This window comes from Symsagittifera roscoffensis, chromosome 9 (genome assembly GCF_963678635.1).
Source record: "Symsagittifera roscoffensis chromosome 9, txSymRosc1.1, whole genome shotgun sequence".
Lineage (NCBI taxonomy): Eukaryota > Metazoa > Xenacoelomorpha > Acoela > Convolutidae > Symsagittifera > Symsagittifera roscoffensis.
Window position 1 is genome coordinate 34,908,568 of NC_087070.1, and position 60,967 is coordinate 34,969,534.

The 60,967-nt window shown below is 34.2% G+C and overlaps 1 protein-coding gene across 3 annotated transcripts; it reads right to left on the minus strand.

Annotated features, from left to right (window-relative positions):
* Positions 1-1,212: 1,212 nt before the first annotated feature.
* On the minus strand, positions 1,213-59,539 carry LOC134854921 (carboxypeptidase D-like). Of its 3 annotated transcripts, XM_063871324.1 has the most exons (23): positions 59,303-59,539; positions 54,542-56,180; positions 48,867-49,053; positions 42,550-42,717; positions 40,616-40,852; positions 40,165-40,335; positions 39,749-39,952; positions 39,395-39,506; positions 30,475-30,681; positions 29,469-29,569; positions 27,701-27,898; positions 23,658-23,837; positions 22,795-23,150; positions 22,180-22,352; positions 21,230-21,481; positions 20,716-20,917; positions 19,727-19,880; positions 14,952-15,062; positions 8,504-8,616; positions 7,000-7,276; positions 6,379-6,579; positions 5,457-5,470; positions 1,631-1,772 (listed from the first exon to the last, which is right to left on the minus strand). In XM_063871324.1, exons 2-23 carry the CDS (start codon positions 54,782-54,784, stop codon positions 1,752-1,754), a joined length of 3,882 nt encoding a protein of 1,293 aa, XP_063727394.1. In that variant the 5' UTR covers positions 54,785-56,180; positions 59,303-59,539; the 3' UTR covers positions 1,631-1,751. The 3 variants fall into 3 exon arrangements, with proteins under 3 accessions (XP_063727392.1, XP_063727393.1, XP_063727394.1); XM_063871322.1 differs by lacking the exon at positions 5,457-5,470 and having other exon boundaries at positions 1,213-1,772; XM_063871323.1 differs by lacking the exons at positions 5,457-5,470; positions 59,303-59,539 and adding an exon at positions 57,177-57,193 and having other exon boundaries at positions 1,213-1,772.
* Between the last annotated feature and the right edge of the window lie 1,428 nt (positions 59,540-60,967).

The following is a 60,967-nucleotide window of genomic DNA, read 5'->3' on the forward strand; positions in this document are numbered from 1 at the left end:
ACTACTTGTGTGCGTTACTGCTCTACTTCGCTGCACTTTTAAAAGATGGTGTAATACCAATTACATAGTATCAATGCAACGCGGTTTTTGAAATACTGTTAATTTTAGACAAAAAGAAAGATGACGACAAACCTTGATCATAGAATTGAGCCAAATTATTATGATGCAATATATTTTGCAAAATTCTCGACTAAATATTTATCCAAAAACGTATTCTTTAGCTTTTTTGGTCAATCTAAAATTAAGCTTAAATTACTAGGTTAATTACTGACAAAACTTCAAAAAAGTAAGTCTCGTACGTAGCCAAATAAGTTTATGAAGTGTTTTATCTCCAAAATGTTTTATAAACAAGTTTTTTTTGTTTGATAGCTTAAAATGTCATTTTACTATATGAAATTTCGTAGTTGAAAAGTTTTTAAACATTTTGATTATTTTGTTGGAGATTATACTCTTCTCAATTTTTTTTGGGCTACGTAAGAGGCTGTTTTTGATGTACTTTTGTCAGTAATTTTGGCTTAATTTTTGAGTAACTAAGAAAACTAAAGGATTCAATTTTCGGTAAAATTTTGGTCCCGAGTTTTGCAAATTCCATTATTTGAATTCAGCTAAAATTCGAGCAAGTCTTGTCTTCGTCACTTTTTGTCGAAAATCAACCCTATTTGAGAAAAACGCGTTTTAAATTTCAAGTTTTATGCGTTTTGTCCGGATACTTTAAATCGGCGAAGCTCTGTTGAAACAAGATCGATGCAAGCTGGGACCACTCTAGACATAATTTAACAGTTTTTTATCGAGCCTTCGACAGATTAAGTGACACAAATTATAATAAATGTGTGATTTAGAGGGAAGAGTTATGGAACTCTAAATTTGCTCAATCTAGTATAATTACAGTTAAGCCAAAAATACGGATTTTACACAAATTAAAATAATCTTTTGAAAATTAAAAATACGAACTGAAATTTAAATTGACGAAATTTAATATACAAAATAGTACAAGACTAGATCGACAAATATGTACAAATAATGAAATATAAGATAAATGAAACAAACTTAACAAAGAAATCAAACCTAAGTCATGTCACTGAAAAATGAAGTCTGAATTTGAACTTTGAATGCCGATAAATTTTCACTTTTTTAAAAAATTTTACTTAAAAGCTCAGCTTAATTTCTGTTTTTAAAATCAAAATGAGCTCTAAACGACCTAACAGTTACAAAAAAAAATTTCTGAAAAAACGCAGATCCACGTTTTATCTTAATCACAAAGTATCCTATACCATTAAACACTTCAAAGGTCACAAAGACATGAACATTTCAAAGATCAGAAAAATTCTTCTTGGGTTATTTAATAAGACTTTATTATGCAAAACCATTTTTGGAACCATTTCTCAACCTGACATGAATTATTTTTCACGCGTCTGAAGTTCTAGCAGCCTCGGTTTTGAGCAATTTTTTGCTCGCTTTCAGATCGAAATCATTTCCAACTTTAGCTGCTGAAGACCGGTCAATTCTCTTGCCGTACAAAACCCATTCCTCGTCATCATCCAATTCTGATGAATCGTCCACATTATTTGACAACCCCATGCTCAGACCTGTTCTCGAAATGTTGTTTTCTAAACTGTTATTAGGATTTACACTTCTGGAATAGTGAGATATTTTGTTACGTTTACAGCAACTTCTTCTGTTTGATTTGGAACAATTGTTTTGAAAATTGGCTGGGCCTCGGAGAACACGACTGGCTAATCCAATGGTCGCAATTAGAAGTAAAATGACAACACCTAAAAATATAAAAATTGAATGAATAAATCTGAAAAAATTTTGACGACTTTCACAACAAAGAGTTGTTATTTCGCAACACTTGAAGGTTACACAAGACTGCTCGTATATCAGGTCGAGGCGAGGTTTTGAATGATCCGAATGCAATTTCCTGCCAATTAAACTGTTTTCTGGTTGAAAAACTGATGAAATTTTCGACAAACATTTTTTTTGCATGTTAATTTTTCTTCAGTTTATCCCCCACAGGCTAATGTAAACTACAAAAGGATGTATTTAGTATCTTATTACTACTAGCGTGTATGATAGTTGGTAAATTATGTTAATTCAAATCAAAGGCATTTGATGCCTATGGTGCTCACTTCGAAACTTCTACCATACAAATACTCGACTAGGCACTTTTCCCCATACAACCATGTAGTGGAGTTACCCTTCATTAGCCTTTAAGGAAATAGCCTGAACTTTAAAAAAAAATCAGAAGTCAAACCGCGGAACATCGAATTTGAGCCTAAACAATATTTTAAGACTTTTGTCCTGAAAAAAAAAACAAAAAAATCATCACGACCTAATTATCATCATTACGTTAAGTTTCATCAAACGGGATCAAAAGTTAATTTTTCCATTCATTATTCAAAAGAAATCGAAAACCAAACCAAAGAAATAGAAAAAATATAGCCAACAGACAGTTGGTAAAGTGTCAAAGAACGCACGTAAACTGAAAAAAAATACCGACTTGTTTTTTGAAAAACCTCAAATTTCAAAAAAAGAAATGTCCTCGAATCTCTTTCAATTTTTAGACAATTTATTACATTTTTGATAAACATAAAACAACTTGAAGAAACTGGATCAATAAATAAACTTTTTATTTTCATGGAAATCTGAAAATTACATTCCACTTTCGAAACGAGAAGTCGATCACGTTTTTAGTGAGCTTAACACTTTTGCCGTTCAATAAGGGAGTTTGCCTTCCTTTTAAGAAAACAAATGAACTAAACTTAAAAAGAAATCGAAAATGAAACCGCGAAAACGTAGCTCCCAATTTTAAACTTGCGTTTGATCAAAAATCAAATTTAAAATACTTTTCCTGAGAAAAAAAAACGAAAATCATCGCGACCTATAGAAGAGTCTGAACTACGATCGACTCTTAAAAATTTAAAAAGGAGGCTTGAACAAACTTTGAGACTCAATAAGAACCAAATCTAAAAGTGAATAATTACATAGACACTTAAAATTGTTTCAAATGCCGAACAATAACGACAAACAAAGAAACAAATCATAGACACCAGATAGCCGGAAAATATTTACTGAACAAAAGTACAAAAAATTACACTAAATTTGAGGTGGGAGCGCGAGTCAAAAAACAAAAATTTTCGTGAAAAAACACAAAAAGTACCCCTAAACGCCAATTCTGGTCTGTTTTTTGTTTCTGAAACCTCCTACGACGCTGAAAAATTAAACTCACTTTTGAAACTTAAAAACAGTTTTCGATTTACCCGTAATTTTCACTTCCAATATTGAAAAGCGTAGCATACCAGAAGATGGTAGTTTAGTATACTTGCAACACAGAGGTGAAGCAGAGCTTGTCACCACTTGTAATGCAACACAAATATACATTTGCAAAATTAAATGAAGGCCATCAAGCCACAGAAAGAACTTGAAAAATGTTTCAATTGAACTCCATTTGAGACAAACTTGAGACAAAACTTGCCGAGCGGTAACTCATTGAGACAAAACTTGCCGAGCGGTAACTCACCCGAAAGAACAAAGACGACCGACCAACCAGAAAAAAAAATATTCGCAAAAAATTTGGTTTAAAGCTTTTTGAAACAAGATGTATTTAGGCCCCCGCGAAGTAAACACACTCACAAAAATACAGATTATATTGAAAAAATCTGTTCAGCATTTCAAGTGATGCAATATAAGTGGACTAAGCCAAAATGACATAAGTTGAAACCAGAAAAGTCGAATAAACCTTAAGAGCAGAAAAATAGAAACAGAAATTTTAGAAAATCGGAGTTGGTAAGTTTGGAAAAGCATAAGCAACAAATTTAAGAGATTTAAAAAGCAAAAACACTTTAGGTATGTCAGTCGAATAGATTCTTTGATTGTGTTAGACAAGTTGCCTAAAGGATTAGGTAACTCTAAGTTCACTTTTGATAACACCTGATAATCGCAAGCGTAAAGGAATTACCCAAGTCCAACCACCAAGACAAAAATGGCCGCTGAAAAACTTTTGAGAATTTTTTATCGAAAACAATTGCATACATTAATACAAGATCCAAATTAGTTACTTTAAACACCGGGAACAAAATGAATTCCCCAGAATAAAACAAGCCAAAATTACGCTCTCCTCATGAATTGGGAAAATAAAATACGTAAAATCATCTGCAGATATAAAACAAAAACAGACCCGTTTACCTTAAACTGTCAAATTAAACAATTCTTCATAAGAATGGGTATCATATAGAATATTGTTATACCAGTCAGGGGCGGATCTAGGATTTTCTCGAGGGGGGGGGCGGATTTTCAAAAAATTTTCGAAAATTTTATTGACCTTTTTTTCGGTCAACCAGATTGGTTTTCCGAGCTCTCCTAAAGCACTATAAAAGACCGTAGATAGACCAAATTTTCGAAAATTTTGACGAACTTTTTTTTAGGCCAACCAAATTGGTTTTCCGAGCTCTCCTAAAGCACTATAAAGACCGTAGATAGACCGTTTTTGGGGACTTTTTGGAAAATGTAGACAAAAACTTCGCTTCGCGTTTTTTTGGCACGCCCCCCCCCCTCAAAGTTAGTATATATTGGCGCCAACGGCGCCTTTAGAAAAATTTCAGGGTCGGTAGGCCGAAAATCGATTTCTTAAAAAGTACCAAAGGGGGGAACCTTTGGGTCGAATCCCGAATCCCTGGGGGGGGGGGGGCGGACGCCCCCATAAATCCGCGCCCCTGATACCAGTAAAAAAATAAATTAAGTGATAACATTTGTTTAACACAGAGGCGAAGTTGCAGTTTTAGCAAGCTGATCTGAAAAAAAAACAAAGCCAACTGACAGTTGGAAAAGAGTAATGAACGCTATGAAACAAACAAAAACTTTTTCAACTTTTGAATTTCGAAGAAAAATAGATGGCCTTAAAGCTCGTTGAATTTGTAGAACAATTTATCATGGACACTTTTTTGTTTAAAATTAACCCAATTTCAGAAAACTGGATCAATATGTAAAAATTTTATTTCGCTCAGAAATCTGACAATTAATTTCCATTTTCGAAATTAGAATTCGATCACGTTTTTCTTGACCTTTACAATTTTGCTGTTCGATAAGGGATTTTGACTTCTTTTTAACAATGGAAATGCACTGAACTTAAAAATAAACCACAAGTCAAACCGCGAAAAACCAAAATTGAGCGTGAACAAATTGTAAGACTTTTTCCTGAAAAAAAAACAAGCAAAAAAATCAGCAAGACCTAAATAAGAATCCTCACTACGTTTATTACTCGTAATAAGCGTATCACCTTTGAAAATGTGAAACACTTTGAGCTTCAAAAACACTAGAAGTGGCATTTTTTGATTAACTTTAACTTAATTGCGTAAGTATTAGGTATGCAAGGTACGTCCACTCATTAGTAACAAACTGAGCTAGCAATCATTTTTAACACAAGTGCATGTATTACAAACTTCGCTTGTAAAACTTACTACTAAATGAATTCCTGAAAAAATTCAATTACACAAATACCAGATCATAAAAACTATCAGTAAACGTATAATAGTAGATCATTTAAAAACCAGATGAGCAATTAACTTGAGATTTCTAACATAGCATACTTATTTGCCCACATACATTTATTGAAATATCACGAAAATGTCAGGAGCGTGATTCGTACCAGCTAAATGTGGGACCAAACACAGGTCAGTACAAGAGTGCCGAAGTACAAGATTGCAGAAAATAAAAATGTTCAGAAATGCCAAAAACTATTATCATGTTTTACAAGGAAAACAGAAAGGATAAAGCTGTAAAAACCAAGTCGCAATAGCGAAAGAAAGCGAGAAAACTTCAGCTAACTACTCTCCAAAGCATCATAAGGTTTTTATAGGCTAACTACAGCAACTAACAGAATTTTGCCCAAAACTTGAGCAAATCCAAAATTGTAACCAATAAAGTTGAAAAGCTGATTGAATCCAAAAACGGATCATTTGCGGCAGTTTCAGAGACACTTTTTCGCTTTCGGCACTCTTGAACGCACCTAACCCTCAACATACTACTTTGCCACGATCAACTTGAATGGTGATTGAAGTCAAGAGAAATTATTGACCCATTCAGCTGCACACTTTGATTTCGTATTTTTACCCTAATTCATTGCGAATGAGCTTTAAAAAAGTATATACGCCACGCTATTACCGGCTTTTGGGATACTCCATATGTTTTTGAGGACTGCTGGCTTCCGAAATTTATTTTTAGCTTTTTATGACTGCCGATTTTTTCCGGCTCTTAGAAATTTTCTTAGCCGCAGGCAGCTTTTTAGCGTAAAACTTAGCGTCCATTTATATTGCTTCCATTGAAAAAGAAGGGATTTAAATAATTCATTCAGAACAGAATAATTAAGACAGGATAAAGTACCTGAGATTATGAGGACAGTGACTGCTGATTGGATAAAACTAGTACCCCCGCCTGAGGTATCCGAAGGGTGTTTGGGGTCCACGAGTGCGTGTGCACTATGGAACACGATAGTTACGACGTCGGGCGAGGTGGCGCTGGCATTCACAAATACTGGTTTAGTCACTGTCACGTTGTTCCACGAGGCAGAAATGTTCTGTTTACCTACAACATAGACATTCAAATACTGTTTACTATGATTATAGACTGCATTCCACAAAAACGAGAAAAAGCAAACAAAAACAAGCGAAAAAGCAAAAAAAAAACAACGCAAAAAAGCAGCTCTAAAAAGTGAAAAAGAAAAGGTACAATTAGGCCTTGGATAATAAAATTTTTGCTATGTTTAAGCCTAGTAGTATCACACTACGCTTCGAAGGTGCCAATACAAAATAATTTTAAGAGATAGCGGGCGTCATAAAATTTCAATTTTTCGACAAAACCATCATCTTTTTAATTTTTCAAAAACCCCAATCATAAGTTTCATGATTTATTGTTACATGATAACTTTCCATCTTGTCAGAAAAAACGTAGATTAAAGAGATAACTTTAAATCTCGTAAGTTAAATCTAGCAACAAAAAGCTAACCGGGCTGTGTCAACAAAATTTGATGTCTTCCTGCACTTGATTTGGGCCGGTTATTCGAATAATTACACGCACATGATATTTCCAATCCGTCCACTACAAATCGACCGCTGTCTGTCTGTGCAATTAGCACAACTGCGTGGCTGGACACATTAGCCAGCAAACATTTAGTGTACACTGAAAAGTCTGTGTATTCTTGTGCGGAGATGGAGGGGCTCGAACCGCAGCAGCCGATCCCGACCATCGCCGAGGATATTCCATATTGCGTATGCACGCTATCCTAAACATGCATGATCACTGTTTGTTATGTCAAGGAACCATAGGGCTGAAAAGTATCGAAACAGATGTTGCCAGAATAAGAACATAGCCAACTGACAGTTGGAAAAGAGTAATGAACGCAAGTGAGCAGAAAAAAAACACTGACTTCGTTGAAAAAATATCAACTTTAGAACTTCAAAAAAATAGATGCTCTTTAAGCTCTTTGAATTTCTAGAGCAATTTGTGATTGGCAGTTTTCTGATAACATTAACCCAACTTGAGATGACTGGGGATCACTGGGTAAATTTTTATTCCTCCGGAAATCTAAAAATTAAATTCCACTATCATAACTAGAAATCGATCACGTTTTTAGCGCCATTTCCACGTTCGTATTTCCACGAGCGCCATTTCCAACTCCAAAAAAGCAATATACCTAAATGCGTCTATAAATGCATTAATATGTATGAATGCACATCTGTAGTTATTAGAGAATATTGAGACTTTTTCCTGGAAAAAAAAACAAAAAAATCACCAAGATCTATATAAGAGTCTTCACTACGTTCAATACTCTTAAAAACGGACGATAAGTACAATTTTCTGCAGAAACGGATTATCGGAATTATCTTCAGTTATCTCAGTAAATGAAAACGAATATTGTAGCAGATTATCGGCCAAAGATAGTCCAAAACTCGTATGTTCTCATGAAGAAACAGCGATCGAAGATATATATAGGAAATCGTGAAATTAAAGTCCACTTTCAAAATAAGTAGTCGACCACGTTTTTCGTGACCTTTTCGCTTTCGTAATTGGAAAGCGCAACTTGGTAATTTTCAGCAAATGATCTTGAATTCTCAAAAAATGCATAAACCCGAAGACATTTATCAATAGATTAAGATGTATTAATGCATTGCAGTAGTTATTAGCTCATTTTATGACTTTTACTTAAAAAAAAACAAAAATCATCAAGACCTATATGAGAGTATTCACTATGTTCATGACTCTTCGCGAGATTTTAAAATATAATGCTATGCATGAAAACTAAACTAGATATAAAAATGCAAGAGTTCCGTTTCATGAGCACTTTTATTTGCGACATAGGTTTGAAAAAAGTGGACACTGTAATAAGACACTACGCTCAGCTTGAGTGAACATTCGATATCTACTGTTTACACAAATAGGAAAGGGTGTTTGCGGGGAGTTGATGAGAGGCGCAATTTTCACAATCTATCCCTGATGCAGATAGACTCACAATCATGTTCGTAGAGACGTCAGCTTGCGAAGGTGAATTTGGACAATCGGCGACTGAAGTGTCTCGGCGAATTCTCTTCCCTCTCACCATTGACTCTGTTGATAGATCCATCTCTAAAAACACAAGCAACCATCAAAACAAACTCAGAAAGGTGCAAAATTGTCAACACAAAGTGTCAACTTTGTCAATTAGCAAAAAGAAATATATATAAGTTATAGCGTGTGCTCTGACGGTGTTGTTTCGGCAGAGCGCACTCGTGACCCTAAATTTAAAACCGGCAGAGCGCATTCGAGCTCCAGAATAAATTTGGGCCAACCTATCTGAACGAAAATTTTTGTGGGAGCAAAACAACGAACTTCATCGCGAGAACCATTCGTGGTATGAACTTTTTTGAATTTTGAAAAAAATTACTAACTCGGTACATCTTTTAATTATACGTGCGCTCTGCCAACTTGTTAGCACTTCTACATTTTTCGATAATTTTTTATACTAATTTTTTTTCTGGTAGCGTTAACCTATTTTTGTTTCAAAAGTATTATCGAATATCAAAATCAGTAACATAGACACGCAGAGGCTGATGAGTTGACTCCCAAACCTTGTAAGTTTTGTTCAAAAATTGAAAACCTGATCGAGTTTTCGATCTTACCCGTAGCTTGTGGTGCTTCTATTCAACGTCATAGATATTTGCTTTTTCATAAAATATGTTGCAAGACACTGTTTTTTGTCATTGGCAAAAAAACGTCATTTATTCCAAACCGATTTTTTTTGGCGCAAAAAAGGAGTTGCGGGTTAAATAATTGAAAAAAAACTTGTTCTGCTTTCATTAGGTCTGGTTCTAGGCCTTGAAGATAACGCCTGTGTGCCAAACAATACGTTACGAAGAAAAAAATCATTTTTCTAATGAAACAAGGCAAACTTTGGCCCCGATAAAATTTATTAAAAACGTTGTAAATCTTGAACAACAAGTTAGAAAACACATATTATAGTATCTGTTTGACAAACACATCAACGAGACTTATGTTGCATTCGAATGTATACTAGTTTAGCATTTTTCATTTTATTTTAGCCTTCAAATAAAAGAAAAAAACGTAGTTATTTTTTTCAAAGTCAATTTTTGGCGCAAAAAAGGAGTTGGGGCAAAAATAAATAAAAAAAACTTGTTCTGCTTTCAATAGATCTGGTTATAGTCGTTGAATATAATGCTTGTGCGCCAAACAGTCAGTTAAAAAAAATCATTTTTCTGTTAAAACAAGGCAAAATTTGGCCCCGACGAGAAGTATAAAAACTTTGTAAATCTTAAACAACATATTAGAGCACACATATTATAGTATATTATTGTCAAAAAAATAAACGATACTTCCGAGCGGTGGCTGACAATATGCTGAAGTCGAATGTATACTAGTGCGCACCTATAACTATGGTTTTTTAGGCAGAGCGCACTTATAAATACTTTATCGTTTTTGTAAAAACACATCAAACTTTGCTTTGATGAGATGAAATCTAACTTAAATGTACTAATTAAAACATTACAGTCGTTGGATGAGCAAGTTTTGAATTACTGGCAGAAAAACTAAACCTGTAAGTTTTCACGGCAGAGCGCACGTATAACTTATTCTCGGCAGAGCGCACCCTATAAATATGGTTATTTCGGCAGAGCGCACCCTATTAAATATGGTTATTTCGGCAGAGCGGACGTGCAAAATATATAGATTTTTAAAGCTGTGCGGTCGAACGCAGCAACCTGCTTTCAAAAAAATTAGCATCACCTTATCGCATCAAGTATCTTTGTCGCTATTGTAGCAAAAACTCTATAAAATTATTTCGAATGAATTTCATTTTGAGAAAAACAAGCAAAAACACAATCATCACATTTAAATAAGCCTTAATAACTTCTTATTGTGCAGCAGCTAGGCCTACAGTTGGTTCAGCCAAAATCAAAGTGATGTCATAGAAAAATTTAAACGACGCAAAAAGAAATTTATAAACCATCAAGCAGACGCCAGACCCGATAAAGCGAAAAAAAACATAGCCAACTGACATTTGGAAAAAAGACAATAAACGCAGAGAAACAAAAGAAAGTAAACTGTTTTTTTGAAAAAACATCAAATGTCGTAATTCAAAAAAAAGCATATAACTGAAAGATCTTTGAATTTCAAAAGCAATTTATTAATGGGACTTTTTTTGATAAAATTAACCCAAATTGAGAAAACGTGATTATGAGCAAAAAAAATTTTTTCCACTGGGAAACCTAAAATTTAAATTTCACTCTCGAAACTAGAAACCGTTCACGTTTTTTTTGCGCCCTTTCAGCTTTAATAATTGAAGAGTAAATTTTCCCTAACTTTTTGAAGTTAAATTGCACTCAAAAAAGTATTTATACATTATGGCATTCATATGTGCATTTCTAAGTATGAAAGCACTTCTTTTGTTATTCGAGCATTTTTCTTCAAAAAAAGAAAAAAATCATCACGACCTATCCAAGAATCTGAACTACGTTAACCGACTCTTAATAATTATACAAAATCAAAATTGTTAACGTTACAAATCAGAGAACGACTTTCAGTCGTAGTTAAAATTACTTAAGATAAGCATTGATATTCTGAAAAAAAATTCACTTTGAGATGAGCCGACAAAAAATAAGTAGACAAACGATAGACTGACAAATCAGGTTTTCTCAAGAAAAACATGTTTCAAATTCGGGTGCTTTACATTTTGACCAAGTGGGAAGGGCCCCTCCTGCAAGGTGACGAAGTTTCACATATTTTGTCGTAAAAATAATTGCGTCGCAACAATATTTGCAACTTAGGTTGGAAAAAAGAGAGTTCGTACTATCACACTAGCTTTGCTTGTATAATAAATGCAAAGCTAGTGTGATAGTTTCTTTTCAATGAACGCAAAGAAACAAAAAAAAAATAAACTGTTTTTTGAAAAAACATCAAATGTCGTAATTCAAAAAAACATATACCTGAAAGATCTTTGAATTTCAAAAGTAACTTATTAATGGGACTTTTTTTGATAAAATTAACCCAAATTGAGAAAACGTGATTATAAGCAAAAAATTTTATTCCACTGGAAAACCTAAAATTTAAATTTCACTCTCGAAACTAGAAACCGTTCACGTTTTTTTTGCGCCCTTTCAGCTTTAATAATTGAAGAGTGAATTTTCCCTAACTTTTTGAAGTTGAATTGCACTCAAAAAAGTATATATACATTATGGCATTCATATGTGCATTTCTAAGTATGAAAGCACTTCTTTTGTTATTCGAGCATTTTTCTTCAAAAAAAAGAAAAAAATCATCACGACCTATCCAAGAGTCTGAACTACGTTAACCGACTCTTAATAATTATACAAAATCAAAATTGTTAACGTTACAAATCAGAGAACGACTTTCAGTCGTAGTTAAAATTACTTAAGATAAGCATTGATATTCTGAAAAAAAAATTCACTTTGAGATGAGCCGACAAAAAATAAGTAGACAAACGATAGACTGACAAATCAGGTTTTCTCAAGAAAAACATGTTTCAAATTCGGGTGCTTTACATTTTGACCAAGTGGGAAGGGCCCCTCCTGCAAGGTGACGAAGTTTCACATATTTTGTCGTAAAAATAATTGCGTCGCAACAATATTTGCAACTTAGGTTGGAAAAAAGAGAGTTCGTACTATCACACTAGCTTTGCTTGTATAATAAATGCATCATCAGTAAAAACATTAGAGAATTTGTCCTGAAAAAAAAAACAAATCACCAAAACCTAGATAAGAGTATTCACTACATACATGACTCTTAAAAAAGGTCTGACCGGGACTCGAACCCGAGACCTGTCGCCTGTAAGAAAAAATGTTAACGCGAAAAAGCCTAGCTCCCGATTACAAGTCACTTGCTCTCGCAAGTTGAATGCAGAAAAAATTTATCACGTTATAGCTCTTTAAGATTCAAGGCTCTTTCATGATTAATTATACTTTTTTCATTAAGCTAACTTTTTTTTCATAACTCTACATCACCAATTTCGTTGATGAAGAGCGTACCTTTCAGTGCTTTTAACATATTAAATCTAACTAACATGAAAAGAAATCAAAATTCAAACCGTGAAATTTGTGTGAAAAACCTCAAACTGCGTGAAAAGTAGTCAACCTAGATTACATTTCCGTACCGCTGCTGCATTTTAAAACTTAGCATAGAGATAACTGAAAAAAAGCTGAGCTGAAGGAAAAGAGGGATCAGTTTGAAAACTAGGATCATTTTTCAACATGGGATCAATTTTCAAAAAATGGGATCTATGTTTAAAATGGGATCTATGTTTAAAATGGGATCAATTTTTGAAATGGTACTAATTTGTAAAATGGGATCAATTTTTAAAATAGGATCAAGTTGCGAATGGGATAAAGAGAAAATTTATTGAGAAAAAAATGACCATGTTTTCCCCACGATTTCCACTTTCATATTGTAGCGCTGTTATTGGAGTTAAATTGAGCTTATATAAGTACTTTAATGAGAAGGTCGCAAAAACGAGGTCGAAAATTGAGAGATGCCAATTAAAAACCAAACGAGCAAAATCAATGAAAATACCACGGGATAGGCTGCAAAAGCAGCCTAAAATGCTTATTAAAAAACACATAAGAAATAATTTTAACTTATTTACGCAAATGAAAGCAATTAAAATATAACCCTGACATTTGAAGTTTTTAAAACTTAATTGTAAAAGAGTCAATGAATGCAATTAAACAAAACAAAAAAACCTGTTTTTATCAATTTTCAAATCTCAACCTTCGATTTTTAAAGACAAAATAGATGCCCTTAAGCTCTTTGAAATTCAAGAACAATTTCTCATTAGTGCTTTTTTGATAATATTAACTCAACTTGAGAAATCTGGAGCAAAAGGTAAAATTTGTATTTCGCTTGGAAATCTGATAATTGAAACAAAAAGTCCATCGCGCTTTTCGTAACGTTTAAACTTTTGCTGTTCGAATTTCTTTAAACAACTGAAATGCACTGAACTTGAAAAAAAAATTACAAAATAAAAATAAACTGAAAAAATCAAAACTAAACGTAAACAAATTTTCAGATTTTTTCCTGAAAAAAAAACAAAAAAAATCACCTAAACCTTTATAAGGGTCTTCACTGCGATCATTACTCTTAAAAATCAAACCATAATAAACAAATATCGCGTGAACAAATTTAAGATTTTTCCTGAAAATGAATCAACACGACCTATATAAGTGCCAATGCCTTCCCTACGTTCATTGATACTTATCATTTAGAACGTTCGTTCACATTTAGAAACTAGATTTGTCCACCTCTTCCCCAGCCATTTCAGTTTTTGTAAGCTGATAGCGAAATTAACCTTCAGTTTAGCAAAGACAATTGAATTGAATTTAATTGAATAAATCAAAAGACAAACCGCCTAAAATCAAATTTGGGCGCAATCAAATTTGTAAATTTTACTACTGAAAAAACATTCCAAGCGACCTCAATACGTTCATCATTACGTTCAATAACACTTGCAAATCAACGGCAAAAAATAGCTTTAGAAGGATCAAAAAGTCAAAAAAGGGATTTCAGCTGAAAAATTAAAGATGAGGAATTACAAGAATGACAAATATGGGGAATTAAAGATGGCAAACTTGGATTCAAACTCGCGATTTCGTGAGGTTTAATCCGTATTTAATTGATTCATGCTATTAGTCTATTGAATACTTAGCTATATCCTAAAAAATTACTTTGTATTTTACATAGCGTGTGAGGGGATGGATGCTTTTCAAAAAAGTTTTTTTTTAGTTTTTCATTTTTAGAAATTTTATCTATTTTTTCAAAAGTGAACTCTACTTCGTAGAACTTAAAAGACAGCCGGAACATGCTGGGCTTCGCCGTTATACGAGAAATCTTGTTGATAATATTCATTAATATTGGTCGTAATCTGTATTGTCAAGCTCGTCAATTTGTATTGGATTATGATACTGAATTTGTGAGAGAGAATTTATGGGGAAAAGAATTTGGAAAAAAACTATGCAACTGATTTTGAGAAGAAGCTTCTTATACTATAATATACGATGAACTGGTGAAATAAGAATTTTAATACAGAGGCGAATCTGCGCTTCGCAAACACTAGTGAGAACACGATAAAAAGCAGCTCTATAAAGTGCAAGATGGAATAGTAGAAATAAGCCTCGATGGAGTAAAAACTCGGCTACGTCTCGGATTCGTTTCGCCACATAGAGATTATGAGTCTCATGCACTAACCACTCAGCCACGGTCGCTTAATAAATCATAAACACAAGCCACAAATCAAGCTGAGAACAGTTGCTATGAAGTTTCCAATGCTACAGATCGTGATACCAAATAAGTGAACACTTTCAATAAATACGTTTATTTGCGAGTTAAGTTGGAAAAAAATAAGGTTCGTGCTTATACACTACGCTCGCAAGCTTACTAGTATACATATATGAGCTCACCTGGTGGAACATATAGTCCTCGAAATCCAGCGGCGACTTGCAATGTGAACACGAGAGGCTGTTGCTTGAGCCAGTTTTCGAAAATGCCAACTTCTCGTGGTGCAGCAGATTCTAAACATATTACAAGAGTAAAACTTTGAGCTTAATAATTAATGTTTAATGGCATAGTGCGTAGTGACAAAAAACTAAATTGGGAAATCAGATTAAAAGCGTGAAATGGCAGGTAGATCAGAAACGAAATATGCGAAAAAAATATCAAATTCGAACTTTTCTACTTACTTTGCAAAATTTCGTAAGAACTAAGTAAATAAGGCAAGAACTAAGCCAAATAAGGCTTGAATCTGATAGGTTGAAAAAGACTGCGCAGCTGAAATTTAATTTGATCAAATCCTTTAATTAATAAATTGAGCGCTTGAAAAATGTTTTGGGCTGAATATGTAAAAACACCCAAATATTCTTTTGACATGATATTAGTACTTATACGTGTGTTCATAAAGTTGCAAAATATGCAATCAGAAAACAGCTGCAAAGGGAGCGAACTTTTTAGTCTATCATTTTCTAGCACCAAGCTCGTTTTCAGGTAAATAGAAAATTTGTCTTTCGAGAGGTTGAAAACGGTGACAGTAAGCTTCAGCAGTCAAAATGAGAAATTCAGCTTGAAGAACTTCATCTCAAGGCAACATTTTCCAATTTTCAAACGCATATCCAAATCCTCTATGGATGTAGTGTATAAGCATTTTTATAGGGCATAGGGGTTGATGTAAGCCTTCAGAAGTCTTAACGTACACCCAAGGCACACAAGCAACCCATTTACTAACCATGTTACTAACTCAGCAGTTGAGCTTTTAAAATATTGATTACCATTGCGTCCACTCCGTGTGAATACTTCGCGATAGAACAAAGTTCTTTACGGGAAAAAGTCTCTTAATCGATTGCAACAACCTTTCTTATCGCGAAAGTTAAAAAAAATATACACAAAAAACTCATGATTGGAAAAATATAACATAGCCAACAGAAGGTTGGAAAATGGTAACCGAACAAAAAACCGAAAAAAAAAATGATTGAATTTACGAATTCCGAACAAAAAATCTATCAGGTTAAGGCTCTTTGAAATTCCAGAAAAAAACTATTAATGATACATTTTTGTTGAAAAGTAACCAAATTTAAAACAAATGGATCAATAGGTCAATTTTTTATTCCGCTGCGAAATCTTAAAATTAAAATCCACTGTTAAAACTAAGAATCGTTCACGTTTTTTCGCTCCATTCCCGCTGTCACAATTGGAGAGCGCAATAACTTAACTTCAATCAATTGAATTTGCATTGAACTCAACACGTGAATATATATCCAAGTGCATTCAGAAATGCATTGATATGTATGCATGCGGTTCTATAGCCATTAGAATATTTCCTGACTTTTTCTTTAAAAAAAACTAAAAAATTAAAACCTATATAAGTAAAAATCGCTTCGTACTTTTACTTCGTAATAAATCGCTTCGTAATAAAAACAAAAAAAATAATCAAAAATCGAGTTGTAGAACTGGCATAACAAGAACACTGTTAATTACAGTAAGATTTGTTTCAATCAGAAAAAAGTCATGCATTCGAAATTAAGCCGACAAAAATTGAGCTCACGAACCCCATGTTTTAGATTGCAAGGCAACCGCATTACTCTAGATCAAGCAGAGAGGAGCCTGGAAACTGTTAATTTTCAATAATAAAGTAAGTTCAACTTCTTACTGGTTTGTAAGTGAAGTTGTTTGCGGAAAAAGTCTGGTTCCCGATTACAAGACATTTGCTCTCGCATGAGTAAATATTGACCCGGCGAACCAACTTTACAGCTTTAGTGGATTTTGATGATTTGAAGGCCAACCTGGCGAGCCACCAAACAGTCAAGGAAAAGGAACAAAAATTATGGATCAAAGTTAAAACGCTTTATCCACAAGAGGAAGGATTAACATACGAGCTTTTCACTCCTTAAAATGCGTCCATTCTTGCCTGATTCTGTCTACTAGTGAGCCGGCGGTCTTAATTGCTGAGAAATAAGTACCTCTATGTTTCCTTGACCTATAGTGGACTCAACCAAAGATGCAATGATTTTCAAAAATTAAACACGCTTTATCCACAAGAGGAAGGATGAACATACGAGCTTTTCACTGCTCAAAAATACGTGCATTCTTGCCTGATTCTGTCTACTAGTGAGCCGGCGGTCTTAATTGCTGAGAAATAAGTACCTCTATGCTTCCTTGACCTAAAGTGGACTCAACCAAGATGCAATGATTTTCAAAAATTAAACACGCTTTATCCACAGGAGGAAGGATGAACATACGAGCTTTTCACTGCTTAAAAATACGTGCATTCTTGCCTGATTCTGTCTACTAGTGAGCCGGCAGTCTTAATTGCTGAGAAATAAGTACCTCTATGCTTCCTTGACCTATAGTGGACTCAACCAAAGATGCAATGATTTTCAAAAATTAAACACGCTTTATCCACAAGAGGAAGGATGAACATACGAGCTTTTCACTGCTTAAAAATACGTCCATTCTTGCCTGATTCTGTCTACTAGTGAGCCGGCGGTCTTAATTGCTGAGAAATAAGTACCTCTATGTTTCCTTGACCTATAGTGGACTCAACCAAAGATGCAATGATTTTCAAAAATTAAACACGCTTTATCCACAAGAGGAAGGATGAACATACGAGCTTTTCACTGCTTAAAAATACGTGCAATCTTGCCTGATTCTGTCTACTGGTGAGCCGGCGGTCTTAATTGCTGAGAAATAAGTACCTCTATGCTTCCTTAACCTATAGTGGACTCAACCAAAGATGCAAGGATTTTCAAAAATTAAACACGCTTTATCCACAAGAGGAAGGATGAACATACGAGCTTTTCACTGCTTAAAAATAGGTGCGTTCTTGCCTGATTCTGTCTACTAGTGAGCCGGCGGTCTTAATTGCTGAGAAATAAGTACCTCTATGCTTCCTTGGCCTATAGTGGACTCAACCAAGATGCAAAGATTTTCAAAAATTAAACACGCTTTATCCACAGGAGGAAGGATGAACATACGAGCTTTTCACTGCTTAAAAATACGTGCATTCTTGCCTGATTCTGTCTACTAGTGAGCCGGCGGTCTTAATTGCTGAGAAATAAGTACCTCTATGCTTCCTTGACCTATAGTGGACTCAACCAAAATGCAAGGATTTTCAAAAATTAAACACGCTTTATCCACAAGAGGAAGGATGAACATACGAGCTTTTCACTGCTTAAAAATACGTGCATTCTTGCCTGATTCTGTCTACTAGTGAGCCGGCGGTCTTAATTGCTGAGAAATAAGTACCTCTATGCTTCCTTGACCTATAGTGGACTCAACCAAGATGCAATGATTTTCAAAAATTAAACACGCTTTATCCACAGGAGGAAGGATGAACATACGAGCTTTTCACTGCTTAAAAATACGTGCATTCTTGCCTGATTCTGTCTACTAGTGAGCCGGCGGTCTTAATTGCTGAAAAATAAGTACCTCTATGCTTCCTTGACCTATAGTGGACTCAACCAAAGATGCAATGATTTTCAAAAATTAAACACGCTTTATCCACAAGAGGAAGGATGAACATACGAGCTTTTCACTGCTTAAAAATACGTGCATTCTTGCCTGATTCTGTCTACTAGTGAGCCGGCGGTCTTAATTGCTGAGAAATAAGTACCTCTATGCTTCCTTGACCTATAGTGGACTCAACCAAAGATGCAATGATTTTCAAAACTTAAGCTTAAGTAAACTCATACTTCCTGTTCAAAATGTAGCGAGCAACGAATGTTCAGGCCAGCAAAACTGGTTACAACCGACTCCTCAGATGAAACATCAAAACTAGAGAAGCAAAAATCATTTAACCTGAACCTTCCGAGACTATCAGATGGGCCTATATTTCTGATTGAACAAAAAGGAAAACCGGTGATAACGTCAAAAATATAAAAGTTGAAAGGGAGAAGGAAGTTCCAGACTCACTCGTTCGTGGCAGCTGAAATTTTAGAAACAGCCAATCGAAGATTGGAAAAGAGTAATGAACGCAAGTAAACATAAAAAAACACTGACTTTCTTGAAAGAATTTCAACTTTCGAATTTCACAAAAAATAGATGCTCTTTGAGCTCTCTCAACTTCTAGAACGACTTATGATAGGCGCTTTTTTGATAACATGAAGCCAACTTGAAAAAAACTGGATCAACAGGTAAAGTTTTTATTCCGCTGGGAAATAATAAAAAATATATTCAATTTCGAAACTAGAAATCGTTCACGTTTTTTCGCCCCATTTGCATGTTTGTATTTGGAGAGTGCTATTTACGTCATTTTCAGCAGATTAATTTCAATTGAACTCAAAAAAGTGAATTTACCTAAGTGCATATTTTTTTTTTACTGAAATGACTTTTTCCTGAAAAAATAAACAAAAAAATCAGCAAGACCTATATAAGAGTCTTCACTACGTTCATTAATCTTAAACAGAGCCTGTCGAAAATCAGAAAAAAAAACATCGCTAACTGAACTGATTTAGCAGCAGATTTTGAAGAAAAAGATGTCAAATATGAAAAAAAGGCCGAGAAACCAGCAGAGTAAAGACGAGTGAAAAAAGTATCTCCTCTCAAATTGATGAATTTAGGTAAAGAACATGATCTACTTTCGCTGAATGCAAATGCAATGTTATTTTCAATTCGGCAGTGCCTTATTTAAATTCATTTTCAGAAGCTGTGGCGAATTTCTTTCCTATTAACTGTCCATTTAACCAACCTGGTTGCAGTTTGTGCCTGTTCATATCATTGGCACCCGGTGATTTCTGACAACTCTCGATCGATTCGGTGGCCGTCTGTTGCGAGGAAACTGAGTCTCTCAACTGGCTGGGGTAGAAGTAGGGCACTATGTGCACCACTGCTCCGGTCAAAAGCTGCAAAACAAATAAGAAAAGAAGTTGAAACTTTTCCGTGGATCCCATTTTGTGAAATAAGCTCACCCGTGATCCCATTTTAAATGTTATATAATTTTTGATAGAACATTTTTTTCTGACACAAAAGTTAAGCTTCGCGATGATTGTTTTCATTATTAGACTTTAAAACTTTGTTGATAAAGTTCGATACTTCAAGCTTTTTATCCTTCTGAGTGTTATCCATTTGGTTTTTCAGCGTTTTCAGTCTACAATTTACTTTAGGGGAAGGTAAGAGAAAAACCCTAAAACACATTCATTGTGATGCTTTATACTTTTTCATACTGAGTGGGGGAGGACTATAACGGAAAACTAACCCAACAGAAAGTTGGAAGAGTCAATGAACGCAAGTAAACAGAATAAAAACTTTCGAATTGAAAAAAAATGCCCTTATAATTCTTTGAATTTTCAGAACAATTCATAATGGCACATTTATGATAAAAATTAACCCAATTTGAGAAAACTGAATCAAACAGTAAATTTTTGATTTCACAGGGAAATCCGAAAATTAAATTCCACTTTTAAAACTTGAAGTCTATCACATTTTTCGTGACCTTTACACCTTTGATATTTGATAGTCGAGTTTGCCTTCCTTTTAACAAAAGAAATGAACTGATATTTAAAAAAATCAAAAGCCGAACCGCAAAAAAAGTGAATTTGAGCCTGAACAAATTTTAAGTTTTTTCCTGAAAAAAAAAAGAAAAGAAAAAATTCATCGCTACCTATATAAGAATCTGAACTACGTTCATCGACTCTTAAAAAAACAAAAAAAAACAAGTAGCCCAAACTTTCAGTATACCTTGCGCACATATGGAACTCCGTTTTCATACTCCATCACCAAGTCCAGAGTGAACTTAGCTAGTGTGTTCACAGACTTCAAGTCTGTCTCAGTGAGTCCCCCAGTTACGGCTATGTGGGGAACATTTGTTGCCTCGTTGGGGGAGGAGGAGGCTGATATCTCCATCACTATTAACTGCAGTCCATTAAGGTCGGAACCAAGGCTAAAATTAACCAATTGTTATAGACTTGTATAAGTATGTAAAGGGCAAATAGCCAATACTGTACATAAATTTTGGTCGGCACAAAAAGCGACCTAATTTAATGCTTTCGTTAGGATTACTTGTTATGGTCTAATGATATTTAAAAAGTTTAGCTTTTATTAATTCCATTTCCTTTTTGTTATGGTCTAATGATATTTAAAAAGTTTAGCTTTTATTAATTCCATTTCCTAGTTTCCTACAGAAATTTTCAAAAGCCAAATCTCCTTCTTAAAAATAAAAATATAGGGTTTGGTCTCAATCTGCTAAACTAACTATTTCATATTGATGGTTTCCGGAAACACGATAGCCAGAGCTTTGAAGAAACCAATCACATCTTCATAAGACACCATTTCGATTTCTATTTCTTCAGCACTCATGGCACCATGCAACTTCTCCACCCACGGATTCTTTTTAGCCTCACTTTTCGCCACTGTTTCCAGTACAAAGTCCACTCGTTGTGCGTTGTATATTCCTTCTGCATGATTTGGTTCCGATACGAACACTCGCTTGGCGTAAGGAACGAATCTAGAAAAGCAAATTAACATTATAGTGCTCTGGTAAGTAATGACTCAATCTTCATTGCACCCGTCGAATCACAATCCATAATGGAATGTAAACATTTCTTGTAACTTATCGCGCCTCAAGTTTCTAGTATCAACTGGAATCAGTAGACATTTAGGAACTTTAAAAAATGAACAGCTCAAAAAAAGGAACTTTAAAGTGGTCAACGCTTGCTCCGCTAAGCTTTCTTGGTCAGCACGAGAAGTATATTGCTTGAAAACTACCCAATTGTCACTTACAGTGTTGTGCAGATTTTTTTCGAATTCTCGGACGAAAAAAAAAAACAATGCCTCAACTGTCCTTTAGTTTCTGATTCTTTGTCCATTACACAAACTTGCTTCTACTTTCATTCAGACATATATGTTGCGATCAAAAATAAATAAATTAAAGCGTATGAGATTTTGGGGTGTGTTAATCTTTTGATCGAATGTCGATTTTTTCGTCAAATTTTTTTGATCCTATGACGATAGCAGTAAGTTTGTTATGGAGAAAGACTCAAAATCTAAAATTCAATCTTCGATCACGGTTAGAGGGGTCCCAGTGTCATCCGCCTCCTCAAGTTGAAATCTCTCTCCCCACGTAAAAAGGCCCCAGGTTGAATGGTGGGAGCTGGGCCGGGGGCTAATTGAACAAAACTAGGGGTGTGATGTGATCTGTATTACCCTTTGGCAGACACAGTTAAGGTGTAAGTGGTTCCAGGAGCTAGCAGTCTCCAGTACTCTCCCTGGTCTGTGCAGTGCATGTCGTGTCCAATCTCAGCCACTGACACTGTGCAGTTGGACACTGCAGATCCATCTTCCAAATTGGTCACAAAACCAGACACGCCTATGTGTGCCTAAAAAGGGAAGAAGCCTCACAGCATAATTCAATTAAATCTACATAATAATTGCCCCCCCCACCCTTCCAAAAAAAGGGGTCAATTGTTAAGTAGATTAAGTAGGCGAATTTTCGATCAATCAGATCGCAGCAACAAAAGTCAAATTTTAAATGCAACGCTCTAGGGCTCCCAGTCACTTCGGCTCCAGTCATTTCTGCCCCAAAAACAGTCAATTCCTGGGTTTTTGGGGCGGAAAAGTCTGGGACGGAAATGACTGGTCGCGCGCTCTAGTGCTTAATTACTGCTTTTTTTATAGGGGTGGCAATTCTTTAGTAGATACCAAATGGAGGGCGATTGTTAAGTAGATCCATTCAATTTAGAGTCTAATCTAAATTCTCCATTTTGCTTCAATGATTATAGATCAAAATAATTATATAATGAGGGGTCGTCTGCTCCTAACCATCTTGAGAAAAGTGACCAGTGACTCTCTGTTATCGTTCCAGTGTAGCGGCAACTCAACAGCCGGTGGGACCTTCTCACACGACACTTCAATACTGAACTCGAGACAGTTACTGTAGTTATAATTCACATCCTGCATTCCCCCTTCAAACGGATACCAGTCCCCACCCGAAAGATAACCCCCAGGGAACTTTTCTTGGGGCCACTCCTTCGGACAAGGGTATCCACCCTTCATCCCCGGATTCGTTTCCACGTAATTATGGGATATATATCGGAACACATCAATGTCCTCAACAATGGTGTTCTTGGCGTGATCGTAAGGGTAGCAGACGACTTTGGTCCCACCGTGGTAGGCGACTAGAAACGAAAACACTTACATATTCATTTTAAACTTAAACCATAGCCAACAGACAGTTAAAACAATTCAATGAACGCGAGGAAACAGAAAAATACTGATTTATTTTCAGATAATGAGAAAAAACTTTATTTCTTTTAGAAAAAACTGCAGCATTCGAACTTCAAAGACAATCAGATGGCTTTTAAGCTCTTTAAATTTCAACAATAATTTATGATTGACACGCTTTTGGTAAAATAAACATAAATTGAGAAAATAAGATCAATAAGTAAAACTTTTAATTCGCTGGGAAATCTGAAAATTAAATTCCACTTTCGAAATTAGAAGCCGATCACGTTTTTCGTGACCTTTACACTTTAGCAGTTTGATAGTGGAGTTTGCCTTCCTCTCATGCCTCCAATATTGGTCAGTTCATTGTAAAATAGACGCATATATGTCAACAAATCTTTAAGTACTTTGTATATTTGTTATCAATTGTTAATATTGGATAAATAAATAACTAGTCATACTGGAAAGAATGAATGGGACATTGTGCATCCATTGAATGATATTCCTCGTTTCCGGCTGCAGTTTCAACAGTGACTGGGGGGTCCCGTCGTAGAGGAAGTTGCGGTTCAAGTCACTCCTGTTACCATTCTCCCTCCCCGTAGACCACACTAGCTTCGAAGGCTGATTGGTCAGATCGTACTCTGGAATGGAGGAACGGTGTCGCTCTTTGCATACAACAGCAAAAAATAGGGTGAGCCACCGTTTTTTTTTTCTAATTTTTTTTCAAAACTTTTTTAATGTTCTAAATCAATAACATCAAAAGCAGTCGGTAAACGATTCGAAAACGGTTCCTCTAGTGCCCAACCTTCTCTCAGCCTGAATGTTTATTCTACAACTTAGGATGTCGATTTTGTTTGTTCCCACCATTGAAAATGGGGAGGTGCTTTGTTTTCTGAAGTGTTTTAATTTTTTTTGTTCCGACAATTTGAAAAATGGTGAGATCTTTGTATACGGGTGTGTTTTAGTTTCTTTAGTTTTCCAAACAAACTCAAGTATCACAAGCAATCACCAGTATGGGTCAAATGATATATCAGATTAAAGCCCTTTCAGTCGTGATTTGAACGACATTAAGACATTTTCAAAAGACTGTCTCAGTATCGAGAAAACCGGGTTTAAAAATTTTGATTTCTGGTCTAATTTCGAGCAAATAAAGCAAGAGATCAGGCTTACATTAGCTTATTTATGCTTCATTTAAGCCGTGAAAATTACTATTGTGGTTGAATTTTAACAACCGAAACTGAAAATATTACATTAATTATTTTTAGTATTTCATGACATTTTAATTTACAAAAAGGACACTGCCTCGAAACTGCACTTCGTAAACGAACAAATAACAGCGGAAAGAAGCATTAAACAGAGGCAAAGCTGCGCTTCGCAAACATTAGCGATAACACGACAAAAAAGTAGCTTATAAAAACAAATAAGAGAAATTAGAAATATGCCTCGAATAGGTAAAACTTTGTTACGTATCGGAATCGAACCTGCGACCTCGAGAACAATTTATCATTGGCAATTTTTCGATAAAATTAACCCAATTTGAGAAATTTGAATCAATAGGTAAAACTTTATTTCACTCGTAAATTCGATTATATTCCGCTTTGGAAACTAAAATTTGATCATGTTTTCCATGAAGTTTACATTTTCGCTGTTCGACGGTGGAGTTGCCTTTCTTTTAACAAAGGAAATGAACTGAATTGAAAAAGAAAAAAATCAAACCGCGAAAAGTTAAATTTGAGCCTGAACAAATTTAAAGACTTTTACCGGAAAAAATATTAATCGCGATCAAAAAACAGCGGAAAGTAGCATTACGCAGAGGCAAAGCTGCGCTTCGCAAACATAAGCGATAACACGACAAAAAGCAGCTTATAAAAAGAAATAAGAGAAATATGAAATATGCCTCGAATTAGTAAAACTTTGTTACGTATCGGAATCGAACCAGCGGACTCACGATTTGGAGTCCCACGCCCTGCCCTCTCGGCCAGGAATGCTTAACAATTGGCAAAACTAGTCATAAACAAAGCAGTTACATATGCTAATAAATTTCCAGTGCAATTCAGCAAAAGTGGCGCCAAATACAAATAGACACAATTTTTCAAGTAATCATTTGGAAAATAACAAACTGAAGGCATACACACCACCTTTGCAAGTAATAAATTGGAAAGCATAAAGCCACATTATGTATAAAACATGCATTTCAAAAAATTGCCACTTATATCGACTTTAAAAAAATTTTGAAATCGAGTTTTTATGATTGTTATGTTGTTTGAAATAAATAGTTTTTTTTAGGTTCATTTGATGAATCAAAAATGCATCAACTGTGTTAACTTATTACTAAGTCAAAGCACATGCTATCAAAAAGCCGTAAAGGTGCCACCAAAGCTGGAGCCAATATTTGCGACTTAGGTTAGAAAAAAACGATAGTCATACTATTATATTACGCTCACCTAAGTTAACTAGAGTAAAAAAATGCAAGAGCTCCGAAACAAAATGGGTAGAAACCAAGCTTAGAAAATGAAAAAAACTCACTGACTATGCGAATCGATCCACTGACCTCCAAATTCTGAGTTCCTCGTCTATATCTTACACAAAAACTGCTACTGACAAAAAATTACAGGCGTTGAACTATGAGAGGCAAAAAAAAAACACCGCGCGTTGTAGAGTTCTACACAGAGGCGAAATTGCACTTCGCATACACAAGCAAAAATATGACCGATAACGCAACTGGGAAATTTTCTTAAGTGACACACGCAAATTATGACGCATTAACTGTACCAGTCAATTGAAAAAAGAATTTACCAACTAACATGCATCAGTTTATTGAGCAGTCCATGGAGCAGTAAGAACATGAAAAAATTAAAGTTAATAAAAATGAAATGATTTTTTTTAATTTGAGATTGTTTAGGAAAATCATCCCCCACACGCCATATTAAGTACAAAGTGATAAATGTCGCGCCTAGTAACAAATCAAGTATGACAGGCAAAAAAGCTTCCTTCAACCAATTTGGAACGATTTCTATGACGGATTAAATCTCCGCTTACGCGTTAATAGCGCGAAATATATCGCACGTTAATTGTCCCAAATTGGCCAAAGTGGCAATTTTTATACCACCATAACTTTACAAAAAAAGAGCACAGGTAAAATATCTGATCAATTTTAAGCTCAGGACAAAAATACTTGAATGATAAAAAAATCTTGTCAAAAATTGCTAGTTAAGAAGTCGAAATTTGTCTGAAGAAAAAAAACACTCCGAGCACAAATACTCCGTTAGTTAACAAAAGTCGGATCAATAATAGTCTGTTAAAACAAAATGGGTAGAAACCAAGCTTTAAAGATGAAAAAAATTCACTGACTACGCGAATCGATCCACGGACCTCCAAATTCCGAGTTTTTCGTCTATATCTTACACAAAAACCACTACCGCCAAAAAATCACAGGCGTTGAACTATGGGAGAGGCAAAAAAAAACACCACGCGTTGTAGAGTTTTACACAGAGGCGAAATTGCACTTCGCATACACAAGCAAAAATATGACCGATAACGCAACTGGGAAATTTTCTTAAGTGACACACGCAAATTATGACGCATTAACTGTACCAGTCAATTGAAAAAAAAGTTACCAACTAACATGCATCAGTTTATTGAGCAGTCCATGGAGCAGTAAGAACATGAAAAAACTACTTTTAATAAAAATGAAATGAATTTTTTTTTAATTTGAGATTGTCTAGGAAAATCATCCCCCACACGCCATATTAAGTACATAGTGATAAATTTCGCGCCTAGTAACAAATCAAGTATGACAGGCAAATAAGCTTCCTTCAACAAATTTGGAACGATTTCTATGACGGATTAAATCTCCGCTTACGCGTTAATAGCGCGAAATATATCGCACGTTAATTGTCCCCAATTGGCCAAAGTGGCAATTTTTATACCACCATAACTTTACAAAAAATGAGCACAGGTAAAATATCTGATCAATTTTAAGCTCAGGACAAAAATACTTGAATGATAAAAAAAAATCTTGTCAAAAATTGCTAGTTAAGAAGTCGAAATTTGTCTGAAGTACTTCGTTACTTAACGAAAGTCGGAACAATAATAGTCTGTTTTAAAATCCTTAGCATTGACTGTAATTAATATCTGGTAATTGATTAAAATGAACACTTTCAAAATGAACACATTTCATCGCAACAATATTTGCGTCGCAACAATATTTGTGACTTAGGTTGGAAAAAAAAGATAGTTCATACTATAACACAAGCATTGCTTGCGTAAACACACACCATCAATAAAATGGGTTAATGCTCTACAGCTGATCTGATGAGCTTGCTTCTGATAAATGCCTACTTTAAATATGATGTATTGAATACAAAAGCAAAACTTTTTTTCTTGAATGCTTTCGAATAAAAACTAACTTCAATCAAGCACACAATTTTAACGAGACTGAATAAGCAGAACACCAAAAAAATACGATACGCATAAACATCAACTTGCCCGAAGTTGAACTAACTTAGCGTCGTGAGGGTCTTCAATCTTCCGTCTGGATTAGCAGAAAGTAGAAAATGTATCCTCGTGTTATCCACCAGCCACGTCACCTCTCTATTTGTGCCATAATTCGCTAAAATATACTCTGCAAAGGTGGCCAACACTTCCAGCCCTACCAATTCATTGCCGTGGAGACTTGAGATGAGCTTCATTTCCGGTTCCCCTGAAACAGATAAAATTCGGTAAAACATCGGAAACACTGTAATTGTTCGACCATTAGAAACTTTGTATTCGGGTCTTTTACTTATTTTTTGTTTTTGTTATCCACGTAAAATCCTATTACCACAAATAATCATCGGAATGGGTCGAGTGATATATCATATTAAAGCCCTTTACGTCGTGAATCGAACGACATTTAAAAATTTTGAAAAAAAATCTCGAGAAACACTAGTTTGAAATTTTTGATTTTTCTCTCAAATTCAAGCTAATCAGTGAAGCTTAAGCCGTGAAATTTTAGTTTTACTTGGGCAAAGCTAGTTGCTGGATTTTTTCAGCGCCAATTTGGTAATCAAAAACTTCAAAATTCAAAAAAACTTCACCCTAAGTTCTATTTTTTCGTTCAGATCTTTTCATCACATCTCACAGAAAAAAAAACGACAATGTGAAATAAAAAAATTGTATATTTTATGACTATGGTCGGAAAACTCTGTGTTAATTGCAGAGTAACCGGCTATCTTTGTTGCTAATTGGAAAATTTTCAAAAGATGCAATACTAAGTAAATATTGGACGTATTTATTTAGGCATATGTAAAAAAGCTAATATGATCATTTTGAAGGAGTGACAAATCATTAATTACGATGAAATCAAAAAAGTTCTACGAAATTTTGATATATCACACAATAAATTACTTTAATCGCCAAAAACCAAAAAATTAATAATATATCAATTTAATTCGTTGAAAATGTAAGTAATAACTTTCATGGTTTTAAAATTGAGAGCAAAAAAAGACAAAAACTAAAATCTGTATCTAACTAAAACGCAAGGAAACAGAAAAAAGACTGACATTTTTTTTAAATTTTAACTTTCAAACTTCAAAAAAGTATAGATGGCTGCTTAAAGCTCTTTGAATTTTCAAAACAATTTAACATTCTATAAAATTAAATCAATTTGAAAAAATGGATCAATAGGTAAAGCTTTTATTCCGCTACAAAATCTGCAATTTGAATTCCTCTGTCGAAATTAGAAGTCGATCAGGTTTTTTGTGACCTTTACACTTTCGCTGATCGAAAGTGGAGTTTGCTTTCCTCTTAACAATGGAAATTAACTGAACTTGAACAGAAATCAAAAGTCAAACGTTGAAAAATCAAATTTGAGCCCAAACCAACTTCAAAGATTTTCTTCAGAAAAAAAATTATCACGACTTATATAAAAGTCTTCACGATCATTTATCGACTCTTAAAAAACAAGACTTCCTTTCTGCTCTTATTTGGTTTGCTTGAAATATACTGAAATTCAATTTCAAGAGAGTTTTAATTACTCAATACTCCTTCAAAGGAAAACCATTAACGAATAAGAATCAAATTTCGTCTGTTTCTAGTCAATTCATTCGAACTCTCGCAGTATAAACAATTTGAGATGAAGTAAAAACAAAGGGAAACATGATAACGGACACAATTTTAAGGTAAAACGAGCTAAGAAACATTGGTTACGCTCCGCATAAATTGTCAATTTGAATTAGAATACTTAGAAAACAGAGTGTAATTTTTTGGATGCTTCCTTTGAAGTTTCCTACCTTTTTCATGCAAAGATGGATTGTCAGAAATGACCAGCACGTTCATTTCGTGTTTTTTGAATGACTTGCCAATGCTGTAGATAAATGTCAACTCTGGGTATCTAAAATCAGAAACGGTAATCATTTCGGCTCTTCCCCCTCCCCCCCCCCCCCCCCCCCCAACCGCACATATGCATCAATATAACCTGTAACGAGTGGTCTTACAAGGTTAAGTATCAACACCAAATATGTTTGTCACAGCCTATTTAGTCCGCATACCAATTTTTGTAACAATCCGATAATGTGAACAAAATTTTACTTGTAAAATTTCGCTGGTGGGGGGATGAAAAATTTGAGAAATCAAATGACCTCCACAAATTCCAACAACTGAAGAAAAAACAAAAAAAAACAAAATTGGTTCGCAATATATAACTGCACTTGCTTCAATTTATTCATCTTTATACTGACAAAAACTGAAACGATTTCAATTAATTTAACTGTTGTCAAGTATCATCACGTGCACTCATTTCTACCGCTAGAATAAAAGAACCAATTATAAGCAGGGGCGGATCTGGGTCCAAAGCGAGGGGGGCTTATAGTCAAAAAAAATTTTGATCTTTTTTTTAAGTTGATCAAATTGAAAATCACAATTTGACACTATTTTCTGCGCCGCAGGTGAATTTTGGAGAAAATAGGCCAAAAAAACGTTTTTAGGAATTTTTTGGATATTTCACCAAGAAATTGCGCTTTTCGGCGCGACCCCCTCAAAATTAGTATATATTGGCGCCGAACGCGCCTGTAGCAAAATTTTAGGGTCAATAAGCCAGAAATGGATATATCAAAAAGTACAAAGGTGGACCCTTTGGGTCGACAGGGGGTCGAAACCCTGCTGAGGGGGAAGGCGTTCGCCGAACTCTCCCCCACTATAACCGCTATTGATTCTAAGCATGGTTTGAGTGAAATGAATTTTCTTGTGAACACAATCAATTTGAAGTTAAAAAGATTAAATAGATTATATCTAACTCACTTTTCGTGCAATTTCTCAATGAAGCTATCCGGATCCATCGATGCCCTGTATTCACCTGGCTGTTCCACTGCCAACGACAGTTCACTAAGCCGAAAGTATTCTTTGTCTCTGTACTGTAACTGCTTGTCCGAGGGATACAAGTAGAAGTTTTGAACTGTTTGCTTATTGGCATCTACTTTTATCTGTACTTCTGGGCTATTCAGGTACCTCGAAACAAAGTAGAGTCTCCACACATGTTCAAAAAAAAGAGACATTTCTTTGTCAGTTTCAACAATGAAACCGAAGATAAAAGAGTCTTTAAAATAAATACACTACAGAACAAAATAAACAGCTAGACTGTTCTGCCTTTTTAAAAGCTTATTCAATTCCTCATTTTTTGAAGACTCTCAAAATCCAAGCAAAATACGGCTCTAAACTACGAGGCCAAATTGTAAATTTCAAAGGCGCGCAGAATTGTCTTTGCATAACTGCGGAATCTGGAGACAAGCCAATTTGTGAGTGGAATCCACTTTCAAATTGTTGCGGAATTCACGACCAAATACCTTGTAATGTAAATTTTGTTAGCAAATCGGTTATTTGAGAAACTTCTTTCTCCATTGGAGAGTTTATTGCAGATGGAAAAGTTGGCATGTTCAGACGCTTGAACTCTTATCGATATTTTCAATGAATGTAGTTGAATCCACTGACTCCGAAAAGACATTTGAAAAAAAGGGGTTTTACTTTGTCTAATCTGGAACTTGGATTTAAGTTTGTCCACTTGGATAGTTGTTTAAATTTACCCTCAAGGCAGTTCGGAAGGAAAACAGCGACAGAAGCAATTGTGACAAAATGATGTCAAAATTTCTTTTTTAAAGCTTTTCTGGAGGTTTTTTGTTGTTTACTGTTAAGTTAAAAAGTGGAAGCTGAATTGTTCAATGAGCAACTAAAAGTATTCAATATACAAAGGCAAAAATGCACCTCGTACATACAAGCAAAAACGCCATGAAATATCTTAGGGTCAAAAACTAGAAACAAAAAAATGAAATTTGAAAAACAAATGACCTTTTCCTCTTGACTGCACTACACAATTGTGCCACTGATGCTTTAGAGACAGTTGAATACGAGTAATAAACGCAAGGAAACAGAGAGAAATGCCAACTCGTTTTTCGAAAAAAAAAAATCTCAGTATTCGAGTTTCAGAGAAAAAAATAGACGCAATTCAAGAATTGTCTATGATTGGCATTTTTCCTTCAAGATATCCCATTTAGAGAAAACTGGACCAAGTGGTAATATTTTTTACTCCGCTGGAAATTCAGAGATTTTAAGTCAATTTTTAAAATTAGAAGTCGATCACGTTTTTCGCGACCTTTACATTTTTGCTGTTCGATAAAGCAGTCTGCCTTAATTTTTGCCTTTTAACAAAATAAGTGTACTGAATCAAAAAATCGAAATTCAAACCGCGATAAATCGAAACTAGCGAAAAACATAACTCAGGTGCTTCGAATTTTTAACAACTCACAAAAAAACCGCATATATTGGAAACAAGATCTGCAGCTTTTTAGTGTACTCTGACAGCACCCAATTACAGGGTTAATAATTTCAAATTTTATAAACTTTTTTAAATTGCAATTTTGAAAAACCAGAAAAATGTTAATTTGGAAATTTTATAGGACCTCTGGAGAAATTTGGTGGCCACAATCCCAACCACTGAGAGTAACCTGAGAGTACCCTACTATAGGGTTGGGAATTTCAAATTAGTGTACTCTGACAGCATCCAGTTACAAGGTTGGTAATTTCAAATTTTGAAATTTTTTTAATTGCAATTTTCGAAAAATCATAAAAGCGTCATCTCAAAAATTTAAAGGGCCTCTGGAGAAAACTGGAGGCCACATTTGCAATCACTGAAAGTAACCTGAGAGCACCCTACAGTAGGGTTAGGAATTTCAAATTTCGTGAAATTTTTTTAAACTTAAGTTTCCCGAAAAAAATTGAAAAAATGATAAAAAAACGTCAGATCTCGAAATATAAAATGTTTTGAGCATTCTTATTTAGATGCAAGAATTGCGACGCCTGGTTGTACGCTGACAATAAAGTTGTCTCTTCATCAAATTAAGAGTTTCAAATTTTGTGAATTTTTTTGTAAGTTCTTTTGAAATTTTTGAAAAATCGAAAAAAAACGTCACATCTCGGAAACTAAAAGCATTTAAGCAGTCGCATTCGGACGCAACATTTGCAAATCCTGAGAGTACCCTCACAGTACCCAACGAAATGGCTGAAAATTCATATTACCTGAAACTTTTTAAATTTACGTTTTCCGGAAATTTTCTAATAAAAACACTAAAAACGTCATTACTCGAAAATTACAATAAATGAGTAGTCATATTTGGATGCCGATTTAAAACTCCTGAGAGTATCCTGGAAGCACCCTAGTTAGGATTTTTCTAATTTTGCGAAATTTTAAAACAAAGATCAACTGAAAATTTTGAAAAAAAATCATGAAAAAACCTCATATCTCGAAAACTACAAGGATTTGAGCACTCACACTAAAAGGCAAGTTTTAAACCCAATCCCTTAGAGTACCCTGACAGCACTCAACTACAAGGTTAGGAATATCAAATTTCGAAAAAGAAAATTAATTTAAATTTTCTGAAAATTTTTTGAAAAAATCACAAAAACGTCATATATCTCGAAGACTACAAGATTTGAGCAGTCATATTCAGAAGAAAGATTCGCAACCCCTTAAAGCACTCTGACAGCACCTAACTACAGGTTAGGAATTTGAAAAATTGAAGAAAAACATCACATTATTTTTTGAAAACATCACAAAAAAAAGTAATATCTCGAAAACTAAAAGCATTTAAGCAGTCGCATTCGGACGCAACATTTGCAACTCCTGAGAGTACCCTCACAGTACCCAACGACATGGCTGAAAATTCATATTACCTGAAACTTTTTAAATTTACGTTTTCCGGAAATTTTCTAATAAAAACACTAAAAACGTCATTACTCGAAAATTACAATAATTGAGTAGTCATATTTGGATGCCGATTTAAAACTCCTGAGAGTATCCTGGAAGCACCCAAGTTTGGATTTTTCTAATTTTGCGAAATTTTAAAATAAAGATCAACTGAAAATTTTGAAAAAAAATCATGAAAAAACCTCATATCTCGAAAACTACAAGGATTTGAGCACTCACACTAAAAGGCAAGTTTTAAACCCAACCCCTTAGAGTACCCTGACAGCACTCAACTACAAGGTTAGGAATATCAAATTTCGAAAAAGAAAATTAACTTAAATTTTCTGAAACTTTTTTGAAAAAATCACAAAAACGTCATATATCTCGAAGACTACAAGATTTGAGCAGTCATATTTAGAAGAAAGATTCGCAACCCCTTAAAGCACTCTGACAGCACCTAACTACAGGTTAGGAATTTGAAAAATTGAAGAAAAACATCACATTATTTTTTGAAAACATCACAAAAAAAGTAATATCTCGAAAACTAAAAGCATTTAAGCAGTCGCATTCGGACGCAACATTTGCAACTCCTGAGAGTACCCTCACAGTACCCAACGACATGGCTGAAAATTCATATTACCTGAAACTTTTTAAATTTACGTTTTCCGGAAATTTTCTAATAAAAATACTAAAAACGTCATTACTCGAAAATTACAATAATTGAGTAGTCATATTTGAATGCCGATTTAAAACTCCTGAGAGTATCCTGGAAGCACCCAAGTTTGGATTTTTCTAATTTTGCGAAATTTTAAAATAAAGATCAACTGAAAATTTTGAAAAAAAATCATGAAAAAACCTCATATCTCGAAAACTACAAGGATTTGAGCACTCACACTAAAAGGCAAGTTTTAAACCCAACCCCTTAGAGTACCCTGACAGCACTCAACTACAAGGTTAGGAATATCAAATTTCGAAAAAGAAAATTAACTTAAATTTTCTGAAACTTTTTTGAAAAAATCACAAAAACGTCATATATCTCGAAGACTACAAGATTTGAGCAGTCATATTTAGAAGAAAGATTCGCAACCCCTTAAAGCACTCTGACAGCACCTAACTACAGGTTAGGAATTTGAAAAATTGAAGAAAAACATCACATTATTTTTTGAAAACATCACAAAAAAAGTAATATCTCGAAAACTAAAAGCATTTAAGCAGTCGCATTCGGACGCAACATTTGCAACTCCTGAGAGTACCCTCACAGTACCCAACGACATGGCTGAAAATTCATATTACCTGAAACTTTTTAAATTTACGTTTTCCGGAAATTTTCTAATAAAAATACTAAAAACGTCATTACTCGAAAATTACAATAATTGAGTAGTCATATTTGAATGCCGATTTAAAACTCCTGAGAGTATCCTGGAAGCACCCAAGTTTGGATTTTTCTAATTTTGCGAAATTTTAAAATAAAGATCAACTGAAAATTTTGAAAAAAAAATCATGAAAAAACCTCATATCTCGAAAACTACAAGGATTTGAGCACTCACACTAAAAGGCAAGTTTTAAACCCAACCCCTTAGAGTACCCTGACAGCACTCAACTACAAGGTTAGGAATATCAAATTTCGAAAAAGAAAATTAACTTAAATTTTCTGAAACTTTTTTGAAAAAATCACAAAAACGTCATATATCTCGAAGACTACAAGATTTGAGCAGTCATATTTAGAAGAAAGATTCGCAACCCCTTAAAGCACTCTGACAGCACCTAACTACAGGTTAGGAATTTGAAAAATTGAAGAAAAACATCACATTATTTTTTGAAAACATCACAAAAAAAGTAATATCTCGAAAACTAAAAGCATTTAAGCAGTCGCATTCGGACGCAACATTTGCAACTCCTGAGAGTACCCTCACAGTACCCAACGACATGGCTGAAAATTCATATTACCTGAAACTTTTTAAATTTACGTTTTCCGGAAATTTTCTAATAAAAACACTAAAAACGTCATTACTCGAAAACTACAATAATTGAGTAGTCATATTTGGATGCCGATTTAAAACTCCTGAGAGTATCCTGGAAGCACCCAAGTTTGGATTTTTCTAATTTTGCGAAATTTTAAAATAAAGATCAACTGAAAATTTTGAAAAAAAATCATGAAAAAACCTCATATCTCGAAAACTACAAGGATTTGAGCACTCACACTAAAAGGCAAGTTTTAAACCCAACCCCTTAGAGTACCCTGACAGCACTCAACTACAAGGTTAGGAATATCAAATTTCGAAAAAGAAAATTAACTTAAATTTTCTGAAACTTTTTTGAAAAAATCACAAAAACGTCATATATCTCGAAGACTACAAGATTTGAGCAGTCATATTTAGAAGAAAGATTCGCAACCCCTTAAAGCACTCTGACAGCACCTAACTACAGGTTAGGAATTTGAAAAATTGAAGAAAAACATCACATTATTTTTTGAAAACATCACAAAAAAAGTAATATCTCGAAAACTAAAAGCATTTAAGCAGTCGCATTCGGACGCAACATTTGCAACTCCTGGGAGTACCCTCACAGTACCCAACGACATGGCTGAAAATTCATATTACCTGAAACTTTTTAAATTTACGTTTTCCGGAAATTTTCTAATAAAAACACTAAAAACGTCATTACTCGAAAATTACAATAATTGAGTAGTCATATTTGGATGCCAATTTAAAACTCCTGAGAGTATCCTGGAAGCACCCAAGTTGGGATTTTTCTAATTTTGCGAAATTTTAAAATAAAGATCAACTGAAAATTTTGAAAAAAAAATCATGAAAAAACCTCATATCTCGAAAACTACAAGGATTTGAGCACTCACACTAAAAGGCAAGTTTTAAACCCAACCCCTTAGAGTACCCTGACAGCACTCAACTACAAGGTTAGGAATATCAAATTTCGAAAAAGAAAATTAATTTAAATTTTCTGAAACTTTTTTGAAAAAATCACAAAAACGTCATATATCTCGAAGACTACAAGATTCGAGCAGTCATATTTAGAAGAAAGATTCGCAACCCCTTAAAGCACTCTGACAGCACCTAACTACAGGTTAGGAATTTGAAAAATTGAAGAAAAACATCACATTATTTTTTGAAAACATCACAAAAAAAGTTATATCTCGAAAACTACAAATATTTAAGCTGTTATATTTGGAGGCAAGTTTCGCAATCCTTGAGAGTACTCTGAAAGCACCCAACTACAAGTTTGGGAACTTCAAGTTTTGAAAATTATCTTGAAATTTGAGTTTTCTGAAAATTTTTGAAAAAATCACAAAAATCGTCATAACTCGTATACTAAACTGATTTGGGCATTCATAATTGGAAGCCGAATTCGCAACTCCTTGAGAAATTCTGACAACATCCCACTATTATGCTGCTTATTTTAAACTCGGTGAAATAAAAATTAAATTCGAAGTGGAAAATCAACAAAAAAAATCTTAACTATTGCTATATACGATATAGCTTGAACGTGAAAAAATCCTTTAATTAAACATGCAAAAATAATACGCCGAAAAAGCTTAAACGTGGCGAGATAGTGTAGACCGCATTTAAATATATAATAGATTGAGCGTGACCAAATTTTAAGACTTCGCCTGAAAACAAATTACAAAAAAAAATCATCAAGACCTATATAATAGTACTCACTGCGTTCATTACTCTAAATAAAGCCGAGCAGAATTAGATTTTAAATAAGGTCTGAAAAATCATTAGACTGAAGAAGGATGAAATTCAGACAAGTTCTTCGAATGGACCATTCAGGTAGCCCCGAATGCGCTTTAATAAAACGGGTATAGCTATATCAAATGCAGTTCAATTGACGCTTTGCGTCGAAAGAGTAGACTGATCATAAAAGAAACCGCTGGCGATCTCGCTTGTTAAACATCGCCAAGAATCACACAGTAACAGAACAAGGAAACCAAAAAAACTGCTGAAAACCTTTCGAATTTCATAGAACTAATTACATCGCCAAATAATCCTTCCAATTTATTACAATTTTTATGATTGACTCTGATTTGCTGTTAAAGAGACATCTCCAACGCCATTTCACCTTTGGAAGACATATGAAATAAGTACATAAAAGCAAATCAGACTTCAGAAAATTCAAAAGTACACCGAGAAGTCAATTAAAATGTTTAGTGTTAAAAAAAAAGAAAACCACATGACCTAAATAAGTTAATAAACACCTCGTTCATTAACACAATACATCGGCCAAGTTTGACAAAAACATCGACAATCTAATATTTGCAACAATAATTAACTGGCGTATGAAACAAAAAGAAGAAAGTTCTAAGAGCAGAAAGGGTTTAAGAGCACAAGCACTGATTTGTACGGGCTATTTGATAAAGTAACTATTCCAATCGTCAACACCACCAAACATAGTCAACTGCCAGTTAGAAAAAAGTAATGAACGCAAGGAAACTAACAAAAATGACTTGTTTTTTCAAAAATCTTCAATTTTTAAATTTCGAAGAAAAAATAGATAGCCTTAAAGCTCCTTGAATTTTTTAACCAAACTATGAAGGACACTTTTTTGTTAAAAATAACCCAATTTGAGAAAACTAGATCAATAGGTAAAACTTCTGTTTCGCTGGGAAATCTGATAATTAATTTCCATTTTCGAAATTGGAAGTTGATCACGTTTTTGTGACCTTTACACCTTTGCTGTTCGATAGTAGAGTTTGCCTTGCTTGTAACAATGGAAACGCACTGAACTTTTAAAAAATCACAAGTCAAACCGCGACAAATCATAAGTCAAACAGCAAAGGTGACCTTAACACCTTTGCTGTTCGATAGTAGAGTTTGCCTTCCTTTTAACAATGGAAATGCACTGAACTTTTAAAAAATCACAAGTCAAACCGCGACAAATCATAAGTCAAACAGCAAAGGTGACCTTTACACCTTTGCTGTTCGATAGTAGAGTTTGCCTTCCTTTTAAAACCGCGAAAAATCACAACTGAGCGTGAACAAATTTTGAGACTTTTCCCTGTAAATAAAAAATCACCAAGACCTATATAAGAGTACTCACTACGTTCACTACTCATAAAGAAACTAATCAATTATATATGAATTGAGTTATTTCATCTGGATAAAAAATATTGATCAAACTACTCAGACTATCCATAATATATTCGCGTCTTTGGTAATACTGAATTTGTTTTACCGATTAGCTAGTAAAAGTTTTTTTTTCAACTCCTGGAACTTTTTGCTTACTGCTCAGCCGCGAATTGAGATGCATAGATCTGAATCCTGTCATCGTTCGACAGTTTTGGGTATTAGCATTGTTAGTCAACAGACAGTTGGAAAAGAGTCAATGAATACAGAGAAACAAGAAAAACATATTGACTTGTTTTTTCGAAAAAATCTTAACTTTCGCCCTTCAAAAAAATAGATGGCCTTCACTCTCTTAGAACAATTTATGATTGGCAATTATTTAATAAAATTAACCAAATTTGAGAAAACTGTAACAATAGGTCAAGTTTTTATCAAATTAACTACCACTTTCGACACTAGAAGTCAATTTCGTGACCTTTTAACTTTCATTGTTCGCTTGTGAATTTTACCTTCCTTTAAACAAAGGAAATGAACTGAACTTACAAAAAAAATCAAAACTCAATTCACAAAAAAGTACACTTGAGCCTGAACAAAATTTAGAACTTTCCCTGTCGAAAAAATCGAAAAAAAATCATCGCTACCTATTGTAAGAGTCTAAATTACGTTTATCGACTCCTAATAACTGCAAATAAAACTCTATTTTGATTTCTGACCGATAAGCTGAATGCACCAGTAATATATACAAAGTATAATCTGTAGCCTTAGCTCATTTTTTCAAGTCAATGTAAGCAGAGGAAACGCATTTCACCAAGACTGAACACACACAGTTAACAGGAGATAATCATCAGGATAACTACAAGTTATCATAGTAACTGTTGATATTAAAAGGAATTCAACTCACCCCTCGGCTACCGCCATCACATGGTATGTTCCAGGCACCAGCAATCGGAAGAAACTGCCGCCCTTCACAGACACAACATCATGCTCAATTTCACGCACTCTGATTTCGGCACCTGAACAGAACACTTTTCTCTTTACTGCTATAGTTTTAGAAATAATTGAGAGAAAATTTTGGCATAAAATACCATCATTTATTCAAAAATAATTAGCTTAACAAGATGATGCAACTTTTTCAGCAATTTTCCATCTTAAAAAGTTCAAATGCTTATTTTGATGATACTTACTTAAAATTTTATTTAGGGTCAGAAATATTTTAAGAAGTTTGAAACAACAAAAGAGTACTGTGCCTGCTGACCTTTGACTCCTGAAGAATTCTTAGCATCCACAACTCTTCCTCGGATTCCCATTGTGGATGCCTGGCGAATGTAGTGCAACAGAGACTGTTTATTACTGTCCCAGTAGTACTGCAGTTTGCTGTGGAGGGGATACTTGCACACTCCTAGTTCAACTGTGATTTCGAATGCATTCGACATGAAGTAGTTGTAGTCCTGCATTCCGTCTGAAACTCACGATAGTCAGTCAAACAGTTCAGAGAAACTAGCTTTGAATATAATTTAAGCTTTTAACAGACAGTCCCGGTTGGTTCTTTCAGTTCTGAAGACCATCTTCCAGTGATGAGAGCCGTCTTTCAGTTCTCACAAAGCATGACAATTCAGTCTTCTGTCCTATGATACTCTTTTTAACAAGATCAGTGAATCAAAATTAACTCACCAAGCACTTCGTACCAATGGGCTCCATTGACCACTCCTCTGTCAAAGGAGTCCTCTACATGTCCACAGATGGCATCCAGATGCGGACTCTCCAGGCGCATGATTGGATTCATGTCAGCATAAAGTCGACTGATACTGCGGAACACTGCATCGTCCGGACAGGCAGCGTAGTCTGCAAAAAAAATAAAAACATTTCTTGTCAAACTTTAGATGTCAAACACGCGAAAACATCAGCTATTTAGAAAGGACCTTATTTTTCAAATTTGACGACTGATATTTTTTAGTTAAAATATTGACAATATTACAAACATCACCCGCAAACGAAGAACAAAAAATTTCAAAAAAATGCCCATCATACAGTTTATCGAACTATTTCTCTGCATCTCAAGGAAGTGAATTAGCAAGGATTCGAAAACAACTCGATAAATTTATATGAAACAGCAACTACTCACTCTGATCTCCAATTTTCACTCCGTTGTATGCCGCATCGTAGGGGTAATTTGCAACCAAAGCTCCCCCGTGAAAATTAGCCGACAACACAAACTGTCTGTTTCTGATAAAGTCGGCCAGCGCTTTCGTCTCCGGCTGGTAATAGCTCTCGAACTGATTTGATATTTTCTCGAGCGGGTCACCTTGCCTCATGATTTTGAAATTTCGATTCAGGTCTACATTGGCATTGTTCGTACGACCTGGAAAACGTTGATTATGAAACTATTTTTCAACTATTTCTTAGAGTGAAAAAACTCTTCATCTCGATAAAAAGAAAAGAACATTTTCTTTGAATTGAAAAGAAAATGGAATATGACAAAATCATCAGAAGTATTCGAAAACCGACAATAAACAGAGTTTTGTTCTTTTTTTTTTCAATTTTATATCACCTGGAAGCTCTTTGGATTTCAATAATCATTAAATTGGACAATTTGTTGGTTATACTAACCCAATTTGAGACACAGAGCGGAAGCGATACAAGATAAACATAACATGTCAAACTAGATGACAATAAATGAGACATAAGAAAAAAAATATCGAGAATAAATTGAATCTACCTATTTAGAATCAACCAATCTTTGTCTCTATTTGCCTTGATTAAAATAAATTTTCAGAAAGACATCTCAAAGTAGAAAATTGAATATTGAATTATGATTGCAACAAAGCTTACGAAGCGGTATCAAAGCCGACAATTCTTGAGCAAAAACCCGTAGACCCGCAAAAAATTGATTTCATAGAAAACTTAAAAGCGCAAAAAAATGTATCAGCGCCCCCTCATAAAATTCACACAAGAATAAGAAACTAGTGTAGCTCATCAAACAAGGCAAATTGAGGTCACTACGCTAACAAATCAACCGAAAAGTTTCAATATATAACCAACATCATTAAAAAAAACCAAATCGAAGAGGTATTTGAAAATCAGACATTCAAATTATGCCTGTCAGTTGACGAAAACACAGATTTGAGAAAAACGATTCAGTGATTCTGTTAGACCAATCATTTACATGAAAAAAATGCTCCAATTTGATAACGCTTGCTAATCGCGAGCATAATAATTCCTAGGCAGATGATTCGAAGAAGCATGAACTCTTATCGAAAACTTTTCAAAACAAGTACAAATCGGCAAAAAATCTTGAAATTCAATTACCTCTAGCATTCAAACATTACAAATGGCATACAGAATGCTAGAAGAAAGATGAAATTTCAAAAAGTCAGGAACAAAGCCGACAAAATTAAACAAACAGATGATGGTCCAAAAACATGAATAAAGCTTCCGGGTAAGAAAAAAACAGTCCCGGCCGAACACAAACTCCAAACAGTTGGTTTCTGAAACAAGAGCGCTATATCTACGCTAGATGCTCTGAATGAGTGTCTGAAATTCTTATACAGCAAGTTGAAAGTAAAAACAAAAAAAATCAGCAAGACCTATATAAGAGTCTTCACTACGTTCATTACTCTTAAAAGAAAAAACTGAAGTATTATAGACCTTAAGAAAAGTGCCATAGACCAGACCAGAGACAGACAAGTGGGCTTGGAAAACTGATGCATTGTGGCGCTTTGGTAGTGAAGGTGCTCAGCAATCATATGACAGCGGGTTTAAATAGCCGGCGAGTTGCACATTGCGATGTGTCTCTTGCCAGTACGTCAATAGCTCACTTAACTTTAAATAATTACCCTCAGGGTTCGGCCTCTGGCTGGTTAATTAAAAAAATAACGTTCCATGCACATAAAAAAAATTCCACATAAAATTTCCGCATTTCAAAACTGCTACACGTAATGTAGTTCACATTTCGGCTCTTCTCCAAATCGCTCGCGCCCCACTTTTCGAATTTAAAAAATAAAATTTTATAATGTGTTAGTAGTTAGTTGGCCTCTGGATAACTTTTAAAAATTTAACCTTTAACTCCGCAGCACTCGCCCTCCTTCGCCTGTGCAAATCCGTCTGGGTTCATGGTGGGCACAATCCAAATGTCGTGACTATCTACCAACTGTTTGATGGTTGAGTTGCTGTAGTATCCCTCACACAAGTACTCCACAAAACTCAGCATCAGCTCACGACCCACAACTGCAAACAACAGATGAAAACTAGAAGTGTTTCAACAAACATGGACAACCAGTGCTCCGAATGTTTTCTTATGACCTCAATGGAAGCAGGAAAAAATTAAGAGTTGTAGCCAAGTGATCTTGATATAATATACGTATCTTTTTGAAAAAAGTTCAATGCTGAAAGAATTATTTAAAAAACACCAGTGGTAATTCTAATGGCGTCTTTAACATCGAGATCGAAGCAAAGATGCATTTGATAGTGTTAAGGATAGTTAGAACAGTGTGATAGCACTTTTAAAAAAAATTCAGAATCTTTTTTGTTTTAAGTTTTTTAAACAGAGGCAAAACAAAGCTTTGATCCGGTGGTAGATCAGTAAAACGATTTATCAGTTAACCGAAAACGTATTTATAAATATATAAAATGAAACGAAAGCCACTAAGTTAAAAAAAAAACTGACAACTCCGAAAAACCAGTTACAAAATTTTATTATTCTGTCTCGAATCCGGCGTGAAATACATATTCCGAACTAATTATTAAACCAAAAGAAAAAAATATACTCAGATTTGATAACGCTCGCCAATCGCGAGCGTATAATAATTCACCCAATTTAAGAGATCCCGCTAAATCAAAATTCGTAAATATGAATATTAAACTTCACTTTTAAAACTATAAGTTCAATTGCGTTTTTTCCACCAGCTGAACTCTTGTTGAGAGCGTAGCTTGAAGATGCCAATTTTAACTTCAGTCTAAATATAGCCAACAGTCAGTAGAAACAGTGTCAATGAACTCAAGATAACGGGAAAAAATGAACGAATTTATTACTGATTTTTAAAACATATCACGTTAGAGCTCTTTAAACTTCAAGCCTTTTTCATGATTGACACTATTTTCCACACAAATCAATTAGAAAGAAAAACTGCCAATTTTTTAATCCGCTAGAAATTTTTTTAAGTTCAATTGAAAACTATAAATCAATCAGGTTTATATCAATTCGATATCTCCCTTACTTAATTGGAGAGTGAAATTTGACCGTCTTCCAGCTAGTTAGATTGAATTTAATTTCAAAATCAGAGAGCAAAAAATCACATCTGAGCGTACACATATTGATAGAATTTTTTTGAAAAAAAAAAAATGACCAAAAAAGTGAAACCCAGTTTGTTGATGGAGAACACGAAAAACCCCTTGAAAAATAAACTTAACGAGTTAATTGATTTTAGCAAGTATTAAAACAAATGGGAATGACTGCACTCGAACTATAAATCTACTACAATACAATCAAGTTGAAATCGCCAAAAAAAACTAAACGTCGGTGGTATATAAACAAGCCAAAAATACGTAATTGTTCAACAATAGATATCTAAAAATTATGCAACAGTTGCAAAAGTCTTGCAAATTTCACTGATATGACGTAACTTTTCGGATGCCGCATTTTAAAAACTTGAACGCATTATTAAAAAATTTATTGTCTCAATTCCTTGCGTAGAAGAGTTTGTCTAGGGCTAGAAAATTGATACAAAAAACCAGACTAAATAAAAACGAAAGCAATTTTTCAAATAAGAGCTTTCTCAACAAACGTGAATCTACAGCTTTCTTTGGTGAATATTCAAATGAACATGTTCTCTCAAAGTCAAAAATCTTTCCAAAATTGAAATTAAGGAATACTTCATTTCCCTAGAGCAACATATCCCTTTTTCAATTCTATCAAATTATGGAGAAAAATTTGACACAGGGAAAATTAATCAAATTTGATGGTAGTCTGTTATTTGCGTAAAAGTTCCAGCCGAAAAAAAAAACGAATTCCTGGGGGCCTGGCTTACTAACAAATAATGATTATTATAACTGTAATGAGCATCGCATGAGAGCATACATACATAACATGCATCAGCAGCCGGCAACTTTTCACAATGTTGAACCTTGTTTTCTACCTATATAATAAACGGGGGTTATTTTCATGCTAAAAGATCCGAAGTGAGGAAAATTTCAAACCAATTAAAACCCTTGGAATAATCCAAAATGTCCTTGTCTAATTGTAACGCTATTTTTTAAATTATCTTCGAAAAAAAACAAGCAAAAAGGGCGAAAGACCACTGGAAAATGAAGCAGGTTTGAAAATGAAATTTGACAAAAACAATAACCACGTGATTTAAACAGCCTAGATCTTGATTACGTACACGTTTCTTTAACCAAATTGATCATGAAACGAGTCTGATTCTCGAAGAAAAACCAAAATGGATGGGCTTTGACATCAAAAAAATGCCAAAGAATTGATCAAACCTAGCTTATACTATTTGAAATAGCCAACACGAAATTTTAATATATAAATATGCGATTTCTGTTTTAAAAAATAGACTCCCAATAAAACGTTGCGCAACTGATATAACAATTGATTTTTATTACAACTGATTGAAATAATTTTCTGCAAAAAGGCGCTCTAAGTTGATGAGATCTCTCCTCTCATTGTCATGTATAAGAATACGACCGACATAAATGCTTTATGGTTTTCTTTTTCTTGAGAAAGTTAATAGGATCGTGATAGTAATGAAATGGCTGAACTTCATTTTCTCGAGAATGGAGAGCGTATACTTAAGACGATTTAATATTGTTTTCCTATGAACCAGCTGTACTAAATGAGCTGTCGTGTAGTCGAATGCTATATTAGTCGAATGCTTTTTTGCTAAGGTATGTTAAACGTATTGAATAAACTTGTGGCTGTTTCCCGTTGGAAGCGAAGTGAACCTTTAAGAATCTAGGGAAACGAGAGTGCGAGAGGTTGCTAAAAAGAAATCGAAGAAATGATTGAACCGTATGACATCTCGCAGAAAAACCTCAATACCATGTAAACGACAGGAGAAACTAACGTATAACGCACCTCCGGTAAACTTCACATATTTTGGAAATAGCATCTGCATCTTTTGAGTGTACTCTGACAGCACTCAATTACAGGGTTGGTAATTTCAAATTTTGAGAAACTTTTTATGAAAAATTTCTTTTCGAAAAACCATTAAAACCGCCATATCTCGAAAACTGCGGAAATCTGAGCAGCCATACCTGCAGGAAAGATTCCTAACTACTAAGATTGTTCTGACCCCCAACTACAGGGCTGGTAATTTCAAATTTAAAATTTCCTGAATATTTTTTTTTTGAAAAAATCACAAAAAACACGAAAAAATCACAAAAAAACACATATCTCGAAAATTACAAAGATTTGAGCACTCATATTTGGAGTCAAAATTCTCAAGTCATGGCAGTGCCGTGAAAAAGACTCACCATAGAGATGGAAATTTCAAATTTTGTGATGTTTTTTAAGATCTTTGAACAATTTGTATTAAAAAAAAAGACATAAAAAACCTCATATCCCGAAAACTAAGAGCATTTGAGCAGTCGTACTTGGATGAAAGATTTGCAAGTTGGAACTCCTAAGAGTACCCTCACAGTACCCTACTACAGGGTTGCAAATTTCAAATCTTCTGAATTCTTAAAATCTATGTTTTCTTAAAAATTACAAAGTAAACTTAAAACATGTCAAATCTCGAAAACTAGAAGGATTTGAGCAGTCATATTGTCAGGAAAGATTCGCAATCCTAGAGAACACTCTCATAGCACCCAACTACAGGGTTGGAAATTTCAATTTTAATGAAATTTTTGTAATTCGAGTTTTCAGAAAATTTTGAAAAAATCACCAAATCGTCGCATCTCATACACTAAAACGTTTTGGGCATTCATAATTGGAGGCCGAATTCGCAACTCCTTGGGAAACCCTGACAGCTTCCCATCATTTCACTGCTTATTTTAAGCTCGGTTAAACAAATTCTGAATTCAAGCTGGAAAATCGAAAAAAAAAATTCTTAATCATTGCAATATACGATATAGCTTAACCGTGAAAAAACTCTTTCGTTGAACATGCAAAAATAATACGCTGAAAAGCTTAAACGTGCCGAGATAGTTAAGACCGCATTTAAATATATAACAGATAATAAATACATAGACATATAGATAGATAGATAGTTGAATGAAAACCTTTTTCAGAAAAAAATTCATGCAAATGACGCTATATAAAGCAACTGAGTCGAATTACCAGCTGAATTTTATTACCAGCTGAATTTTTACAGTAAAAATCCTAGATAGTAGCTTCGCAACACTTGCGGTACTACAAAAATATTGCATAACAAGATAGTGAAAAGGAAAAGAAACGAAGTCGATTTTTTGAAAAATTAAGTTGAAATAATTACTTGATAAAAGTCGAAAAACTATACTTTCAAAACTTTCACACCTTTGTCTCAGATGTTGTTCATAAACAGTCTAGAATTGTATCGAAAAAGTTTAACCGAGCGGCAACTAAGGCGACAAAAATAGAGTAGAACCCTGCTAAGCATAAAATTAACTGTTGCCATATCAAGTTTCAAGCTGAACGTTTCTACGACCCATCCCTCCAAAAAATAATAATAATAAAAATTATGTTGCCTTCAAAACAAAAGTTGGCTAAATTGATACAACATCAGCTGAAAACGCTAGCAGAAAAAAAATAGAAAATTGAAAAACTCTTCAAAACAGAAATTTACAAAACATAGACAACTGATAGTTGGAAAAAAGTAATGAACGCAAGGAAACTGAAAAAAACTGACTTGTTTTCTGAAAAACCTTCAACTTTCTAATTTCGAAGATGGCCTCAAAGCTCTTTGAATTTGTAGAAAAATTTATGATTGACAATTTTTTGATAAAATTAAACCAATTTTATAGAACTGGATCAATAAGCAATACTTTTATTTCGATGGGGAACCTGATTATTGATTTCCATTTTCGAAATTAGAAGTCGATCGAGTTTTTCATGACCTTTACATTTTTGCTGTTCGATAGTGCAGTCTGCCTTCCTTTTAACAAAACAAGTGAACAAAAAAAAATCAAAAGTCTAACCGCGAAAAATCAAAATTGAGCGTGAAAAATCAAAAAACAGGCTAATTTAAGACTTTTTCCTGAAAAAAAAACAGCAAGACCTATATAAGAGTACTCACTACGTTCATTACTATTAACTACTAAACAACTTTCAATTTTAGTATTAACTGTGAAAATTCAAATAAAACCCATCTTTTGAAATTTAGGTTGCTGCATAAGTGCAAAAGCGTACCAGATAAAAAATTCATTAAAAAAACAAAAATGAGCCGATTGAAAATAGGACAGAAATCACGAGTCCCCAAAAAACATGTTTACTACCCACGATGAGTTGAAAAAATGTTTTAAATGAATTTTCAAGACATTAAGAAATGTTGTTAACGGGAAAAAAACTACTTCCCAATTAGAAGTACACTTGCACCCGCAAGTGAAAAAAAACTGCAAAAAATATACATCTGAGATCATAAATCTTGAACCCTGATAAGAAAAACTAATTTCGAATACAGGGAATTTTTAAATGCAATGATGCTCAAATTATTGTGTTGGTGAAGCATTTACGACTACCGTTCGAGTCCTTTAAACAATTTGTTCACGGGAAAATGTCTAGCACCCGGTTACAAACCACTTGCTATCGCAACTGTAAGAAACGGGAAAATCAGATTTAAAAACGCAAATGTATGAAATCATTTCTATCTATTCTTGTGACTGAGGTCAATGAAAAAAAAACACAAAAATAGTATATAACATATTTTATTTATTTTAAAAACCCCTGGAAACTCGATTACCCTACACCATTTAACAAAAAATTGAAAGAAATTATAATTATGATTGAAATCGCTTAAAACGCCACAAGACCCTAATAAGAGAAAAATCACTTGGTTCATAAACACTGAATTTAAATTGTCCATAACGTAAATCATCTGACGATTGTCCACAATTTTTAAACATTCTAAGCCTTGTACTTATATTAGACCATATTTTACCAATATACTGTACCAATACAAGAGTTCATATTGAGATTTAATTATTTTGATATGTCAAAAAAATTGTTTAAATTTAGAATGTTTTTTTAAAACTTCGATTACCATTCTTGACTAACTTTCCTATACAAAATTCTGGAAAATTTCAAGTTTCTTACGTAATCCAAAATTACATGACAAAAAAATTAACCAATCACAAAAAGAATTACTTTTAAAACGGAAATACATTAAAATGTTATTATAAAATTAATGACAATGCTCGTCATAGACATCAATAAATAATAATGCTCGAAGTGCTACCTTCATTGCCGTGCATATTGGCCACGTATTTCACAGCCGGTTCATCCAACTCCACATCTTCATCTGGGTTGTCACTCACTCTCACTGCCAGGATAGCCCTGCCCATCCCACTCAGTCCGAGCAGGTGCACACGCACTAATTCAGGGAAGTCAGTCTGGTATTTGTAGAGCAGCTTCTCCAGCTGGTCCTGAGCAGAAGTGAAGATTAACTTAATTGAAAACTAGTTTTCAAGAAGGGAACACACTCGATTCATTTTTACACAAGGAATTTGCGCCCATAAGGGATTCGACTCCCTCGCCAACCAAAGGTTCCCCCTTTGGCTTTCATTTTGACATCTTTTTCGGTCGACCTGCCCAAAAATTGTTTCGAAGTCGCCTTCAGCGTCAATTTATACCAAATGTGAAAAGTAGCGCTGGATAAGAAACGCAATTTTTTGGACAAAATGTTTCAAAAAGTGCCCAAAAACGGAATTTTTGACCTGTTTTTGTCAAACAATTGCCTGCGTCGCAAAAATTGTCAAAACAGGGTCTTCATAATGTTCTGGCAGCGCTCGGAAAATCAGTTTGGTCGACCTAAAAAAAGTCGACAAAAATTTCGAACATAATTAGAAAATCAGCCTCCCCCCTCAAGAAAATCCTAGATCCGCCCCTGACATTTACATATGTTGTATCATTAACTATACACATACAAAGACAATTAGTGACCTAAATTGTTGAACTTTACCTAAATGTTGAACTATTTTAATCAACACTCTTTTAAAATCAATCATGATAAAACTGAATTTATTGTTTTTGGTAATAATTTAAAAAGACAAGATACAATTCAAATTGGTGATCAAATTATAAAGGAGGCTAATGAAGTTGAATAGTTAGGCGTAATATTTAACCGCATTGCCTCCAGATCAAGTGGGAAGGAACCTGGAAGTCGTTCAGGTTCATTAAAAAAGCTAGTTCAATTTCTTACACACTAAATGAGCACTTTCATTTGCGAGTTGCGTTAGAAACAAAGAACCTTCACACTAATACACTACGCTCGCAAGAGTAAAAAAGGTTTATAACGGGACTTTACTTCTAAACGAGCACCAATTTTGAGGACTCACATTTGAATATCCACTATGCATCTTTATTTGGGACAGATAAAAACAAAATTAAACAGATGCGAAGCTGCACTTATCAAACACTTGCGAGAACACGACCAAAAAGCAGCTCTATCTAGTGAAATAAAAAATAAGTAGAAATAAGCCTCAAATTAGCAAAAACTCGGCTAAGTGTCGGATTCCAATCTGCGACCTAGCAAATTTGCGTCTCACGCCCAAACCACTGATGCTTAAAATCCCAAAAAACTAGCCAAAAATAACGCAGCTAAATATGCTAATAAATTGCCAATTCGATGCAGCAAAAGTAGCACCAAATACAAAAAGACGCAAATTTCCATAAAATATATCGGAAAGCATAGAGCCAAATTATGTTTAAATTTAGTATTTCAAAAAAACTGCGAGTCACATTGAGTTGGAACATTTCTGAAATCGAGCTTTTTATCATTGTACTGCTGTTTGAAATAAATAACTTTTTCGGTTCATTTCATGATTTAAAAATGCATCAGCAAGTGTAAATAATATTTGTTAATATATATCAAATTTCAGGAAACTCAGTATTCTTTTTTTCATGACGACATTTTCTTGGAAAGACAATGAGGGGATACGGCTACATAGCCATCGGATCACGCAAACGAAAGTTCCCCAGGTTGTGTAACAATTCACAATTGGTAATGGGGAGGAAAGAAAAGCAAATTGATCCCTTGCGGCTTTGAATGCATTTCTCTTCTGATGTGTGCGCAATAAGCCGCTGTAGCAATAAACAGATGTAGCGATAAGCCGGAAATGACATGTTACTTCATGAGAAATAAAGCAATTAACCGAAAAAAAATCATAGAATAAACAAAAAAAATCCTGAATCAAAGGCGGAAAACTCTGCTTATTTCCACAGTTTTTTTTGGTTTTCGGTTTATTGACGAACTTTTCGGTTGATTGAAAAATTAAACCTACCTTAAATACGAAGAAAAACTGAAAACATGGATATTGAGTCATAAAAATTGCAGGGCAGATATATCTAGTTTTTCAAATTAAAGAAAGATGCTTTTTGTCGCTTTCGAAGGGGGCAGGATTCGATGAAATTCAACTTCCTAGGATATTTGACAACCGTCAAAAAACTCAAATCAACCACTCTTATAAAATAAAATTTTCATAAATAGTTCTTTCTGTAAAAGAACAACTCCATTTCACCCGCGTTTCGCAAACTGAGACAAATTTTCTAAATCTACTTTAATATGATACCACAATCGATGAAAAAACTACTTTAAGGTTAAAAAGTGTTAACTTTAAGGTAACTACTTTTGCGTGAAAAAAAACAGACCCTATCACATGGTTTCTAAGTGATGGTCGGACCAATAGTTTTGATTTTGTCTCGCACGTTTTCACAACAACCCTTAAAATGCCTCATTTGGCTCAGATTTTCTTTTAAGCTAAAATTCAGGAATGATACAATTTAGTTTTTAACTGGATTAATATTAAACTAGCGTGTACCGCACCTCCGGTGCTTCGAATTTTCAACAACTTAAAAAAAACAATTCTACGAATGTACTCTGACAGCACCCAATTACAGGGTTCGTAATTTAAAAATTTGCAAGGCTTTTTTCAAGTTTTTTAAACAAATTTTGAAGACCCATAAAATTTTGCGAAGTTTTAAATAAGTTCTTCGAAAAATTTAAAATGAACTAAGAATCGTCCCATCTGGGAAACTGAAAGCGATTGAGCAGTCGCAATTGAGCAGTCGCATTTGGACGCAAGATTTGCAACTCCTGAGAGTACTCTTACAGTACCCAACTACAACGTTGGGAAAATCAAATTTTGAGAAACTTCACCTTAAGTTTTCTAAAAGAGGTATTTTTTTGAAAACCAGAAAAAAGTCACATCTCGAAAACTACTAAAATTTGAGCAGTCTTTTTTGATGGCAATATTCGCAACCTTTGAAGGTACACAACTCCAGAGTTGGTAATTTCATTTTAACGAATTATTTTGTTAGAGCCTCACTACAGAGATGATAATTTCAAGTTTTGCGAAATTTAAGTTTTCTGAAAAATTTTTAAAATCCTAAAAAACGCCATATCTCGAAAATTAAATAGATTTGAGCAGTCATACTGGGAGGCAAAATTCTCAACTCCTGAGAGTACTCTGACAGAGCCTCACTACCAAGATGGTATTTCAAGTTTCGCGAAATTTTTTTAATTAATTTTTCTGAAAAATTTTGAAAAAATCCTTAAAAAATCATATCTCGAAAACCACAAGAGATTGAGCAGCCATATTCAGAGGCAAGATTCGCAACCCCCTGAAAGTATCTTCACAGATTCTAATAACAGAATTAAAATCTTCAAAATTTTGGAATTTTTTATTATTTAAGTTTTTTTGAAAATTTTGGATAAAATCATAAAAAACGTCATATCTCGAAAACTACAAAGATTTGAGCAGTCATATTTGGCGGCAAAATTCGCAAACCCTTGAGAGTACCCTGACAGAGCCTCACTACAGAGATGGTATTTCAAGTTTTGTGAAATTTTTTATATCTAAATTTTCTGAAAAATTTTAAATCCAAAAAAACGTCATATCTCGAAAATTAAAAGGATTTGAGCAGCCATAATCAGAGGCAAGATTCGCAACCCCTTAGAGTACCCTCACAGTATCCAACAACAGGATCCAGATCTTCAACGTTTTGGAATTTTTTAAAATCTAAGTTTTTGAAAAAAATTTTAAAAAATCATAAAAACCGTCATATCTCGAAAACTACAAGGATTTGAGAGGTGACAACGGGAGGCAAGATTCGCCACCCCTGAGAGTACCCTGACAGCACCCAACTATATTAACATTAAAATTTCAAGAAAAGTTTGAAAAATCTCGAAAAATGCCTATCTCGTAAACTAAAAGGATTTGGTTATTAGAATCGCAAAACCTGGGAAAACTGTGACAAAATCCTACTATTGGGTTGCGAATTTCAAACTTGATGAAATAAACTTTGAATTTAAACTGAAAATTGGAAAAAAAACCTTAACCATTGCAATATACGATATAGCTTAAACGTGAAAAAAATTCTTTTGTTAAACATGCAAAAATAATACGCTGAAAAAGTTTAAGCATGGCGAGATAGTGAAGCCCGCATTTAAATATATAACAGATTTTAAATGAAATTTATATTTAAAGAAACCGATATCCAAAACAGAGCCAATCATTAAGAAGAAATTTTCAGAGTCGGAGTTCTGATTGCATGATGTAACAACGTAATTTCCCTTAAACCCTCCTATCTGATACATTTTTACCCTCAATTTCCAAGTTTCATATGACCAATCAGATTAGCGATAGAAGTTTTCATGCAAAGGAGGGGATTATAACTAGGAGTGCAACTTTAGTTCAAAAAAGCCTCGAATGTCGGTCGAAAGCATTCGAACATTCGTCGAACGTTCGAACATTCGGTATTTCATTGGGTTTTTAGTATTCTTGAGAAAAAAAAATAGAAGATCAAAACTTGGTTGAAAAATTTTCAATTGTCATGCAGAATATTTTGCATGTTAAGACGACCTCCAATAAGTGATGCTCTTGTCTTGGTAACAACGTTTCCAGTAGTGCTGAAAACACGCTCAGAAGGGGTACTCGAGAATGGTATGCAGAAAAATTTCCTCGCCAAAGTAGTGAGTATTGGATACTCACAACTGAAAACACGCAGGTCAAATATAAGTGGTATAGCTTTCTCATCTCAGCACGAGCAAAATTAAACGTCAGTTTTTTATGAATGTTAAACAAACAGTTTTTTATGAATGTAGTCGCGGAACGTTCCGTGCTGCTCGCCCAGCAACTGGCTATCCTTGTTTCTTTCTATATTTGTAATACAGTCGTTCGGTCTTTTGGAGTGTTTACGACTTGAATATACGACTTGAATTCACACTTATATTCAAGTCGTAAACACTCCAAAAGACCGAACGACTGTATTACAAATATAGAAAGAAACAAGGATAGCCAGTTGCTGGGCGAGCAGCACGGAACGTTCCGCGACTGCATTCATAAAAAACTGTAGAAAAAGGGTTTCCTATTTTTTCTTGTTTGACGTTTAATTTTGCTCGTGCTGAGATGAGAAAGCTATACCAACGCGTAGAAAAATAAGGAATTAGGCATAATCTACAACAGGTGTCTTCAAAAGATGAATCAGAAACAAAAGATGAAAAAAAATCAAAAAAAAGTTCTATTTATCATTTCTATTTTTTGCACGATATAATTTTTTTTTTCAGAAAACTTTCATTTCATTGCCAAGGAAGAAGTAAATGAAAGCAAATCTAGCTTTCTCTTCCTCGAGAATATCAAGTTTTTTTGAGCCTATGTGACCAATTTTCATTTAACTCGATTGCGTTACCCGCTCTTATAAAGAATAAATCTCGAAAAATTCAAACCAGTTTTTATCGACAGTGGGACAACTTTCTACAAAATTTTAATGAATAACGACTGAAAAGGCTTTAATCTGCTATATCACTCGATTCATTTCAATGATCATATTTAGTACCTGATTCTGCGAGGAAAACAAAAAAAAACACCCGAAGACTAAGTTCCTCTCATATTTCAAGGTCGGAAAACAACTAACCTGATCGTGGTATTGTTCTAAGCGGATATAGGGCTCCCATTCATACGCTGTATGCTGCAAATCAACCGATGTTCCGAGTTGCAGATCTTCACGACTCACACTCGGCAAATTAAGAACAGGAAACGAAGGCGAAGACAGACACAAAACAAAGCCCACACTTAGTAAAAAGGCACAAATAACCAGTCTACACTTAAAACTGTTCATCTTCACAATAGTTGCGCAGTTAACAGGCGAGATTAGCATAATATTATAGTTATGCAATTAGCAATCGATAGCAGGTTGTTTCAAAGTATTCAAACTAAAGGTTGCAGCATACAAGCTAACGGCACTGCTGAATGGTAATAATAAATACAAAAAGTTGAGCAGTCGGTTTTCTTTGTGCGAAGTAAGAAGATAAGTCAAGATAATGGAAACTTGGTGTACCATTTACCAGTTAGAAGAAAATGAAAATGACTTAAGATGGGAACAAAAGAAGCGTAACAAGTGAATATTCTACTCTAGTATTACATACTAGCACTGTTAATAAGGAAGGCAGGAAAGTATTACCTTTGTTTTGGGTGAACTTGAATGCTGGTAAGTAGTTTCTGAAGTTGCGAGGAGGAATTAGACCCAATCAGGCGAATATCTTATACCCCTGCAGTTGTAGTGAAAAAGTTACTTTCTGTCCACCAAAAGACTGAAATATTCTGAAGCAAAACAAATAAGGCGACAGAATAATTATATTTTCAGGAGCTTAAAAAACTTGGCGACAAGTAGATGTCTATGTCTTAAAATCTGTTTTAATAATAAACATTTAAGATCATCTTAAGGGTAAAAATTTATATTCAATTAAAATAACTCTTTAAATTCAGATAACTCTTGAAATAAATTTGCAAAAACTATTTATCAAAGTGCTCTGTCAAAATAAGGAAGCACCAATTATTTTTTTTTTCAAATGAACTGAATATGCTGTACAGTAAATCAACGGCAACTTGCTTAAGTCCCGAGAAAATAAGGCAAAACAAGGCACAGGAAGCAAAGAAGAATAAAATTTGATATTATTTAACTGAAAGATAATCAAGGATTAAAATTAATTGCTGAATACGGATTGGATTCAATTTAAGGACTCTAAAATAAGTCTTCTACTTTGCTGAAACGTATTAGGAGTCCTTTTGCGGAAAAACAAAGCGTGAGTAGAAAAATAATTTAACTTCAATAAGCCAAAGGTTTTCGACCTGTGTGTGATTTTTATCAAAGGAATTGACATGAGGGCTTTGAATTTGACATGTTGTGATCAAAAAGCGGATATCGAAGTTATTGTAGTGTAGATTCTAGAGAAGTGTTTTCGAATCAAGTAAAATCGAAACAGTAACACAGGTAAATCTAATAAGTACTGGAATTTGAATAAAATAAAGATAAAAGCAAGTTTTGGTAGCCTTTTGTCGGAAGTGAACCTTTGTTCGATAAGCAGCAAAGTACAAGTTGAACTGCCTATATTAAATCTGGAGTTTCAGAGTTTGAGCTAACTAAGCAGGTAGTTTCGTTTGAGTTGATATGATTTATTATGGATTAGAGGTAAGGATTCTACTAAGGTGATTTTCAGAATGTACTCCTAGGAGCCGACTTGTGATTGTTGGACGTTGAACTGTTTCAGAAACACCTAAGCAAAGTAGCAATTCACAAATAAAGCTACAAGCAGATTCGCTAAAACCCTGCGATACCTTGCGGGTTAACAGATTTATGTCTTTGATAGCAATAGCTTTTTATTGCCCACAAAAGGAGCTGAAGCTTTGATTTAGTCATGAACTTGAGAAAAATATAACAAAAACTAACTCATTGTGAAATTCATTTTTGTTGAATAGATATTTCACGCCAGCTCTAATCGAGTTCATTTGACGTTTTTTTTAAAATGCCGACGTTTTTTTTTTCAATGCTGGCTTACTTTTTTTGCGCAAATTCCTTTAATAAGAAGCTATCTGTTGATTTGTACGAAGAATTTTAGTGAAGTTTTTAATAAGATCAATCTGCGACCGCCCAATCCCCCCTTAATGTTGGTTACCAAACTATATGAAAGCCCCTTTGTCAATAATTTATGAGCGCCATTTCTGGCTAAAACTTGTTTGACCAACCCTGAAAGCTTTCTTTTCTGTAGGCGCCAATATATACTAATTTTGAAGATGTGAGCCCAGAAAACTTTATGGTGCAGCAAATTTTGCTAAATATAATTATTTTATGGTTTGGGCAGAGCTCAGAAATGTCTCTTTAAGAACTTTATTCTGCAGAAAAAAGTAAATAAAATTCACTTGCGAAACGAGAAGTCATTCACGCTTTTTCACGCTATTTGTACTTTGAACCTTGGAGGGCATAATTTGTCTTCCTTTTACCGAATTTAAACTGAACTGAAAAAAATCGGAAGTCAAGCCGTGAAAAATCAAATTTGAGCATGATCATGTTATAAGACTAGCTGAAAAAAAGCATCTCAAAAAGTGTTTCACTTCGTTCATTGATACCAATAACGAAATGTCAGTTGGAACAAAAGGAAATGAGCAAGAAAGAATAATAAATGGTGTTATTGCCTAATTATTATACTATATTATAGCACATCATATCATTATCAAACATGTTTTTTAAAAATTTTCAAAAAACAATAAATTACCTTAATGTTCTTTGAACTTCTAGAATCTTTCGCGATATACCTTGATGATAATAATAAACCAATGTGAAAAAATTGGATCAATAGGTGTTTATTCTTAAGAACTTAAAAAACAGAAGCGAAGCTGAGTTTTGCACCACTTGCGATAACACTCAAAAATAGTACGTAATCTAGCCGGAAAAAAGACGAAGGCAAAAGTCAAAAAAGAGAAAACAAAATCGATAAAAACAAACATCAACCAATATTTTTAGAGGGTTTTCTTTTCTCAGTGAATTACGTATAAGTGCCTCAAAAAATCTAAACACAAACAATAACACTGTTTTAAAGAACTAAACAAGACTGCTCGAAACAGGGCAGAGCCCTGAATGTTCCGACTGCCTTTTAAGTTTTATCGAGCAGTAGTAACATAAAAAAATTAATTGTAATGAAATAAAATGAAAAAAAAATTCTAAAATTTGAATTTTTGAAATGAAATTATCCCCCCACACGCCATATAAAGTTTAAAAGAATCGATTTCGCTCATTGTAACAAATCAACTATGGCAAATAAGTTTCTTTCAACCAATTTGGAACGATTTCTATGACGGATTAAATCTCCGCTTACGCGTTCATAGCGCGAAATATATCGCGCGTTAATTGTCCCAAATTGGCCAAAATGGCAATCTTTGAACCCCCATAACTTTACAACAAATAGTCACAGGTGAAATATCTTTTCAAGTTTAAGCTCAAGACAACAATACCTTTTGAATGATATAAAAAGTTCGTCAAAAATGGCTAGTTAAAAAGTCGAAATTTGTCTGAAAAAAAAACCCACCCCTTGTACAAATATTCCGTTACTTTCGTATCGAAAGTCAGAACAATAAGTATTTTTGGGAATTATCATTGCATTCCAAATGCAAACAAGACTGCTCGTATCAGGGCGAAGCCCTGAATGTTCCGACTGCCTTTTAAGATTTATGGAGCAGCAGTAATAACATTAAAAAAATAAATGAAATAAAATAAAATGAAAGTTATTTTTTCTAAAATTTGAAACTTTTTATGAAAATCATCTCCCCACTCGCCATATAAAGTATAAAAAGATAGATTTCGTTCCTTGTAACAAATCAATTATGACAAACAAGCTTCGTTGAACCAATTATAAGACGGATTAAATCTCCGCTTACGCGTTAATAGCGCAAATTATATCGCGCGTTAATTGTCCCAAATCTCTGAAATTTACTAGTGATAACTAACTAAGACGAAGAAAAATGCCGAAATATAAAAATCCTTCCAACTTTCTGAAATCCGAGCAAAAATGATTTAGAAAGAAAATCGTCTATTTTTTTCTAAATTCTCGGCAACTGCCATTTGCCGCCACCTTAAGAAACGAAGACTATAAATTTACTAGCAAAAACTCTATTTAAGAGACCTAACATTGGAGCATAGATATTTTTAATAACTATTTTTGGCGAATATCTCATTTTAAAATGAGTACTTATTGTTTTTGAGACAAGTGCCTAAAATGCCGGTTTTGATTCTCAAACTAGTTAAGTAGTGTTCAATTGGTATAGTATATTAGTACTAGTAAACAAGAAGTCCAATTAAATTATTTCCCACTAAGCTGAACACATGGGTTCCCTGCTAGTTCGACTGCGCCACATTTTGACTTCGGCCGAATGTCCATGCAGACGATATAAGAAAAATTTCACTAGCTTTTGTTTTTAATTTATTCAATTTCTGTTCCACGTGACAACTCAGCTATGATAAATAAAGTGGAAATATAGACAGTTTTTTTTTAAAACGAACTATTTCAGTATAAATTTTAACGATTTTTCAGCCTTTGGCGAAAACAATATTGATTTCTTCCCCTTTTGGTAACAAGTAAAAAATATTAATACTTATTAACTGCTAATTCAAATGTTAAGCATGCTTGATTATTGTAGCAAGTAACTTTATTTCGTCCCCTTTTGCAAGTGGGAAAATAGAAACAGAGGTTTGATATCGTCCAACCGGTTTTTCGTACAACTGGCAATGTTTAAGTAATGTAGCACAAATTCACCAAAGCAGCGCCAACTGACAACTAATAAAGGGAGAGGAGCGTTGAAATGAGTAGCGATAAACAAGCTATCCTTTCAAGGTAAGTGATTTCACCTGGTCGCCAAATTCAGTTGCAGTTGTTTGTTGTAGACGTTGCAGCTACTCACTGATGCCTCATGTCGTCATGTCAAGTTAATTTGGTAAACATGCAAATTGGCCTTAATCATCGCATGCAGCCAAATTATAACTAGTTCAGCACAAACTGGTTAACTCCTTTATAAACAATAACGTGCCACCCATGCTCTTATGTTGCGCCGCCAAGGTACGCCACTGAAGCTGTTCTTACAAAACTACTCTGAAAGTTAACAAGGCATGAATACATATTTGGTTCAAATTAAATAGGTTAATTTGCATGCGGCTTAAGGGTAAACTAAGTTAATCCCATCGTTCGATTTCAATAATTCTTCAAGTAATTATAAAAAGATCTACACGTTGCTCCTAACATAAATCCTTCTGCCAGCAGACAACCTCAACTGTAAATGTTTATTGAGGGAAAAGACTTCATGCAAAAGGATATCACATTTATACATGCATCTAAACGACTAAATTATCTGACGCCGCAGTGACTGTACCGACAACGAAATGGGAAGAAAATTTGTATTCGTATTTGTTGGGTGTGTATGGTTTTTCTCACTTTTTTTACTATCGTTTCATGCAAAGTCAGCTACCACAAAGTCCAGTGAAATATCACGACTTATCCCTCTAAGCATTGACTCGATCGATATTTTAAAAAAAGCAGAAAATGTCACGAAGTCGTTAAAAACAAATGCGAGCCTTTTCCGGTGATATATTACAATAGTTGGCAGAATCAAGTTAAATAGCTGGATCACTTTTTGTTAAACTTCGATTAGTATTCATAATATAATTCAAAAGCCAATTTTTTTGGCGAAATAAGTGTAAAATTTGAGTTTTTGACTGACATTGTATCTGGCAGAGTAATGTATTTGCAAAAACTATGTTAGCAGCATGTACAATTGATTGGAAATGAAATGACTATATAATTCATTATATATTCTCAAATTTAATACATGAACTGCGCTCAAAATTACCACCTATTGGAACATATCAACGGTTTTCCTTTTTAGACAAATTTGGAGAGTCAACTGTTCATGTTGCTTAATAGCTCAGCTGTTCATAAAACTTTGAAATTAATTTGAAGCAGTCAAGGTAAATGTTATGACTAGTTTGTTCTAAGCTAACTTTTTCCACCGCATGCAAAAAACGTCAAAAAAAATTGAAAAAAAAACGAAGTAATTTTATGATTTTATTTTTGTTTTTTTTTGAGAAAATAACAGCGGTCCGAAACTTCCGTGCTTTTTGCACAGCAACCAGCTCCTCTTTTTCATTCGCATCTATTCGCATTGAGACGAAGCTGAGACTCGCACCACTAGCGATCCAACAAAAAATGGCATCTAGCCCAAAAAAGGGACGCAAGCTGAATCGAAAAAAAATATATATATATTAAAAAAACAATAATTTGCAAAATTGATTTTTTAACGTTTGCCTGGAACGCGGGTAAATTTAAGGAAAAATACAACTGCCAGTGTTGAAGAGCCATCTAGAACAAATTTGATCAAGCGGATACTGAGAAGACAAAATTTGTGTAGACGACTGTTGAGCCGAAAAAAAAAAATTGAGCTATAAAACGTTTTGAGCCAAACCATTCCAAATCCCCCGCACACTTACCTTTCCATAAGCACAAAAGCCCTTTAAAAAACA

Coding starts and splice junctions, on each gene's coding strand:
- LOC134854921 (XM_063871322.1), bottom strand. CDS start 54,784: ATGCTAATCTCGCCTGTTAACTGCGCAACTATTGTGAAGATGAACAGT. Junction 29,570..30,474: donor ATTGAGAAATTGCACGAAAA/GTGAGTTAGATA, acceptor TTCTGATTTTAG/ATACCCAGAGTTGACATTTA. Junction 15,063..19,726: donor CAGGCACAAACTGCAACCAG/GTTGGTTAAATG, acceptor TAATATGTTTAG/AATCTGCTGCACCACGAGAA.